The 65817-nt window shown below is 46.3% G+C and overlaps 1 long non-coding RNA gene across 2 annotated transcripts; it reads left to right on the forward strand.

Annotated features, from left to right (window-relative positions):
* Nucleotides 1-10823: 10823 nt before the first annotated feature.
* Nucleotides 10824-27443, forward strand: LOC112060884 (uncharacterized). Of its 2 annotated transcripts, none has more exons than XR_006175560.2 (3): nucleotides 10824-11268; nucleotides 22105-25819; nucleotides 25863-27443. It is a non-coding gene; the product is annotated as an uncharacterized LOC112060884 (long non-coding RNA). The 2 variants fall into 2 exon arrangements; XR_002890002.3 differs by having other exon boundaries at nucleotides 10824-11181.
* The last annotated feature ends 38374 nt before the right edge of the window (nucleotides 27444-65817 follow it).

Genomic DNA, 65817 nt, shown 5'->3' on the forward strand with positions numbered 1-65817 from the left:
ACCACTATTTCAACAACATGTGGTCAGTGACTGATAAGTTCCAGTGGAACCACCCCAGGGACTGGAACAATACCCAGCACTGATGCCATCTCTGATGTAACAGCTTGGCTAGAATGCACAGGCACATAGAATATGTCTACCAGAGGTTCTCAAACTTCATTGCACCGTGATCCCCTTCTGACAACAAAAATTACTACATGACCCCAGGAGGGGGGACCAAAGCCTGAGCCCACCCGAGCCCCACCACCCCGAGTGTGTGTGTGTGTGGGGGGGCAAAGCTGAAGCCCAGGGGCTTCTGCCCTGGGCAGGGGGAGGGAAGGGCCTCAGGCTTTGGCTTCAGCCCCAGGCAGTGGGGCTTGGGCCCTGGACCCCAGTATGTCTAACACCAGGCTTGGCAACCCCATTAAAATGGGGTTGTGACCCACTTTGGGGTCCCGACCCACAGTTTAAGAACCCCTAGTCTACACACTTAGAGTTGGGGGCTGTGATTCCCAGCTCAGAGAGACATACCTGCTTTAGGTCCCATCAACCCAGCATGCTGAAGGCAGTTAAGCCACAGGAGTGTGAGTGGCGGAGTGGCTAGCTACCCCAAGTATGTGTCCATCAGAGATGCTAGATATGTACTTGGGGCAGCTAGCTCCTCCCATTGCTCCAGCTGCCACAGCTACATTCTATTTTTGTGTGCTAGTTTGGTGAGAGGTAGAAGAGCTCCAAAATACTTTGTACCTCTACAATGCCTTCTATCTGAGGCTCTCAAAAATAAGTTAAGGCTCACAACCCTTCCTGGGGGGTAGGGAAATATTCCGTTTTACAGATTGGGAAACCAAGGCCTGGCGAGGGGAAATTACCAGGTCATGGCCACAAAGTGAGTGTGTCACAGCCAGGAACAAAACATAAGCCTGACTCTGTCTCATGCTTTAATCACAGTTGTCCTTCCTGAGCTGCTCTGAAGACAGATCCTGATGACACTCTGGGAAAGTCTATACTACAAAATTAAGTCAACCTAAGTTATGTCAACATACAGCCACCACAGTATTTGAATCAGTTTTACACGTCCACACTGTGCTCCTTGTGTTGGTGGTGCACGTCCTCACCAAGAGCACTTGCACCAATTTAACTGCCACCGTGGGGCATTGTGGGATAGTTTCTGAAAGGCAGCAACAGCTGATGTAAGCAATGTAGTGTAGGGTTACCATACGTCCGGATTTTCCCGGACATGTCCGGCTTTTGGGGGCTCAAATCCCCGTCCGGGGGGAAATCCCCAAAAGCCGGGCATGTCCGGGAAAATCGGAAGGTCAGCCGGGCCCGCGGGGAGCCGGTCAGCCGGGCCGGCGGGGAGCCGGGCCGGCGGGCAGCCGGGTCAGCCGGGCCCGCGGGGAGCCGGGCCCACGGGGAGCCGGGTCAGCCGGGCCCGCGGGGAGCCGGGCCCGCGGGGAGCCGGGTCAGCCGGGCCTGCGGGGAGCCGGGCCGGCGGGGAGCCGGGTCAGCCGGGCCTGCGGGGAGCCGGGTCGGCCGGGCCGGCGGGGAGCCGGGCCCGCGGGGAGCCAGGTCGGCCGGGCCGGCGGGGAGCCGGGCCCGAGGGGCCGGGAGCCAGGGGGTGCGCCGGGCTGCCGGGGGCCGGCAGTGCTGGGCGGGCCGGGGGTGGTCAGCCGGGGCCGGCACCCCAGGGCCCGAGCTGACCCAGGCTGGAAACACCGGGGGGCCAGCCTGGGCCGCGCCTCCTCCCCCCACACCCCCCTTACCTGCTTCAGGCTTCCCGCGAATCAAATATTCGCGGGAAGCAGGGGAGGGGGCGGAGACTTTGGGGAGGGGGCGGGGTTGGGCGGGGCTGGGGGCGGGGCCGGGGGCCGTGGAGTGTCCTCCATTTGGAGGCACAAAATATGGTAACCCTATGTAGTGTCTACACTGACACTGTATCAACCTAACTACGTCAACTAAAGCACCACGCTTCTTGCAGAGGTGAAGTTATTAAGTTGGTGTAGTGGGAGAGTTGCATCGGTGAGAGCTACATTTTAGTGTTGATGCTTACACAGTTAGGTTGATGTAAATTGCCTTATGTCAACCTAACTCTGTAGTACAGACCAGACCTCTGAGAAGGACAGAGCTGAATCATCGCTGTGCAGTGGCAGTATTGTAGCACTAGTAGGCCTTTCCGACCCTATCTGTCTAGTGAAAAGTGTGGTGGGGAAAAGCTTTGTTCTCAATAGGCACCTCAGGAGCTGGTAAAGTGTGAAAATTAAGGAGAAATCTTAAAACACTCTTCAGGGCATGGTAGAGAGGTGGCTTTCGGGGAAGAGAATCCAGGAGGGTAGGGTTACCATATTTCAGCAAGCAAAAAAGAGGACAGGTGGAGCCCCGCCCCTGCCCCTCCCACTTCCCGCCCCCCCAGAACCCGCAACCCTCCCCCCGTTCCTTGTCCCCTGACTGCCCCCTCCTGGGACCCCTGCCCCTAACTGCCCCCCAGGACTCCACCCCCTATCTAAGCCTCCCTGCCTCTTGTCCCCTGACTGCCCCAACCCTTATCCACACCCCCACCCCCAGACAGACCCCTGGGACTCCCACGCCCCATCCAACCACTCCCCACCCCCTGACAGCCCCCCCCAGAACTCCCAACCCATCTAAACCCCTCTGCTCCCTGTCCCCTGACTGCTCCGATCCCTCTCCCCACTCCTGCCCCCTGACAGCTCCCCCCCAGAACTCCCAGCCCCCCGCTCCTTGTCCCCTGACTGCCCCCTCCTGGGACCCCTGCTCCTAACTGCCCTCCAGAACCCCACCCCCTACCTAAGACTCCCTGTTCCTTGTCCCCTAACTGCCCCCTCCTAAGAACCCCCCCCAATTGCCCCCCAGGACCCTACCCCCTACCTGTACCCTGACTGCCCAAAACTTTCTCCACTCCCCCCAAAAAGCCCCCCCCTGAACTTCCGACCCCCCCCCCGTTTCTTGACTGCCCCCTCCAGAACCTCCCTGCCCCTTCTCCTGCCCCCTGGCCCCCTTACCCTGCTGCTCAGAACAGGGTGTTGGACTCTGTGCGAGCCGGACACGTGGCTGCGCTCCCCAGCACAACAAAACCCGGTCCCTGGCCCTGCACAGTGCTGCCGGAGCCGGGCTGCAGGGGAGAGCTACCGGCTCAGAATGCAGGGAGGAGCTCCTCTACAGCTGCTCCGGAGTCCAGCCCGTGACTTTCCTGCAGCCCTCCCAGCCGCTCGCTCTGCTCTGCCGGGGGAGGGGGGAAATCCCGGACATTTTGAGTTATTTACAAATTCCCCCCGGACGCTATTTTTAGCACTAAAAGGAGGACATGTCCGGGTAAATCCGGACGAATGGTAACCCTACAGGAGGGTAGAAAATGGAAATGTGGTAGGACTTTGTGGGGCTAGAGAAGCGGCCATACTGACCCCAAATAGACTTAATTTTACCTGTCTTCAAACTCTCTGGGCTTATTGGGCTACAAAGGGGAGCAAAAAGAATGGCCTTGAGACAGGATTGAGCTGCAGAGTCTGCATTCACATCCGAGCTCTTACAACATTCTGGCACATTTGACTCCAGAATTCTGATTCATATGTACCTTCACTAGGATACAGAAGCAGAAACTAGATCAGAAGCCCAGGAAACAGCTGAAGAAATGCAGTAATTTTAAGGAAATCAGCTGCTTCTCTCTTACTAAAGTTGTGATCAATAGTTGCTATTTTTTTTCTTTTTTTGGCACAGGTGCAACAAGGCTAACTACCTGTTTTGTAGTAGTCACAAATAAGCACTAAAGCTGCTGTGATGTTGGACACAGGACATTCTTGCTCAACTGAGAATGAGAAAATGATTTGTTACTGTGAGACCTGGAAATGGAAGGAAGGAACTGCATCAAAACTGGATGCTTAGAATACAGATTATTTTCCACTGGGATGAGCAGAGGGGATCCCAAGAGGAAGTTAGAGTCCAAACAAATTGATCTCCCCTTAGATAATCTCATCCAGCCAACAAGATCCTTGTTCACCCGCTTTAGTGTACTTGTTTATGCTTCTTTTCTCAAAAGAACTGTAAAAAACAAAAACAATCAAGCAAACCAAACCCAAACAAGAGACACTATAAAAAGGAGAGCGATTTTCCCACAACTTATGCTCTCCGGCTAGAAGAGGTCATGGTTGTTCTTGTTTTCTATACAGATCAATTTATGACCCCCTTAAAGCTATAAATTAAAAAAACAGATTAAGCGATATTAATAACAAGTGTTAAATTCAGATCCCCTAGAAACAGAGTCATCAAACCTTTTGAGTTCACCATGTTTATAGTTAGGCTTTGGGTTTAGTTTATTTGTTTGAATTTTAGAATGCTTCCCCTTTAGCTTGGCTTATGTCCCATTTATGTGCATTTTCTGCAGATATTCACTTGAGTGCCTTTTAATCTCACAAGTAATCACAAATACTGAGTTTTATACACACATACCTTAGTATTCATGGAAAGACTATTTTAAATTTGCACAGAGTAATTTAGCAGAATTTTTCCTGAGAATTTGGAAACTGGAAGACCAAAGCCTTTGTACTTATTAAAGAGTGGCTGTGTTTTAAATTTTACAATAGTTTGATTCTTTTCCGACTTTCTGAGTACGGGATAGATTTAAGCACTCCAACCTTCACACACACACCTATATGGGAGGGCTCTGCACACTAACATAGGGGAGCTTTCACAGGTAGGATATTTTAGGATGGCTAGAATGCTAGGACTGGGAATGGATGACAGGGGATGGATCACTTGATAAAGTGCCCTGTTCTGTTCACTCCCTCTGAAGCACCTGGCACTGGCCACTGTCAGAAGAGAGGATACTGGACTAGGTGGACCATTGGTCTGACTCAGTACAGCCCTTCTTATGTTCTAGAAGAGTTTATGAACTTCCGTTGTTATGAACTGGGTCTCCATATAGTGTTTAAGGTTTTAATTGTCCTAGATTACATGCCTGGCCTGTACATGAATGTATGTGTGACCTTCCCCTTCTTGCACAGCCTGTGTAAGGACAAATTACAATCATCATCACTTGGGGGGAGCACCTTGACCACTCCTGCCATGCACCTCTGAGGTCACAAAGTGCCCCAAGAGAAGCAAGGGGGGGAGGTGAGAAGGAGGTAGGGCCTTCCCTAGTACACAGAAAGAGCAAACTGTACTCCACAAGGGAGCGTAGCCATCCGTATGTTCCCCCTAGGCCTCTTCCAAGGCAATGCAGAGCTTCCCTTCCCCTGAGCTGTGCCCAAATGACACAATTGTGTCAGATAATTTGTGTTTTCATTGTCTGATGATTGCTGTTAAAGTATTAAGCAATTAGTAATTAAAGTTTCCAGTGTGACCTGCTTAACTCTGTTCAGAACTGCCTGAGATAGGGAGTCAAGATGGGAGAGGTAATATCTTTTACTGTACTTCTGTTCGTGAGAGAGACAAGCTTTTAAGCTTGCACAGAGCTCTTCTTGAAATAGGGCGTGGCAGAGCTCACTGGGTCATAAGGAAACCTGTCCTAGTTTAAGGAGCTGCAGGGTCAGCCAAAGAGAGGAGAGATGTCACTTGACAGACTTGCTAAGGGGCAATGGAGCAGTTGCTGAGCATTTCTACACTGCAGCTGGGAGCAAGCCTCCTAGTTTGGGTAGACAGGCCCATGTTAGCAAGGCTTCAGCTAGCACACTACACATATTATGTTGATGTTCTGGCTCAAGAAGGAGCTCAGGCTCTCAAGCACACCTGAACCTGTAGGGCTGAGATGCTGAAATCCATTCTGAAGAAGACTGTCTACACTGCTGTAGCTTTCCTGGCTGTAGCATAGACATGTCTTTAGATGGGGGATATGACAGGGTGAGATCCCACTCCTTCTTCTTCTCTGTCTACTCAGGCTATTCACTAACATCACTGTGTAGTTTATTTACATTATCTTACCTTTACTGACCCACACACCACATCATTTACAGCATTTGTTACTTCTCATCCCTTTACTAAGGAGTAGAGAGGGATGATCTGTCTCCAGCCAGAGACTCTTCCTTCCTATGCCTTCTTCTACTCTACTTCTGCTAATTAGGCACAGTTAGGTCCCTGCGGGGAAGGAGGAATTAAGTGGCATTTAATCAGAGTGCTGGTTTTTAGCTGTAGGTTCCCAGCATTGTTCGCCTCTCCAGCTTTCCTTGAGCAGGTCCTGTGAGAGGGTGCTCACCGCCCGCCCCTCGCCCTCTGGATCTTTTAATCGGGCCCCTGCCCCGTGAGGCCCCCTGGCTGTCCCCTGTGAATACCTCCAGCCAGCTGTGCAGCCTGCAGCTGGTTTGCTTCCAAACCCCACCAAGGGCACATCTGAACACACTTGTGCTCAATACTCTCCATTTCCTCACCCTCGTGTTCTGCACCGATACTAAGTGGCGGGACCTAATGCCATCTGCTGAGGGTGAGGAACCCAAGTGGGCCAGTCTCTATTCCAACTTGGTCCCACGGCCCGCCAGCGATATTAGCTGGCAGCTCCTTCATGGAGCCGTGAGCACGGATGTGTACGTGGCGTGATTCACCCCGTCCCCAATGCCTGTCCCTTTTGAGGCATGAGGGAGATGCTGGCGCACACCTACCTTGAGTGTGTCAGGTTGCAGCCCCTTTTCTGGCTCCTGCTGGGCCTACTTTTGCGGTTCTGGCTGCACTTCTCTCCCCACCTTCTAATGTATTGCACACCCCATCTGTGTTCCCACGAAGTCACAGGACCTCCTTATCAATCTCCTCCTAGAGATGGCCAAAGTGGCCATCTATAACACCAGAGAGAGGATGTTGGCTGGGGGGGGGGTGCTCTGGGACTGTGGGGCCTACTTCGTTCCTCCCTCATTTCATGCATCCGGGCAGAGTTCTTCTGGGCAGCATCCGCTGGCTCCCTAGCCACCTTTGAGGAGCAGTGGGCGCTGTCCAGGGTTCTCTACTCAGTGTCCCCCTCCGGATCTCTTATTATGAACCTGTGACCCCCACACCCATCCCTGTTTATTCATTTGTTGTCCCCTGTATTCAGTTGAACCTCGAGTTTGGTGGCTACTTTCCCTAGGCTGGGGGAGGGGCCTTCAGCTGTGGGTGGGCTTGTGCCCACCCATCTTTCCAGGATTCAATAGGTGTAGATTCCTAGCACTCTGTCATAGGGGAGAACATGGACAGCCAGAAGACTGCCAAGGAAGACAGGGGGAGGAGTTGGCTGTAAACTGGGAGTAGGAGTGGTACTAGCAGAGCATTTCTGAAATGCAGCCACCAGCAGAGAGAGAGAGAGAGAGAGGTGCCGCTAGCAGGGATTGGTGCCTTTCACTGTACAGCCTCCTCAGAGGCTCTGGGCAGCACCTCTGGAGACACATGGGGCCTGTGTGAGGTGCTGCAGGCGACTCTTGTCAGTAGAGGCAGCTGCAATGCTTGGTTACCTGGGAACTCCCCTGGGAAGCTCCCCTGCTCCTGCCTGGTTGGGGCAAGGGCAGCGGGAGGCAGGGATAGAGAAACAGGTCAGCGCTTCCCCCCCCCCCCCCGGGTTGCACTTAGTTGCTGTTTATATTTACTGTCACTACCAAAGCAGCTGAACGGCTCTGGGCTGCTGCAGGGCTTGGCAGCTTTCCCCAGCAGGATGAGGGGCTCCTGCTCTGTGACATGTGATTAGCACAATAGGAGCAAAGCCAGGTGTGCTGAATGGGGTGCTCTACTTCTTACCACCTTCCTACTTGTGGTGGTGCCTAGTTGTTATACTTTCAATTAAAACCTTGAAAACATGACAACCTGAAAGTAATTAATACAGCAGTGCCTGCCTGAGCTTGCAGAGATTCTGCAAGAATAGCTCTGAGATATTCAAATGCCAATGATCATAGTTTAAAATGTTGACATTTAAAAATATTTCATGGCTCATAAAAGCAGGGTGGAGTGGAGAAGTATCATTATGAAGATCTCCACAATTTACTCTGCAAGCTATGCTCATTTTGGGTAGGCCTTTTACAATACAAACTCCTTCAACACAACCATGTACTTGTTTCCATTATCCACAAGAGGAGTACATCTTTCCAAAATTCGGGAAATGCTGCACTAATAAACACCAAATTTCAACACCCCCCAACTGTGAGGAAGGTCCCATACTTAAAAGATGGAGAAGCTGAGGCATAGTGACGTACACACAATCACAATGGGAATCTGTGGCAGAATTTAGATCAGAACCAGCTGTCTTGACTCTTACGCCTGTTTCTTAACTACAGAATTATTCTTCCTTCCTTCTGAGGAATGTGGCAGGAGAGTTAGTTGGAGAAGTAGTTAGATGGTCTCTTGAGGGAGTTTTCCTGTAGGCCTTGGGGTGGAGAGCTGAACCCGAACAGTGGGACTGGAGCAGGTACAGGGATTGCTTCAGTAAAGGTGGTTCAACATGCAGATGAGATCAATCAGGGACCCTGAAAGGCTGCAGCACACCACGTAATGAAGAATGTCATCTAGTGAGGGGACAAAAAGGAGGAGAAGTAGGCCAGGGAAAGCTGCTGCTGGGATGGGTCAGAAGAAAGCCACTTCTTTGCAGAGAACAGTTTCTTGTCATTCTCCATGCACCCACCATTTTATCCACCTTTGCTTGGATTATTTTGCCAAGAATCATAAGGTGATGGTGTTGATCCACTTTGGAATGAAATTTAACAAGAGAAGATTGCGCTATTAAAAATGGATTCCAAGATTTATTCTGATAATTTAAACTAGAGTTGAACAAAGAGAGGGGAGTGGGGAAGGGAAGAACTAAATGTGTTAGAAAGGGGTATAGATGGATAATTGAGCAAGACAAGATCAATCATATCAGACAGTAATACAATAAAATAAAACAAATTACACTCCTATTGAGCATCAGATCAATGCAAGTTACACTGCTATGTGGCCTACACATACTAATTTACACCACAGTTATAGCTTACATCACCACTGCACTTAGCCCTGTGTAAGTTTACTTGGAATTCTTTAATTACAAACTGCTTAACAAGACAGTAGGGCTACCTTAGCTGTGTCTATACATTTGCAAACAGGATGTGCTGATACATTTCAAAGGTGCAAATTAAGGAGGCATGCTGAAAGCCTGGCCCTTGGCAAGTGGGGTCACATTTATTGTAGATGACGCTCTCTGAAGTTGTTCTGCTCGCTTACCAGTATTACTATTTTTATCCCTCCTGAATCATAGAATATTAGGGTTGGAAGAGAACTCAGGAGGTCATATAGTTCAATCCCCTGTTCCAAGCAAGACCAACACGAACTAAATCATCCCAGCCAAGGCTTTGTCAAGCTGGGCCTTAAAAACCTCCAACACCTTCCCAGGTAACCCATTGCAGTGCTTCACCACTCTCCTAGTGAAATAGTGTTTCCTAATATCCAACCTAGACCTCCCCCGCTGTAACTTGAGACCATCGCTCCTCGTGCTGTCATCTGCTACCACTGAGAACAGCTGGGCTCCATCCTCTTTGGATCCCCCCTTCAGGTAGTTGAAGGCTGCTATCAAATCCCCCCTCACTCTTCTCTTCTGCAGACTAAATAACCCCAGTTCCCTCAGCCTCTCCTCATAAGTCATGTGCACCAGCCTCCTAATCATTTCCACTGCCCTCCACTGGACTCTCTTCAATTTGTCCACATCCCTTCTGTAGTGGGGGGGACCAAAACTGGACACAATACTCCAGTTGTTGCCTCACCAGTGCCGAATAGAGGGGAATAATCACTTCCCTCGATCTGCTGGCAATGCTCCTACTAATACGGCCCAATATACTGTTGGCCTTCTTGGCAATGAGGGCACACTGTTGACTCATATCCAGGTTCTCATCCACTGTAATCCCCAGGTCCTTTTCTGCAGAACTGCTGTTTAGCCAGTCTGTCCCCAGCCTGTAGCAGTGCATGGGATTCTTCCTTCCTAAGTGCAGGACTCTCCACTTGTCCTTCTCGAACCTCATCAGATTTATTTGTCTAGGTCAATCTGGACCCTATCCCTACCCTCCAGGATCTCCTGTTGCTGAGATCTAGCCTCACCTTGGTTTCTCTCGGTTACTATGTTCCCACAGAGCTTTGCCTCCTTTAAAAGGGCTAATAAACACAGTAACACAGCTCATAGGGGTGTTATAAATCTCACCAGGCAGTTTGCCCACGGGACTGGCAGACAGGAGACCTCAGTGCTTAGCAGGGCCAGTGCAAGAGCATTGCCGGCACTTGCGCACCCCCCCCCCACCCTGCGGCAGCTCCCCGCCCTGCGGTGCCCCCCCCCCCGAGGTGCGCCCCCTGCCCTGAGGCGCCCCCCCTGTAGCAGCTCCCCCACTCCCCCAGGAGCCGTGCGACAGCTCCCCACCCCAGCTCACCTCTGCTCCGCCTCCTCCCCGAGCACACCGCCCCCCCTCTAATTCTCCTCCCTTCCCAGGCTTACGGCGCCAAACAGCTGATTGGCACCGCAAGCCTGGGAGGCGGGAGAAGTGGAGCGGCCGCTGCGCTGGGAGAGGGAGTCTGAGCTGCACGTGTCAGCGCACCGCCGGCAGCCCAGCCCAGCAAAGCTGTAAAAAAAAAAAAAATTGGGGGCACCACTTTTTGGGCCCCCAAATCTTGGCACCCTAGGCAACCGCCTAGTTTGCCTTAATGGAAGCACCGGCCCTGGTGCTTAGGCTAGGGTGATGAGCTAGCAAGTGTGAAAAATCAGGACAGGGTTGGGGGGGAAATAGGTGCCTATATAAGAGAAAGCCCCCAATAGCGGGCCTGTCCCTATAAAATAGGGGCAGCTGGTCACCCTAGCTTGGCCTCAACCACACTAGTCACAAGCTGGCCTGGGACAAGCCTCTCACAGATCAGCCATTCAGCCTGAAGCAGGTCGCTGTTCTGCATCACCATGGACCAGACCCTGTCCCCGCCTCTGGGTATCCAGCGCCCCTCCCCCACCTCTGTCCCCGCTGGGTCGCCTCTCCTGTGCGGGGACGGGGGGCGGCCATGACAGGTATCGAGGCGGAAGTGCGGGCGGTTGCGGCCAGGAAGGGAACAGGGTCCGGCCCCACAGTGCGCGTGATGGGAGCAGCCCGCGTTTGTCTGTCAAGCCGCTCTTGGCTTTTCCCCTTTGGCCCGAGGCGGTGCCGCCCAGAGCCCCGCCCCTTTCCTGGAGTCACAGGATTCGCTCGCTCGCGCTCGCCGCTCACATGACCGAGCTGGACCAATCGCAGGGAGCACAGAGAGGGCGAGGTAAAGACAATGTCGCGGAGGTGCGAGAGGTGGCGTCGCCGATCCGTTGTTACCAGCGCGGGGCGGAGGGCTGCGCTAGAGGCCCGGGTATAACGCGCTCCCTGTGCGGGGGGAGGGGCTCCGAGTCCTGGCGCGCTGCCTCCCGCGCTCAGGCGGCCGGGGGCGGGGCTGTAGGGGGCTGTGGTGAGTCCAGGCCACGAGCTTCAAACCCAGGCGTGTTAACAGGCCCGTTTGTGGGGGACGGGGCGAGGCACTGGGGGAGGAAGGATCAAAGCGGCTTTGTGCAGACACCGTTGGCCTCACGACCCCCCTTAGTCTAGTAATGCAGCGACCCCCCACCCAGCTGTCTGCGGGTCGGGCTCCTGGAGACCCCGCTGTGCCCCCGTGAGGGGAAAGCACGTGGCGGGCATTTAAATCGGACTCCTCGGTCACCTGTGAGCTATGAACATGTTAAAACTTTCCTGAAGTCAGAGGCGCCCCCAACCCTGTTTCAGCCTGGGTACGACTGACGCAGACCCTGGGGTGAAGTTCATGGCTGTGTTACACATCTGTGAAATTTGCTATTTATGCCATGACTAGTCCATAAAATGTGTAAGTTCTCCATGGCGTTTCTCGAATGAGGAGCCAGGACCCCAAAAGGGAGTCACAAGCCTCTGAGGAGGTACAGTATTGCCACCCTTACTTTGCTGCTGGTGGTGATGATGCTGCCTGAAGCTGTGTTGCAGGAGAGCAGTGGCCGCTGGCCAGGTGCCCAGCTCTGAAGGTGGTGTCTTTGTCAGCAGCTGCAGAGAAGCAAGCATTGTATGGTGTTGCCCCCTTCTGTGCTGCAGCACCGCCACCTTCAGAGCTGGGCAGCTGGAGACCAGATTTCACAGGGGAGACCTTATTTAATGGAAGAGACCACAGTCCATGAGGCAATTTTCATGGCCATGAATTCAGTAGACCCCTAAGTATGGACAATGAAAATAGATAGCAACAGTATAAAAGGCACTGATGTAGCAATAAATGGCCTGCCACTTAAGAACAAATGAAGTAAATAGGCAACATATGTCCTAAACATTCAAAAACAACATGGAGTCCGGTAGCAACTTAATCACTAACAAATGTATTTGGCAACAGATGGTCCTGTGGCACCTTTAAGACTAACAGAAGTATTGGAGCATAAGCTTTCGTGGGTGAATGCCCACTTCATCAGACGCAAGGACTTGCATCTGATGAAGTGGGCATTCACCCACGAAAGCTTATGCTCCAATACTTCTGTTAGTCTTAAAGGTGCTATAGGACCCTCTGTTGCTTTTTACAGATTCAGACTAACACGGCTACCCCTCTGATAAATGTATTTGGGCATAAGCTTTTGTGGGTAAAAAAAAACACTTCTTCAGTTGTATGGAGTGAAAATTACAGATGCAGGCATTATTAGAGTGACACATGAAGAGAAGGGAGTTACCTCACAAGTGGAGAACCAGTGTTGACAGGGCCAATTCAATCAGGGTGGATGTGGTCCACTCCCAATAACTGAGGAGGAGGGGTCAATACCAAGAGAGGGAAAGTTGCTTTTGTATGGAACCAGCCACTCCCAGTCCCTATTCAAGCCCAAATTAATGGTGCTAAATTTGCAAATAAATTTTAGTTCTGCTGTTTCTCTTTGAAGTCTGTTTTTGAAGTTATTTTGTTGAAGTATGGCTACTTTTAAATCTGTTATTGAATGTCCAGGGAGATTGAAGTGTTCTACTGGCTTTTGTATGTTACCATTCCTGATGTCTGATTTGTGTCCATTTATTCTTTTACGTAGAGACTGTCTGGTTTGGCCAATGTACATGGCAGAGGGGCATTGCTGGCACATGATGGCATATATAACATTAGTCGATGCGCAGGTGAATGGTTGGGGCCTCTGATGGTGTCACTAGAGTAGAGTAGTAAGTATTGGGGTAGTCATGTTAGACGGAATCCACAAAAACAACAAGGAGTCCGGTGGAACCTTAAAGGCTAATAGATTTATTTGGGCATAAGCTTTCGTTGGTAAAAAACCACTTCTTCGGGTGCACTTGAAGAAGTGTTTTTTTACCCACGAAAGTTTATGCCCAAATAAATCTGTAGGTCTTTAAGATGCCACCGGACTCCTTGTTGGTAGAGTAGAGTAGAGTACTCTATCCCCATATCTACTCTAGCATCACTGATTGAATTGAATTGACCCTGTCAACACTGGCTCTCCACTTTTAAGGCAACTCCCTTCTCTTCATGTGTCAGTATAATAATGCCTGTATCTGTAATTTTCACTCCATGCATCTGAAGAACTGGGTTTTTTACCCATGAAAGCTTATGCCCAAATAAATCTGTTGGATAAGACTAACATGGCTACCCCTCTGATACTAAACATACAAAGTTTTTATGCTTTGCACATTTTGCACAACTCTTGCTGGTGGCTGCTCTGATAACTTTTCCTAAAATATGTTGTTAACTTTAGAAAGAACAAATAAATATGTAAATATCATTGTAATTTATTTATGTAGAGTTGTTTTTGAAGACAGTAAAAATAATGTACAGTTGTATTTTGGTGCTCTTGGACTCTGCTGCTTCCCCGGTCCCCCACCCATCACCTCTGACCCCCACTGCTTTCCTCCCCCCTATTGCCCCAAGCTCCCTTCTGCAGCCTCGCACCCCTGGCTCACCCTGATCCTTTCCTCTTGACCATAGCGCCTGGTAAGGCCAGCCTGTTGAAGCCCCTCCACCCTGGGCCGAAACTCGGAGTCGGAGACCCACGGCTGGATCCGGGGTGGGGAGGGCTCAAGCTTGGAGCTCTGAAGCGGGGAGGGGAGGGAGGGGGGAAGGAGGGTAAGAACGGAGTCTGAAGCATGGAACTTGCAATAGCCCCACGCAGCTGAAGGAGGGGAGGGGGGTTAAGCCGTTGGAGCCTCCAGCTGAAGGTAGGGGGGAGCCCGTGAGGGTGAAGCTCCCTGTTGGAGCCTCTGGCTGAAGCCTGCCCCCAGAGCCCCTGGGTGCTACTTTGCCCCCTCCCCCATCTCTGCCCAGGAGGCTGCTGTGGAAAAACCCCTGATGGCCACATGCGGTCACAGTGCCTGCATTTGAGAAACACCGCCTGCCCTGCTCTGTTCATTTCTTCAGAAGCATCTGCCATTGGCCACTGTTGGAAGACAGGATACTGGGCTAAAGGGACCATGGGTCTGACCCAGTATGGCTGTTCTTGTGATCTTATGTTCTTATGATAAAGGTACCATAATGATGTAAAGGAGGTAGACTGAAATTTTATTTTTTTCCCAGTAATACAAGAACTTAAGTTTGCTGCCTTTCAGTTTCATTTAACTGATAAAGTGCTGCCCCTTTTTAGCGTTAGCAACTAGTCAAAGATTGGGGTTCTGTGGTTGTTTCAGCTGGAAGTAGAAATTGGTGATAGGGATTTATTTGATGCAATTTTGTTTATTTACAAATAAGTCCTGTGTCTCTGAACGCAGAGGAACTGACAGAAGTGGAAGCAGCTTATTTTGCTCACAGCACTAGAGTGCTCTTTTCAGCCTGCACCCCAACTCAAAAAAATCCCTCTCCCCAGGTTTCTTCCAGGGTCAGCCATATGCTTTCAAGTATTCCTTCAGCCTGTTGTCCTGTCCTCTCAGTCAGTTTTTGTTTATTCTTCTCCCCCCCCCGCCCCCTTCCAATGTGTGGACATGCCTGTTTACAATACTCAGTCAAACCCTCCACCCACCTGGTGCTAGTTCTGGGCAGGCTCTCTTTGTTTTAGGTGTGGCCCCTTAACTCTGTTTTACAATTGACTCAAATGGGTGACTCACATGTGGATTTAAAGAGGCTTTAACTCAACTCATAACAAGGCTTCATCATGCTCATAACAACACCTCCCAACTGAGTTTTGTCCATCTTGCTGATGAGTAAAATGTCGCCACCCAGTAACCCATCCTAAACAAAAGGAAAAGAAATAATTTAAGAAATACAAGTTTAACTATTTACATGTGTATAGTGTCCTTCTGTCAGGATAGTTTCTCATCACCAACAAAAGAATCATAGAATATTAAGAGTTGGAAGAGAACTCCGGAGGTCATCTAGTCCAATCCCCTCCTGAAAGGAGGACCAACACCAACTAAATCATCCCAGCCAAGGCTTTGTCAAGCTGGGCCTTAAAATCCTCTAAGGATGGAGATTCCACCACCTCCCTAGGTAACCCATTCCAGTGCTTCACCGTCCTCTTAGTGAAATAGTGTTTCTTAATATCCAACCTAGACCTCCCCCGCTGTAACTTGAGACCATTGCTCCTTGTTCTGTCATCTGCTACCACTGAGAACAGCTGAGCTCCATCCTCTTTGGATCCCCACTTCAGGTAGTTGAAGGCTGCTATCAAATCCCCCCTCACTCTTCTCTTCTGCAGACTAAATAACCCCAGTTCCCTCAGCCTCTCCTCATAAGTCATGTGCTCCAGCCCCCTAATCATTTCCACTGCCCTACACTGGACTCTCCAATTTGTCCACATCCCTTCTGTAGTGGGGGGACCAAAACTGGACACAATACTCCAGATGTGGCTTCACCAGTGCCGAATAGAGGGGAAAATCATTTCCCTCGATCTGCTGGCAATGCTCCTACTAATACGGCCCAATATGCTGTTGGCCTTCTTGGCAACGAGGGTACACTGTTGACTCATATCTAGCTTCTCATCCACTGTAATCCCCAGGTCATTTTCTGCAGAACTGCTGCTTAGACAGTCTGTCCCCATTCTGTAGCAGTGCATGGGATTCTTCTTTCCTAAGTGCAGGACTCTGGACTTGTCCTTCTTGAACCTCATCAGATTTCTTTTGGCCCAATCCTCCAATTTGTCTAGGTCAATCTGGACCCTATCCCTAACCCTCCAGCATAGCTACCTCTTCCCCCCAGGTTAGTGTCATCTACAAACTTGCTGAGGATGCAATTCATCCCATCATCCAGATCATTAATAAAGATATTGAAGAAAACCAGCCCCAGGACTGATCTCTGGGGCACTCCACTTGATACCATCTGCCAACTAGACATCGAACCGTTGATCACTACCCATTGAGCCCGACAATCTAGCCAGCTTTCTATCCACCTTATAGTCCAGTCATCCAATCCATACTTTGTTAACTTTCTGGCAAGAATACTGTGGGAGACCGTATCAAAAGCTTTGCTAAAGTCAAGATATATCACATCCACGGCTTTCCCCATATTCACAGAGCCAGTTATCTCATCATATGTTATGCTTATCAGAATGCTATGCTCACCCAAAATTTGGGGCTTTTCTCTCCCTAGATTTCCTTTCATTGCATTCCTGAAGTGTTTTTGTTGTTTCCGTGGAACTTGCTGAGCTGTGAAAGTTTCTTCCTGCTCATTCTGGTTGAGTGGAGCTGCAGGGTTTTCTCTGGGTGCTCTTTTCAACTGTAAACTCTTTGGAGCAAGGATCCTTTTATGTTTGTGGTGATATATGCGTTTTTAGGAAAGTGTTGAGAGTATCAAAAACAATTGAAAAAGAAAATATCCAGGAGGGTGAGGAAAATGGGTATTTCCCTATGAAAACTTTCCCTTAGACTACATGCAAAGGAAAAGAGAGGTTGTGCCTTCTCTCTAGGGTGACCATATTTCCCAAAGAGAAAATGGGACACACCCAGCTGCTCGTCCGAGGCCCCTCCCCATTGATGCTGTTGCCGGTGGCTGGAACCCTGCTCGCTGGAACCCTCTGACCCCCACCCCGTGAGGCTGTTGCCTGGCCACTGGAACCCTGCTGGCCCCCGCATGCTGGAATGCTGCTTCCCCCCGACCTTGCCTCTCCCCTGTGGGGTCTAGCATCTCCACTTGCCCCCTCCGCACTGAACCCCACTTTTTTTTTCAAAAGTGAGCATCTGTCCTGTTTGCTCTTGCCAAATAATCAAGTCAGCAAGGGAAAATGGGACAAATGCCTCCTTTTGGGGGAAAAAAAAAAGTGAGGACATCCAGGACAGGGCTTAAAAAAGGGCCTGTTCTGTCCAAAACTGAACATATGGTCACCCTACTTTTCTCTGTTTAAAGGAGACCAAAAGCTGTTTTTAAAATGAGCAGGGGTTTTTCTTTTGTTTTGTTTTGTTTTTTAATTAGAAATTCAGGTCTAGCCTATTCTGGGTTTTTTCTGTAAGACTTTATATGAATTCTATTCTAGTCATCTAGATAAATACTCAGGTTTCACTTATTTTGTATGTTAAGCACAATTTAGAACTGATTTTTAATACTCAATTAAATCCAACACCTGACAAGCACTTTACAAGAAAAGGCCTTTGTTAAATGTAATCCACCAATGGGAATGCTAGTATAGATCAGCACAGACTCAACCTGCTCTGGGAAGAATCGGAGAAGCATCAGGAAGAATAACTCATCTAGCGTTATTGCAGTATCTATTGTGTCCCTAGTGAAACAGTTTTTCAGACCCTCTTTTTCATGCACTAAATTTACAATTAGAATGAAACAAACATGGAGGTGAATACTGAGCTATTTTCTGCACTGTACCCTGCTTATTTGTATTAACTACAGATGAGAAACGGAGGAGTCATCAAAGGCCAGCATCCCATCAGAGGTCTTTCTGCTGCCAGTTAAGGCAGGAGTGGCCTAGTAGTGTCAAGGGGGCTGTGGTATCATCTCACTGAGATGTGCTTTCTGAGATGCCAGTTACACTCCAGGAGTGACCTGCATCGTGCTGCATGAACATGGGAATGAGTGAACTGATAGAGACCAAGCCCATAATTCACCATAGCAGCAGCTGAGCTTTCAGCTCCCAGGCAGCGCTCTGCAGACTTGCTGCATGGGGCCATGACCTGCATAGCATGCACAAACTCTAGGGTAGGAGAGTGGATCCTTTCCTCTCCTCTGGTCTCCTTCCCCGTCCCAGCCATCACAGAAACCCTGGCCATAGGGAGCTAGGAGACTGAAAGATGATGGAGAGATGGGAGGAAGGGGTGAGGGAGGAGATAATCTGCTCCATGGCAATACAAAACAATGACTGATTTCTAAGGGTATGTCTACAAAGCAAAGAAAAACCCGCAGCTTGTCCGTGCCAGCCAACTTGGACTTACAGGCTCAGGCTGCGGGGCTGTTTCATCACTGTTTAGATTTCTGGGCTCACACTGGAGCCAGAGCTCTGGGACACTATCACCTCACAGGGTCCAGAGCCCTGGCCACAGCCAGAGCCAGGAAGTCTACACAGCAATGAAATAGCCTTGCAGCCTGAGCCCCATGAAACCGAGTTGGTTGGCAAGGGCCAGCCCTGGGTGTCTAATTGCTGTGTACACATACCCATAAAGACTTGTCCATGGCCACCCACAGAATAAATAGCACAGCTGAGATAAAGCACTAAGGTCTCATATCTTCAAGTCCTAGGCTGTGTGCACTTGAGCAAACTAACAGGTGAGAAATATGTAATACCAGCCCAAGGAAGATGTTCCAGCTGGATTACTATATTTATTAGACAGTTCTATTACACGAGGCAAAGTTCTTTGGGAATATAGTGTGACACTGCATGCCATATTCTTCATAGAGATATTATTATATGATTATGACATAATCATAATATATCTTATACAGGATGTGTCATCTGAGTTATCATGGAAAGGTTATGATTTATTGAATATGATTATCCTATTTATACAAATGTATCCTATTTATACAAATTATGTATCATTTTTGTATCTGAAGTTAAGAATATTGTCTATATATTTTTATTACAAATGTGTTTACACCCGGGGAACTCCCACTAGGCACCATGCACTCAGTCTAGATGTCTGGCTGGGATGAGCACATTCAGGTTAAAGGGCTATTAGAGAAAACAATAGGACTTAGAAGTTTATCTCCCACTGGGGGGGAGGAAGGGGAGGGCGCTTCCTGGGGATGCTATAAACAGCCTCTGACTCATGACTGCTATGACACTACAAGCACATGTGACAAGGTCACCTGGTGCTGGTCTCCATCTTGGGATACCAGTGTTTTTCCACAGACTGGCATGGGAACCAAGCTTTGAAACAAAGTGTTTCCGCCATATGGAAAAGCTATATAAAGTAGGGGAGTGACTCCCCACCCAAAGAGACTCCTGGAATCACCAGAGGAACAAAGACTGACCTGGGGGAAGTGCTGGACTCAGGCTAAAGAGATTTTTAGCTTGTGAATGGAACACCTGGGGATTCCAAGCTGTAAGTTAGTGCAGCTTGCCCATTAAGATGCTGCAGCCTGCTTGCATCATCATTTAGGGTGAGAATTTGCTATTCATATCCAAACTAAGTAGTATATTTAGCTTAGTTTGCATGTTTTGTTTATTTGCTAGATAATCTGATTTGATCTGTTTGCTAGCCCTTATAGTTACTTAAAATCTATCTTTTGTAGTTAATACATTTGTTTTTGCTTTGTCTAAAACCAATGTGTGTGGAAGTCATAACTCGGAACAAAAAGCTGTTGTATATTCCTCTCCACATTGAGGGAGGGGGCCAATTTCATGAGCTTACAGTGTACAGGTCCCTGTGCAGCACAAGATGGTATAATTTTGGGGTTACACTCCGGGGTGTGTGTGTGTGCCTTAGGAACTGCAAAGTGCCCTAACTGTGCCTTCTCATTCAGGGGCTGGTTAAAGAACCTGTGTGCATGTAACTGCAGATGGTTGTGTCCCTATCTGTATGTGTGCTGGTAAAAGTGCAGGCTGGAGCCTGGGAGAGGGCTTGGCAGGCTGGTCACAGCAGTACAGTGTAAAGGGAGTCCAGGCTGGTGGGTCAGGGGGGCTCAGTGGTACCCCAGTTCCAGGTGGCACCCTGGGGGAACCCGTCACATATAATAACAGAGAGAAACCAAGGTTAGACTGGTCTCAATAACGTGATCAGGACTATTCAGCATGGAGAAACAAGAATACAACCTGTAAATGACCAGAACAACATCAGAGAGTGACATTCACAACAAATATGACCCCACTGCAGAGGGCCACACTTTCAGCATTCCTCTTTTATTTGCACTTGCAAACTGTACCAGCACATTAGGTTAAAAGGATGCATAATTATGTATTTTCCATGGTACTAAGCAGGCTCAGGCATCTGTATACCAAACCCCAAATCTTGTTTAACACTTTAATGTTGGACACTGAAAGCGCCATGTTAACACATTTGTCTCTTTGGTACACTTATGACATTGAAATTAATACAGCAACATACATTGTGTCTGCAAGGCAGAGGGCTAGACAAGGTAAGGGCAAAGGAGCTTTATTTTTTCCTAAAAGCAAGGAAGAGATTTAATCCATGTCCCTCAAAGGCATATCATCACCGAGGGGAAAAAGGTATTTTTAGCTCGAGTTAGCTAACATGAGGTTAAAAGGTAGTGAAGACAAGCAGTTTGTAGTTTCCAATGAGTTAGCAGGTCAAGTTAAAACTGTGGCATAGCCTAGGATTTACCATGACCTGCTAATTCATGTGACAGCTACAAATTGCCTTGTCTTCACTAGGATTTTACTTCATGTTTACTAACTCGAGTTAACCTCCTAGTGATTTGGGGTCTATCTGACCACAGTATGCACAACAACATAATTAAAAATAGTTGTGTTAAATCTGGGCCTATGCAACATTATTCCCAAAGTAGGATGAGGTCCCTCTTCCCATGTTGGTTTTATCATGCTGCTGGTTTTGGTTTTGGTGTATCAAACAAAGTCAATAAAAAGGTCAGTTAGCACCCTCAATGTTAGTCAGTGGAGAAAATGAAAGTACTACACATCCAAGGGTCTTTGGAGGTCTCTTGGACCCCAAACACGTACAAACATGTAAATAAATCATGACAGGCAAACCACTGTTTCTTCTTTTATGTATTCACAAACTGATGAGACCAACCTGTTAGCACTGGTTTTGTCTGCATATCTGTTGTAGTTTTAGTGTAGTGAAAAAAGTTACTCAAATTGTATTGGGGGTCAGTTGGGCCCCAAATTAATTTTGCATGTATTCCAGCATCAGATTGTTTTTATTTTGAGGCAGCAGTTATGATGGGATTATATGAATCTTTCTCCATTGCTTTTATTATAGTTTCAGTGGGTGAAATCATGATGCAAAAAGGAACATTGCAGCCCTGCCTCAGACTCCTAGTGTGCTGGGTACTTATTCAGAGCCTAAGAAATGGGGAAGATGCAACATCTGCTCCAGAGAAAACAAATAAATAATAAAAAATATGCAAAGTGTAAAAACTTTGTATGTTCAGAACATGTTGCTTATTTGTTCCATTTGTTCAAAGCAATAAGACATTTACTGCCACTTTGTTGTGTTTCTGCCTTTTATACTGTTGCTGTTCCAGTCTGTTTTCATTGTCTATACTTGGGATCAGTTATAACACCTGTATTTTATGTAGTTTAAAAAAAAATAGTTTTGATCATGGGGTCAGTCAGACCCCAGCACAAATACTGTATAGTGTGCTTCTGACTCTAGAAAAGTTTTAACTTGTTCATAGTTTTATAGTTCACAGGTTACAGTAAAGTCAGTTTTAAATGAATCCATCCCCCTCTCCCATAATTTTGACATACCAGGGGTCTCCAAGACCCCAGTACAGAAACAGTTGTGTGATTTTTGGTCCAATACCACGGCTAAGAACACACCTGTTTCCTAGTGAGGACACACCAAAAAGAGTTGAAGAACAGTTCTTTCTATCCTTTCCTTTTGGTGCTATTGCATCCAGTAAAGGCTGAGGAACATCAGCAGAGCTTTCAGATCCTAGCCCTAGGATAATGGGAGGGGAGAGATTGCAGGGCTTTATGCTTTCTAAAACAAAGATTTACTGGCCATATATTATAGATAAGCCATGAAGAGGGCTCCTCAGCTCAGGTAAGGGCTTTTTTTGAAAAGTGCTTTCAGCCAGGAGTGCCATGCAAATTCTACATGAAAGGAACAAGATAACCTATTGTATGATTTTTCTCCCCAGGACCCCAGGGTTTCATCACTGAGGCTCTGCTTGTTTTTCATGGAGCTAAATACTCCTCTATAGAAATGAAGAACAGCGTGGATGCAACAAAGGTGTTTACCAGTGGGGGAGAATGTCCTGTCTTCAGTATAGAAACCTCGTACATTCTGAAGGTCTAATTATGTGCAGCTGGTTGGACAATTTTTGGCAATTTTTGGTCCCATTTTCTGACAAGCTCTAATAATGAACTCTCAGATAAAGAAAAGGGGAGGAGGAGCATATCTAATGAGATACAATGAATGGGCAAATTCTGCTTCTCTTGAAATAAAGGCAAATGTTGCAAGTGTTGTGTTTCTAAAAAACAAAAAGCAGCACATGAATTTCTCAGTTGAGGTGCTTCTTATTTCAGATATAGGAAAATAGCAAGTGGAGAAACAACAAATATAAATCTCCTTGGAAGAGAGCAAACACAGTGACTTGTCTTGGTGACATGTGGCATCTGAACTGAAACAGAAGAAGGCAGCTTGCCTTCCAGCTGCTCCCACAGCACACAAGATGGCTCTTCAACAGCAAAATGTGCAGTGCACAGACAACATAATGACAGCTTCTCCCTTCAGTTACATAGCTTTGACTCCTCCCCTGCAATTCATTAATTTATACATGTTTAGTCTTCTGGGAGGTTTGCATTTATATTATGTCTAAAGGTATCAGTCATGAAGGGCATTTAACACTTGTTCCTCATCTCCATCATTAGGTACACCAATTAGACTAATATCTTCTTTAGGCCAATGAAAACAGACCCATTTTCAAGTCAGTAAACATATTTACATCATCTTCAAACTCAGGGGCTTTTCTGGACCTCTGCTGTAACAGCAGGACAATATGATTCATTATTATCACTCTTTTATGTATACCAGTAAATCCTGATCCCAATACCTTTCTGACAACTCTATTCCCCACTGCTCCCATCATTTCAAATCAAAACCCCCTTTTCTCTCTCTTGCTATCAGAAACAATTGGGACAGTAGCAGGGTGTCACCATGTTCCTCTGAAGTATTGTATCTGACATGGTACTCATGTGCAATGGAGGTCGAAGCTCATCTTTGCATCACAGCTGCTGCCTGAAGTACAATGCATGCTTTTGAGCCCCAGATTTTCTAGGGAATGGTGATGAATTCTGAATTTCTAAAGCATTAATTAAATTAATTACTCCAAATTAGTGCTAGTGCCTCTTACTCTCTTTGAAATTCCTCTTTACCTTTCACAATGGTGTGTAAGCAAATGCTCGGGGTTTTTATTCTCCAGTCTCTGTGGAATAACAGCTTCCATCCCTACTAGGGAGACATTGCATACTAACAGAAAGGGAAGTTTTGGAGTAAATTGCACCAGTATCCGTGAACCACTTTTCCTTCTGCTACTTTAATAGTAATATTTTGCATCACATAATTTCTTAACAACCTTAACATTGGGCTGATAAATCCTGATACATTTGTGGAAAATTGTCCGATAGTTACTAGTTTAATGTTGCCAATAAAGAACTCAAGCTCTGAAACATTATGCAGTCCAGGTACATTCTGACGGGCATGTGTCATCTCTTTTTAAGGGATAGAACCCCTTTGCATATATTCTATGCCTCCTAAAAGCAACCTTTTCCCCAATTTTTGTGGGGTGTGTAAGTGAGGGGAATGGCTAGCTTGGTGAAGACTGTGCCACTGCAGTATGGATTGTACCTGTTCTGGGCATGAATAGAGAACTTCATTCTTTAGGGTTTTTCAATCTAGTCTGCCAGGCTGCCTGTCAATCCTGCAGCTTTTACTGCTGAGTGATTGGAGACACCCTGCCTTTTTCATATGAGGAGTGGCAGAACCACCTATACGGCCTCTAACTGCCCCAGTAGGATCTTGGAAACATACAGGTGTCCTTGCCCTTCCTCCAAGAATTGCTCTGCTGGGGAAAATTCTGAGAGTAAGGAAAATGGGTGCTGAAACATGGTGGCTGTAATAATCAGTATTCCTTTTGTTCCACCTGTGTGTCTACTGTACAGACTTTTTTTTTTAGCAAGCACTGCTTGCTGTGGCATAGTCATGGGGAAAATCATGGAATGGAGATTGACATGAGACCAGATTGGGCTTTAGATTCTGCTTGATGCGTCTCCTCCAGCATCCCATGTGGAAGGTGGTAGCAGAATTGCCAGGCAGCTTAGAGATATTCCCTGCTCCTCACTCCTGCTTGTGTGGTTCCCTTGCAGGCTCACCACCTTAGTATACAAGTCTTTCACATAAGACAAATGCTACATCTGTACTGCGACCACATTCAATCTCAAACCCTGATCTGGCTGGCAAGTAAACAGAAGCCAGACGTCAATTTCCAAAATGTTGGGAATCATTTAAGCAATGCCTTGGAGGCGAGTGATCTCAGTTGTCTCCCAGGCTTCCAGTCCTGCCACTGGGATAGAACTGTCCAAGCACTGCTAAATACTATCCTTATCCCCAAATTTTCAGTCATGTCAATGGGATAAGTTACCATCTAGTGGTTGTCCCACAGGGAATATAATTTCTACAACTACTGACAGATAATGCAGCAGAAATAGGTGGGTTTACGAGCCAAAAGTCCTGGGTTTTATTCTCCATTGCTGCATATATGCATTTATAACTGAGGTGGTTGGTCCATATGATGCTGTATTATACAATAAAATGTGAAACGTTGAATTTTGAGAAGTTTTATATTTTATGATGACGATTACTTCATACTCCTTTTAGGACAGCCACAGTAAATAGTTTTCCTTTTACCTATTCTGGCCACTAGATGGCACTGTGGAATCATAGGCATATAATAACCATAGCAGATCCCTGGATACAAATGGCTGTTTGTGTAAGAGCAGGGCTATCTCCTGTGTTAAAAGTTGGTATAATTTTCCTTGTTTAAAGATTCAGGATGATCATAGAGTGATGGAGGTGGAAACCAAGAACAACCATGTCCTCTTCTACCTGGAAAAGATAAGCTTGGGGAAGAATGTGCTTTTGTTTTTTGTTATATTTGGAGCGCGGACTCCTAAATAAATGAAAAAAACACATCATCAGCAGGTCAGCGACCAGCCTGTGTTTATTGTTTTCTACAGAGAGACTTAAAGTGTCCCATTGCCATCCCCTATAATTGGTGCGGTGGGCTGTTCAGATGGCCTAGTCATGCTATATAAATCCATTAAGAGTAACGGCAATTAATATTAAAAGAAACAAAGTCTGGTGCATTTTTCTGTCCTATTTCCAGGCATCTAAGGAGGAAATCAGTTTCTCTTTCTCAGTTGAGCAAAACCTTCCTGGGTCTGATATGAAACCTGCTGAAGTGCACACATCTATGACTAATATGAAACAGGTAGGAGGCCTGGCTGAGCCTGGGAAGAGACCACTGAATCAAACTACTGATCCCAGCTTTAGCAGAAGCCAAGAAGCTGAGTAGCTATGACCTCTGATGCATTTCCCCAGCGGTTTGGATGCAGACTTCGCTTTCCATTTCTGCATTTGCCCTTTTTTTCTCTCACAGCGGCAGTGTGTGGAAGGCGAGGATGTAGTTCTTACTGGTTACTACACAGCTCCTCAGCCAAGGAGAGACATTGGGAATTCTCTCTCCCCCTTCTTGTTTAATTTGAACACAAAGACAGATGGACAGTGGCACTTCAAGAACTCTTTACCTGGTTCAATGTGCGGTGTAACCATTATACTACAGATTTAGCATGATGGTAAAAATAAATGACCTGAGATGAGTGGTTCTGTCTTGTCTAGTATGGCATGTCTCACCCACCCACCATATCATTGCCATAGTACCTAACGGCTAAGTAACTATGATTGTATCAGTCATCATGGAGTACCAAAGGCTATAGTTACCATTACACTTAAAATACCATGGTGTTTGCCCTGATTTGGGATAAATACCAGAAACTGTCTCTGCCCAGATCAGTATAGATGTCCAGAGGACTGGAAGGTATATTCTGCTTCCTGTGATTGTCCACACTACCATCTGATCAACATAATTAGCATCAGAAATGGCTTCTGTGATCACGGATAGTCCTCCCTTCTAAACATTGTCAGTGGGCTCAGTGGAATGCATTGGGCACTGACTGTGCATTCTAAATCAGCCATGGAAACAAGTCCCTTGACACCTGGAGAGGCTACAACAAGATCCGTTGGCTGCTGGTGTATCTGGAATATGTGTTAACCACAGATGTGCATGCACTGGGGTTGGAGTGATTTGTTGTTGGAATATAGATGTTTTCTTCCTTTTCTTTTTCAGACGAGTATGCTCTTGCTGAATACAATACACCCTGCAGTCAGGCTTCAAACTGAAACCAGCCAAGTGCCCAGAAAGGGTAACTGAGAGCAATAGATATTTGATAGGTACAAATGGGGAAAGAAGAGAGCGTAAGAGAGTTGGTTGGTTGTGTAGAGGAAAAGGAAAAGTACAGAGCTAGATGTGGGATAAATCCACACATACTGTGGTGAATCAGGAAAGCCTGCTTTCTGCCAATGCTTTCAAAGAGGTTGGGGACAACCTGGACTTTACCTACATTCCCTGAAGATCAGAGTTGTTGGTATATCATAACAAAGTTGATACTGTGCAATTATTCCGAAGACCCTCTACCACCCAGGTATCAGGGGCACATTATATGCAGGTGTTTCTTTTAGAAGAATGGATTCTTGGAAATCACATTTCTGGCAACAAATTCCTCTCAGAACTATAATTTTTAGGGAGAAAAATAGTTTCTGCTTGAAAAAATAATCTATAGATTTTAATCACTTTATCTTTTTTTCTTTCCTACCAGGAGAAATGAAAGCTGTGAATGTGATTTTGATCCCTACTTCCCTCCTTGATTGAACTTGGATAGGGCCATTTCAATAAATGTCACACTCTAAATTATAATATGTGTGGATTGGTTAATTTTAACAGGATGAGATTGACACCCCTTCTCCAATGTTGTTGGTTCAGATAGGGGAGGGCGGTGTTCACACATTGTCCAACACAGTCAACAGGACCCCTTGGCAGGCAGTTGTTTCATTAAATAGTAATGGTCCAATCCCATTGACAGGTTTTGTCAGTCTATTTCTACAAACCCAGACATGTCTACATGACTCACACCCTGTCAATTCCCCAGTCTCTGGAAAGAGATTAACCCCTCCCTTCATAGCAAGTGAGTAGCAATACAAAAGTGAGGTGGGAAATGTAGGCACACACAATTTTCATAAAAAATAATAGAAATATCCCACATTCTTCACAAGTACCATCTAAAAGACGGTCAAACAGAGGTTTCTCCAATAAAAAGATTCTGTACATCTAAATGGGGAGAGCATGGGGCAAATTGCTAAAGTGAGAGCTTGACTTAATGCTTTACATTTCAGATGCTTTAACTGTTTTTCCTTCTTGTGTTTTTAATAAAAGGTTAAAACATTTTTGATGGTGACTGTTACAATGGGACTCACCAGTATTAACTTGACATACCCCCCCCCCAACCATTTAATGGTGGGTGTAACAGTGAACAAGGGTTTTTATGTATACTCCTTTTGGGGCTCCAAATATTCTTGTAGCAACACAATGGTGACAACCTAGACCAGCCACATTATCAATGGGAAGAGTTTGTGCTTGGCCACAAAGAAGGAGATTCTGTTATTAAAGCACGTTACTGCAATAGCCATTTCCAGCACACCTCCAAATAAGTCTGTCAGACAGTCTTTCACCTGTTGTCATGCAGCACTTTTAGTTTGGTGCATGTGATTATTTCTTTTAGGTGTGCCAGTAATGCTCTTGACCCTTTGAAGACCTAAATGTGAATATATTGTCTCTGTATTAGTATATCTTCATAATACAGCATGTGTTTAAGTGCTTTTGCTGGATCAGGGCAGAGTGCTTGGTCAGCACATTGCAGGATCAAACGCTATGAAAAGGATTTTCAAAGGTGCACTGCTGTAGTGCTTCAATGTAGACAGGGGTTCTCCAATTGCTGCAGTTAATCCTCTCCCTGAGGCTAGATTGATGGAAGAATTCTTCTGTTGATCTAGCACTGTTTACATGTGGCTTAGGTTGGCTTAGCCACGTTGCTCAGGGGTGTAGATTTTTCACCCCTCTCATTGACATATTAAACTGATCTAATTTTCTACTGTAGACCAGGCTTTGAAAGTATGTGCCCAACTCCCACTGAAAGTCAACAGGAGGTTAGTGCCTAACTCCCTTCAGATCAGCTGCTTCAGGACTGCAGCCCTTCTACCATGGCAACTGGAGAGAGGAGAGTCTCATTAGCTCCTCTCATTCATCTACCTAGCACTATAGCCCCCTCACTACCGTATGTGAGCATCACAGCTTGTCCATTTCTACCTTCTATTTGCTGCCTCTGCAACTAAGTGCAGGACTCTGCTTCACACTTATTCTGCTGCATTTGTCACATTGTCACAAGCCTATACCACGGTCTACTATACTTCACAGTTAGGAAGTTGGGGATTTTTCCTGAAAAATTGCTATGTTTAGCAAAACTACATTTCACTAATGCACCTATAACTGGCCCTTTTGGGCAGGTAAGTGAAGATCCTGGGGCCAGTACCTCTCCCATTCTATGGTTTTCTGAAAGAAGTGACTGTGGGACAGGGTCTGTTGATGCTAAGGGAGAGGAATTGGTATCAGATGGGTAGTTTGGGTAGAAGAAACCCCAGACTCTTGTCCTTGTTCAGGGCCTAATTCAGAGTTCAAAGAGGCATGTGTTGTCAGTTGCATGTTTGTGTGTGTTCTTTCCATCTGCTGTCTCCAGCTCTGCGCAGATAGCTGGTTCAGCTGCAATGTCATTGCCTCAGTAGTGATGTTTAGGCTGTTCTGTGCTTCTGTCCTTGGAGTTTTAATGCTATTAGTAGCAGGGAGTGCAGTCTGCTCATTCAGCAGACCTCAGTGTTACTCATAAAGAAAGACCATAGCCACAGTTTAGTGACAAACAGGGCTGGCTCCAGGCACCAGCTTAACAAGCAGGTGCTTGGGGCGGCCAAGGGAGAGGGGCGGCACCTGCGGCAATTCGGGGGCGTCAGGTCCCTCACTCCCTCTAGGAGCGAAGGACCTGCCGCTGAACTGCCGCCGCCAATCGCGGCTTTTTTTTTTTTCCAATTGCCGCTGCCAGTCACAATTGCAATCGTGGCTTTTTTTTGTTTGTTTTTTTGTTTGGGGCGGCAGAAATGTTGGAGCTGGCCCTGGTGACAAAGGCACTCGGCCATGTTTATTGCCCTCAAGGCACAGTCCTATTCCCTGACTTCATGGTTACAGGTACACTAACACATGAGTGCCCTGTGGCAGGGAACGGCTCAGTCAGCAGCGGGAATCCCTGCTGTCCCGTTGGCTGAACAAATAACACTGGTCTACAATTTTTGAGAAGTCGTCTGCTTCAGAGATAAAATGTGCTATTTATTATGTATTTTGATGTGCTGAATTCAAATATGACAATTAAAACAACTGATTGGCTACTGTTTCTAAGATATTTAAGTTTTTACATTTTATGTCTCTGTATATTGTGTAGATAGTAGAGTTTGAATCATAAATTGTAAACCTAGGTCTTTTCATGTGTTTATGGTTGCTTTACATGATAATATTTCACCGGTCCTGTTTATGTAACACTTTAAAAATCAGCAAAAGGGTTATATAAATAAAATTTATAATGAAACAAAAGGCAAAAAACTATTATGTACATAGTTTAGTCCTATTCAGTGTCTACTCGGCATTTCTTGGCTTGTCTCTTGTATTCATTAAATGGAGCATCTCTTGTCACTGTCCAGCAATAGTCTGCAAGCATTGATGGGCTCCATTTGCCCTGATAGCGTTTCTCCATTGTTGCAATGTCCTGGTGAAATCGCTCGCCGTGCTCGTCGCTCACTGCTCCGCAGTTCGGTGGAAAAAAATCTAGATGAGAGTGCAAAAAATGTATCTTTAGTGACATGTTGCAACCAAGGCTTTTGTATGCCTGGAGGAGGTTTTCCACCAACAACCTGTAGTTGTCTGCCTTGTTGTTTCCGAGAAAATTTATTGCCACTAACTGGAAGGCTTTCCATGCCGTCTTTTCCTTGCCACGCAGTGCATGGTCAAATGCATCATCTCGAAGAAGTTCACGAATCTGAGGACCAACAAAGACACCTTCCTTTATCTTAGCTTCACTTAACCTTGGAAATTTTCCAGGGAGGTACTTGAAAGCTGCTTGTGTTTTGTCAATGGCCTTGACAAAGTTCTTCATCAGACCCAGCTTGATGTGTAAAGGTGGTAACAAAATCTTCCTTGATTCAACAAGTGGTGGATGCTGAACACTTTTCCTCCCAGGCTCCAATGACTGTCGGAGTGGCCAGTCTTTCTTGATGTAGTGGGAATCTCTTGCACGACTATCCCATTCGCAGAGAAAACAGCAGTACTTTGTGTATCCAGTCTGCAGACCAAGCAAGAGAGCAACAACCTTCCAATCGCCACAAAGCTGCCACTGATGTTGGTCATAGTTTATGCACCTCAAAAGTTGTTTCATGTTGTCATAGGTTTCCTTCATATGGACTGCATGACCAACTGGAATTGATGGCAAAACATTGCCATTATGCAGTAAAACAGCTTTAAGACTCGTCTTCGATGAATCAATGAACAGTCTCCACTCATCTGGATCGTGAACGATGTTAAGGGCTGCTATCACACCATCGATGTTGTTGCAGGCTACAAGATCACCTTCCATGAAGAAGAATGGGACAAGATCCTTTTGACGGTCACGGAACATGGAAACCCTAACATCACCTGCCAGGAGATTCCACTGCTGTAGTCTGGAGCCCAACAGCTCTGCCTTACTCTTGGGTAGTTCCAAATCCCTGACAAGGTCATTCAGTTCACCTTGTGTTATGAAGTGTGGTTCAGAGGAGGAGGATGGGAGAAAATGTGGGTAACAATTGCTGGTATGATCTGTTGGCTCTCTCCAAATCATTGGCACTGCAAAAGATATAGATTTCCTTTTCCTGTTCAACCACTGGCGAAGATTTGTTGCACAAGTGTTGCAGCATATGTGTGGGGCCCACCTCTTGTCCTAATCTCCAATTTTGCAGCCAAAATAAAGGTGATAGGCTTTCTTAACCATAGTGGTTATACTGCGCTTTTGTGATGCAAAAGTCACTTCACCATAAACATAGCAGAAGTATCTGCACTGTTCACACAAGTATGAGGCATCTCTGCTCACTTTGGCTAAACAGAAATGTGTCCCTTTGCAAAATCAAACACTGACAAATAAGAGAGCATGACACTGTATGATTTCTAGAGCAATTTGTTCAGCAGAGTGATGTAAGCTTCATTATGATTACATCATCTGCAACTTCTAAGAATAACATGATGTAATTCATATCATGTATGAAGCAATACCAGCTTCAGATTGCATCATTCATTGTTTTGCCTAAAAAGCAAGTACTGTCCAAACCCAGTCATAGATTTATTCATAGATCCAGTCAAAGATGTATTTTAGTCATTTCTGGTTTAAATTGAGATCCCTTCCCTTTATAACTCACTTATCCTCCGCCATTCCCAAGTCAAGGGTCGTATATACTGACCTAATAGCATATCTTGAAAACTAGAGCCAATCAACAATTTTAAGCATCATTTTCGTTCTCAGTGACCCAGAATTAGTAAAGTTTGTCTACATTTATTTCAGAAGCATTTTGGCTGTAGAGCAGTGTAATTAAGGCAAAGTACCCCAACATTTATAGGCTAAAACAAACAACTAAAATGCACAACTTACACACCACCTTACGTATTTCATGACATCTGTTTATTACCTCCCCTTGTTCCTGATATCTCAGACAAAACATCCCTATTCATTATTTTATCAACTATGTTTTCCACAGGCCCCCAAGCCTCATTCAGTGCACAGGAGGGAGGGTGCTCCCTGAATAAGCAGCTCTTCAATATTTTGTTTTCTTGTCATTGCTGGATGTGTAGCCTGGGGCCACATTTACTGTGCACTATTCAAACCCTGACCTGCAGAGAGAATTATTAATTTCTACCTGGACTTTTCTTTGGCACTCATCACTACAGTGTCTGAGTGCTTCACAGCTCCTAGTTGATTTCTCTTCATAACATGCCTGTGAGGTGAGGGGGTTGTATTATCCCAATTTTTTCAGATGGGCAATGGAGGCATAAATATTAACATCAAAAATGTCCACTAATTTTGGATGCCCTATTTGGGACATCTAGAACCTAATTTTTCAGATTACTTAGCACTATGTAGCACTTTATATATCTAAACACAGCTTCTACTGACTTCAGTTGTAACTGTGAGTGCTCAGCACTTCTGCAAATCAGACCCCAGGGTCTCAGGTTGGGTACCCAGAAAATGAGGAACACACAATTGGTGACCACTAGTGAAAAATTCAGGTTAAATGACTTGACCAGCATCACTCCGGAACTGTTAACTATCTCTGAAGAGAAAACAAGCAGGTGAGTTTGGCAACCTGTCTGTGATGGGGATAACATGGTGAAGGCAGGGAACTGTGCAGCCTGGGAATACCCTGGTCAGAAGAGAGAAAGGCATCCAGAATGGCAGCAGCTGCAGAGCTGGAAACCTTAGTGTGGGCACCCTTTGTTTGACCACTGAGGGGGAATGCAAGTGCAGTTGCCCTAAACAGTGACAGTTATCATGTAATTAAAGACTTTTGCATAATATATATCCACAAGTGGGCCAAATTAAGGTTACACAGGCAACCTTAATTCTGGTGTTTCCTAACTTCGGAGTGCTTGACATTGCAACTTTAACATTCTTTTAAATTTTATGTAATTGTATCTAATTTGTTGGCAACAAAGAGATGACTACATCAGTGACACAATAATCCAAATAAATAAGTGATTATAATAATTAATCAGATCACTGGTAAACCTCTGGTTTGTTTGAAGCCTACTACCCAGAAGGGGAACGTGCAGCTAAAGCCACAGCATAAAATCACTTCTCATTGCAGTTACAGATTCGCTCTTATCTTCATCTGAAATACAAATATCACTAAGAAAATGAATGGAGAAGAATGATGTGCACATAAAATGTTTGTCCTCTGTTCCAAATAATCCCACGTTGTTTTAACAGATACAGACTTATCAAATGCAGAAATGAGGTCTCATATGTAATCAAAACATATTCCTTATCTTGCAGCCTGAAACATAATCTCTCCCAAGCATCTGCTGCTGCGAAAAAGTCCATTCTTCTATTTAAGTACATGCTGGTCTGAACTGTGCCTGAGACATGTCTCTTTTATGTAAAATCTATGTCAATCCATCAAATCTCTCTCCTTGAAAATATGCTTAAATGAGTTGCCTCTCCCAATAACTATTGGAACTGTACTGTATCATCTCCACTCACTCACCTGGTGTTAGCCTTTTACACACACATTGTGATGTTGTGATTGGCTACAGAAGGTGCAAAGTAACCAAAAATCGAGCTCTGTATATCAAGCACTGTCCAGAAACAAAGATAATTTGTCTAGAGCAGGCCTGATATTTGCAGTTCAAACTTTTCTTAAGGTGTTTGGATGTGGGATTTTCATTTTGGCCCAAGTTCAAATGAAAGTAAACTACAGAAGCAGCCTCCCAATATGTGGAAGCCTGACCTGAGAATCACAAATAGACACATTGCTTAGACTCCCATTTATTACCACTGAGAAAACTTTTCTTGGATACACAGAGATCTGGGTCAAGATTTTCAAAACTGGAGGTATAAATTTAGGCTCTTAAGTCCTTATTTAGATGTCCAAGTAGCCTGATTTTCCATCATACCAAGTATGCAGCAGTTTCTGTTGGTGCAGAAGTGTGTATACAAAGGACTTTGGTGAGGTAATGCTGTACACAAGGCCTCACAGGGACTTAGTACAGCATTTTTATGCACAAATGAACATGCACACAAGAACTTGGGATTGTACTGTAGTTTGTGACAAGTGAGAATGCACAGGAATTTGCTACAACGTTATCCTCAGGTGGGTATGCTGGTCTTATCTAGTCAGTCTATAAACAAGACATTGACATCTATCTAGATATTGGGTAATACAGGATTGTTTAACTCAGGGTTGTTTGTCTCTTTCATGCATGTTTCACGGAGTTCATTGATCAAAGGTGCTAATTCATAGTTTCATAGAGTTTAAGGCCAGAAACAACCTTTAGATCATCTAGCCTGGTCTCCTATATATCACAGGCTATTACGTTTCATCCAGATACCCCTTTCTGAGCCCAATAACTTGAGTTAAACCAAAAGATTTTAGTCCTCAGGAGACTGAACTGTTGTGTGCCACAAGCAGAGAATGGGCGTGTAGCAGGGTGAGCACCCGCTCCGGCCCTGGCGGGGTTAGAAAAGCCCTGCAGAGGGCTGGGGCTGGGCAAGGTAAAACCCTGGCTGATTGGGGGAAGTGGCTGCAGCTGGGGCCACACCCCAAACTAAGGAACTGGGCCTTATAAGAAGGCCTGGGAAGCCAGAAGAGAGTCTCTCTCTGACTGGAGAGGGAGACAGGCTTGACTGCTGGGGAACTCACCTGGAGACCTAGAGTGAGGCAGGGCTGGGGAAAGGCCTTAGGAGCTGGGAAGCCCTAGGCTAGCAACTCCCCAGGCTGCAGGGCCTAGTCTTAGGCCCACCTAGGTATTGGGCTTGCAGAGGAGCACCCTGAGGGTGGGTAAAGGCAGCCAGTCCAAACCCCTTTGTCTATGATGAGTGGCTGATACTGCAGTCTGCCCCAGTGAACGGGGCTAGATAGAGACTGGGCAGTAGCCAAAACTGAGGCAAAATGGGGATAGTAGGTGGGGAAACCCAGAGAAAGTGGGGTACTGCCAGGGGGACAGCACCCAAGACAAGGGCACTGGGGTCCTGGGAGGGACACGGGGGGCCAACGGCAAGTGGATCGCTGGCCTGCAGAGGGCGCTCCTGGGTTGAAGAGCTAATTCCTGAGGATGACCAGTAGTAGGTGCCACAGGGGTGAGTCTGCGCTCTGCTACAGGGAGAGACTCAGGTGTGCCACCAATGCCAGAGAACCGTGTGGAAGGGAACTGGTGTGATATGGCCAGATGATCCTAATGGGCGAGCCATGCTGTGGAGAAAGGTGAATATCCCCAATGTTCCTGCCAATTTGACGTGAGGGAAAATTTCTTCCTGACCCAAATCTGGTGATCAGGTTGACCTTGAGCATGTGAGCAAAGCATACCACCCAAGCATCTAAGAAAGATGATTTGTCTTAATGCAGAGCATCAGGTATACTGGGCATATTGAGGGCAAAGAAGAACATTCTGTTCTCTCTCATTAGCAGACACTGCAAGACACTGACAACTGATTGGGGAGAATTGATTTAAAAAATCTGGGTTAAACCTGAAGGAACATAACTTTCTAAACTGGACGTACATGGTGTGTGTTGTATGTTTCTGAGAGTCGGAGAAATTTTTTTTCTGACAATTTTGTTCTAAAACTAAAGATACTACTTACAGAATTGCTATTATCTGCAAAGTTTCCATCTGAAGAACAACGACTGATATGAGCACTTGCACTGAATCTGTTCCCTGGCCTGTGGGAGACAAAGCCCCAGTTCTGCAGCTCTTACTCCCATGGAATAGTTCCAGTGAAACCAGAGGTACTGATCACACGAGGGAGAGCTGCAAGATCAAGTCATGCTTAGACTGTAAACTCTTCAAGGCAGATGGCATCTTCCTGTTACATATTTGTGCAGTGCCTAGCACAACAGGAATAATAAATCCCTCCAGATCCAGGAGAGCTGATTCCCTTATGGACCCCTGCAATGCAACACATATCAAAGAGAAGCTCCATTTTTTTGGGCCTTGCAAAAATTCTCTTTTAATGCACTGGGCTAATTTTGGACTATGTCATTACCAGAGCAATAATCTCCAGTCGTGAGGAAATCCCACTTACTGAACATAAGCCTAACTGGCATCAATCAAAGATCCAGAAATTCAACCGTAAGCGATGGGAGCCTCTCTCAGATATGCAATATTTACAAATCCCAGCCACACCAATGTGTCAATATGTTCCAGGTTGGGGAGAAGTTATTGGAATGACGCCAGCACAAACCTGGCACAATCTTCTTGTACATCCAGTTCTGAGACCTGTTACTGAGCTCGCATTGTTTAACTTCCCTGACATTTGAGCCCAGAAGCTTGCTCAATTCCTATTGCTAGTGAGAAGAGCTGAAATTATGCTCCCAGCCTCGCATTATGTGCTTAGCTCTCTTTATTTGTTCAGATCTAATAGTCGGGTGTAAACACAATACTCTAGGGACTGTCCCTTGGAACGATTTCAACATAATATCCAAATGTACATTCCCTACAATAAATCTGAGAGAGGCACAAAGGAAATTCAACAACCTCCCCAATAAAGATTACTTGTTTATTTTATTTCTGAGTAGGGGTGTCCCAAATTCTTAAATGATACAAAAATTCAGAGGCATCACATCAGCTAATTAGAAATAGAATCTCAGCATAGATACACCCCACAGGGTAGTGTAGTAAGAGATATGGGCTGGTCTACACTACAGAATTAGGTCAACATAAGGCAGTGTCCTAATTAAGTCAGTGTCCATACTACACCCTTGCTCCTGCTGATGTAAAAGTGCCCTATTACGCTGACATAATAATTCCACCTCCATGAGAGGCATAGTGTTTGTGTTGGTGTAGTTAGGGCAGCACAGTGTCCCTATGGACAGCGCAGATTACTTACATTGTCTGTCATTCTTGACAATTTCATAGCTCTCTGCTGGAGCCGTGAAATTGACATGAAAGCTGGGCTCTCAGCTCAAAGCTCAGGCTGTCACCCCAGGGTGGGTGGGTGGCTCTAGCTAGAGCCTTGGGGTTGTGGCTCCCTGCTCCCAGCTGGGCTGCTGCCCAGACTCCCTATTCCTAGCCAGGTTGCCACCCTGTCTCCCCACTCCCTGCTTTGAGCTGGGCTGTTGCCCAGGCTCCCCGCTGCCTGCAGGGAGCCTGGGTGCCACTTGGGCTCTGGGCTCCCTGTTCCCTACTGGGAGCTTGGCTTTGCTGAGGCTCCTGGCTCCCTGCTCCCTGCTGTGAGCCCAGCTATGCCTAGGCACCCAGCTCCCCTCTGGGAGCCCAGCATCTGCCTGGGCTTCAGATGTGGAGCTCCCCAGTGTGAACCCAGGCAGCTGCCAAGCTCCCAGCAAGGAGCAGGGAGCTGAGATCTGAGAAGGGTAGTGGGGGAACCAAGAGCCTGAGGGGGGCAGCTGGGCTCCCAGTGGGGAGCTGGAGGCCCGGGAGTCAGCCACACATGGAGCTGAGAGGCCAGGATCTCAGCCCCCTCCTCCCTCACACTGCTGACTGCTCCTCTTAAAGTCGATGGAAGTGCTTCTGGTGCGGACCACTGATAGAAGGAGGATAATGTGGACATGGACCACTGTAGTCATTACTGCGGTGGCTGTAAGTTGACATAACATAGGTTGACTAAAGTTTGTAGTGTAACATGCCCTGTGTTGTCATAGCTAAATTTCCATCAGTTAGGCATTAAATGTTTAGCATTTTTGGACATCCACAACAAATTCCACACATTTTTTTCATGATGTTTTCTGAGTTTGAGCTGGGTGTGGTTGCCTGCTGGAAGTCAAATGGTTACAAGAGATCATGGTCTTTTTTAAGTTCTCTGATTTGCTCTGCCAACTCCCTGTGCTCAGAAGGGTCAGTGGAAGCCATTTCAACTAGTTTTCTCACATGGAGAGGTGGTAGTTTTTGTGTCCTTTCTGAGTCAGTTAGAAATGACATTATTTTCCCTGGTCCCTGATATTTCCCTAGCAAAGGCTTGTGAGATATTATGGAATGTGTATCTCCTGATTGCTGCTTCCATGCAGTGGGGAATTGCTCGGGCTCAGACATGCCATCGTGGTTGGGCAGTGCGGAGGAACTGCCTGGTAAAACCCCACCATAAAGTAGCTCCAGTGTGATTTATTTTGACACTGAAATCCATTTATTTTTATGCTGTCCCCATATTTTCAGTTTTCAATATGCTGCTGGATTTAGCGTGAATATATATCCTGTGTTGTAGAAGCTGTCATGGGAGAAACAGGAGATATTGGCAGAGGGGAGAGTTCAGGCTTTTGTCAGCTGGGGAGGCAGTTTGAGATTGCAGGATCAATTCCTGGAGTACATTTTCAAAGCATCTAAGTAAGTTTGGATTGTAAATTCTGCTGTAAAAAATAGACATTTAGGAGTCTAAACTGTTGTGTGCCACAGGCAGAGAACAGGAGGGATTAAGGGGCCACCAATGCCCAAGGCCTCTGCAATCACAGGGACCTGATTAGGTTAGAGATGCCCAGATAATACTATCAGGTGACCCATGCCCCATGCTGCAGAAGAAGGCGAAAATCTCCAAATCTCCCTGTCAAGCTGAGCTATGGGGAAATTCCTTCCTGATCCCAAATCTGGCAACTAATATGACCCTGAGCATGTGAGCAAGAAAGACCAGCCAGGCATCTAAGAAAGAGGATTTTCTGTATGTAGTAGTAGGATTTTATGTTTGCATTTTATATAGTTAAGAATAAAGAATAATAATGTAGTATGTATTGGTGTATGATTTGACCATATCCTGCCAGCCACCCTTTCTGAAAGCAGAAAGGAATGGCCTAATGGGCCATTGGTAGAGATGCATCAGCCAGAATCTGTGTCTGTGCTGATTTCAAGGCAGTGACAGACCTTTTAGGGTCACCACTTAGTTGTAGGTTTAAAATAAGTAAAAGCATGCAATCGTTGTTTTTTTCTTGCATCGCAATCTAATGTTCCTGTTCAAATGTTCTGTGTAAATCAATTCTGTTTTGTGTGTGAATGAGGAATGTGTGTGTTAAAAAATAAGTGTGAAGGCCATCACCAGACCAGATGTTCTAGGGAGGAACCAAAGACAGAAGCAAGGGCGCCAGGAGGTTGCAACATGCCCCTACGTGTCAGAGGAGGGCAGATAGATGACTCTAAAGATGAGACAGGCACCTATCAATGGGAATAAAACAGCTGTAATCAAACAGCAAGGGGTAACTCCCTAAAAAACTTAATAAAAAAACAAAATTAAAAATAAAAAGAATAATTAAAAAAAACAAGCACTCATCAAACAACAATTAATTACAGCATAATGGTGCAAACTCATTGGTCCCAATAAAGGAAAATCACTATATAAACAGGGTGCCTTGTCATGATACTTTGGGATCATCCTGCCAAGACTTCCCCGGAGCATTGTGTCATGACTGACAGAACCCGGCTCCTACCTACCCGTGATCAACCTAGCTAGCCACTAGATTGATCCAGACTGGTAACTATAACATCAACTGGCGGGACAGTGTGTATATGTAATTAATAATGCATATGATAATTGTTATATCTTCAATAAATGTGGCATATTGCCTTTTCCCCCCCAAAAAATCCCATGTGCTTCTTATAAGCATAACATGTACAACTTTATAGTGCTGAGTATCAGGGGGTAGCTGTGTTAGTCTGTATCCACAAAAACAACAAGGAGTCCGGTGGCACCTTAAAGACTAACAGATTTATTTGGGCATAAGCTTTTGTGGGTAAAAAAAACCCCACTTCTTCAGATTCGTGCATCTTGGACTCCTTGTTGTTTTTATAGTGCTGGTGCACCCTGTCTAGTGTCTCATCTCCCAGTGTGGCCAATCTCTGATGCTTCAGAAGAAGTAACTCCCTACCCCAAACACTCCCAGAATACAGCTGAACAACTGGAAAATCCTTCCTGACCACTGCTGGTGACCACCCAAGCCCTGAAGCATTAAATTTGATGCTGGCTACTGTCTTAATGGAGAACCGCAAGTGTTACGAGCATGTTGAGGGCAATGCTGGCAATCTTGTTCTCCCAATGGCCTATGAAGGAAAGGGATGAACAGAGCGATTCATAGATTCAAAGTCATAGTCATAGGCTGAAGCAGTAATTAGTGTAGACACCTAGTTAAAGGGAAAAGGTAAAGTATATGGCATATTTGCTCTTTACACAACAAAAATAATATGAACAAGCAACACAAGCATAGCTGGGTCCTAAATAACCCTGTTTATTACATATGCACAAACATAGAAGGCTGAGCCACATATCTGCTGCTGCTATGGCTGGTATCTGGCAACTTCTAAATCACAGAATGGAAAGAGCATCTCAGGAGGGCTCACAAGCTATGGAAGGGGATACTGTCCTAATGCCATACACTACGAGAAACAAAGTAATTGCCGGCCAAGGAGAGGAAGCAATGCTAAAGACATGTAACAGAAGTGTGTCCAAATGAGCCACAAAACTGAACAAGAGACTTAAAGAAAGTCTGTGTTTGCCTCTGAACTATGTGGTTTGAGCCCCACTCTAGATATAACTGAAACATCCACCAAGATTTTTGGCAGAAGAAAATGGCTAACTAGTGAAGAATCTTATGAATCAATGAAACCTACAAGAAGCAACAATGACTGAACAAGGGCAAAGTTTGCAGAAGTTTGCAACCCTGAAAACAGGCAAATGTAGTCAGATAACTTTTTGCAACACCTATTTTGCTTAGCTGTAGTTTCTGCCATTTCACAAGAGGGTGAGGTCTCAACAAATGATGGATGGCCTCATTTTGACAGTGCTTGTTAGAGAGAAAACCCTTTGAGGGTTTTGTCATTTCCTTTCTGGCATGGGAACGGTACAGATCACAGCAAACTCAAGTGAGTTAGTTTTGGTAATGGGCACAAGTGTACCTGCCAGGCAGTGGAGAGACTAAATTAATGGCTTTTAAATATACAGTAACTATTCACTTAAAGTCGTCCCGGTTAATGTTGTTTCATTGTTACATTGCTGATCAATTAGGGAACATGCTCATTTAAAGTTGTGCAATGCTCCACTCTTAGTTTGTTTGGCTGCCTGCTTTCTTCACAGCTGGCAGCCTCCCTACGCCCCACCTCCCACCTGCAGACCCCGCAGATCAGCGCCTTCCCCCTCCTCCCCTCGCCCGCGGCAATCAGCTGGCTTGTGGCATTTAGGAGGCAGGAGGGAGTGGGGAGGAGCGAGGACTTGGTGTGCAGGCTCCCCCTCCCTCCCCTGCTTCCTGAATAATGCAAACCAGTTGATCCCCCCGGGCAGGAGGAGTGAGGACACAGCATGCAAAGTAAAGGGGGAGGAGGCGGGGGGGAGGAGAAGAGGTGAGTCAAGGGTGGGGGCTTGGGGGAAGGGATGGAGTGGATTGGCTGAGGGTTGAGCCCCTTGCCTCCGGCAAAGTCAGTGCCTGTGCTTGCAAGAACAGGAAGAGGAGCAGCCGGACAGTCCATCCTCTTCTACTCTCTGACTCCACCACCTCAGCCAAGCTTCATACTCAGCAGTGATGATTGTAGTATTAAATTGTTCCTTAAAAACTGTTTAAAACTTATACCTGTATTAAATTGCTTGTTTAAAATTGTTTAAAATGTATATAATGCCCTAATTTAACTACTAATTTCCCATATGGTACCGTGTCAAATGCTTTACTGAAGTTCAAGATTATCAGATCTACTGAATTTCTCTTATCTAAAAAATCAGTTATTTTCATAGAATATCAGGGTTGGAAGGGACCTCAGGAGGACATCTAGTCCAACTCCCTGCTCAAAGCAGAACCAATCCCCAACTAAATCATCCCAGCCAGGGCTTTGTCAAGCCTGACCTTAAAAACCTCTAAGGAAGGAGATTCCACCATCTCCCTAGGTAACCCATTCCAGTGCTTCACCAGTGAAAAAGTTTTTCCTAATATCCAACCTAAACCTCCCCCACTGCAACTTGAGACCATTACTCTTTGTTCTGTCATCTGCTACTACTGAGAACAGTCTAGATCCATCCTCTTTGGAACCCCCTTTCAGGTAGTTGAAAGCAGCTATCAAATCCCCCCTCACTCTTCTCTTCTGCAGACTAAATAATCCCAGTTCCCACAGCTGCTCCTCATAAGTCACATGCTCCAGCCCCCTAATCACTTTTGTTGCCCTCCGCTGGACTCTTTCCAATTTTTCCTCATCCTTCTTGTAGTGTGGGGCCCAAAACTGGACACAGTACTCCAGATGAGGCCTCACCAATGCCGAATAGAGGGGAATGATCACGTCCCTTGATCTGCTGGCAATGCTCCTACTTATACAGCCCAAAATGCCATTAGCCTTCTTGGCAACAAGGACACATTTCCCAAAGAAGGAAATCAGGCTACACTGGGATAACCTATCTTTGGTACACCCATGCTGCATTGCATCTCTTTACCATTTACCTCTGTGAATTTCATTATTCTTGCCTTCACAATTTGTTCTAAAGCCCTGCATACTACTGAGGTCAGACTAATGGGTCTGTAATTGCCTGGATCATTTGCCCCCCCTCCCTTTCTTAAATATAGGTATGATGTTAGGTATTCACCAGTTATATGTTATTACCCACAAATAAGGAGATTTATTAAAAATCCTTGCTACCAGACTAAAAATCTCATGTGCCAGTTTTTAGTATGCTGTAATAGAAATTATCCAGCTCCCTGATTTGTGCACATTAAGCTCTTCAAGTTTTTCTTCTACCTCAGAGGTATTTTCCATTTTTAGACACTCATTTCCATCAGCTGTCCTGCCTTCACACCCATGTTCCATATTATCATCCTTATTGAAAACTGAGGCAAAGTATTCATTTAGTTTTTGGGCCACACTTAATTATCTTTAATCTCCTTCCCAGCCACACAGCATAGCAGCCCTGCCTCATCCTTCCTTATTCTCTTCTTATTTATATAATTAAAAAACTTCTTATTGTTTATTTTAATTTCCTTGGCAAGAGTTAATTCAGCTTGACTTTTAGCAATTCTCACTTTATTCCTACATTTTCTAGCCTTCGAGAGGCAGTTTTCTTTGATGATCAACACCTTTTTCCATTCCCTATAGGCTCTCTGTTTATTTCTAGTACCTGTTTGAGGTGGTTATTCATCCAGCTGGGCCTGGAGCCTTTCCCTAAATGTTTTTTACCCTTACTTGGGATGCAAATATCAGACAGTTTCTGCATAGTTGTTATGAAGAAATTTCAAGATTCCTTCTCATTTAGGTCCTTGAGCTCTTCAGTCTGTCTTTTTTAATTAATTCCCTTAATTTCCAAAAGTCTTCCCTTTTGAAATAAACAAACAAACAAACAAACAAATAAATAAACAAATAACACAGTTGATGACCTGGTTTTGATTTAATTTAAATTGAATCAGTTAATGATCACTCAATCCAATGTTATTTCCTACGACCAACTCTTCTGTGATGTCCTCATTGCTTTTCAAAAACATGTTTAAAATTGCATCACGTCTTGTTGGTTCAATGACAATTTGATGAAGAAAACTGACATCTATATCATTCAGAAATCACTGGGTCCTACCAGTATTAGTAGCACTTATTCTCCAATCTATATCAGGGAATTTAAAGTCACCGATCCGGATACAGTTCCCAATAATCTCTCTCTCTCTCTCTCTCTAATAATATTAAAGAGATCTCTATCCATATACAAGACTGACCCTGGGGGTCTATAGCAGACCCCTAGCTCTCTCCTAGTAGAAACCCTTTTACAATTCTTCCTCAAAATGATTTTGACCCAGAGATTTCCCATATGTGATAGCAGTAGCAAATCCCTTGTCCCCTCTGTGAGCTAGCAACTAGAAGGTGACATTACACAGAGACAGACACAAAGGACCCCTTACACTCTGCCAATCTCTTCTCCTTTCAGGGTGTGGTCTCTCCAGGCACAAGCTGTTTAAAAGACAGTGCGGCACTGTGGTATAGCCTTAAAGACCTCTGTTGGGGGATCAGGTGTTCCCCTGAGTCCCCAGTAGACTCTGCTTCAATTTGTAATGTGCTTCCCCTGAGCATAGCATATGTGGGGTTCTCTAAGCAAAACAAACAAAAGAAAGGTTTTTTTTATCTCTCTTTCCCTTATGAGGGAGGAAAACTTGAATGAAAGAAAAGAAAAACAAAGCAAAGCTGGCCTATCACCAGGGCCGGCTCCAGCATTTTTGCTGCCCCAAGCAAAAAAAAAAAAAAAATACAGGGGCAAAAAAAAGCCGCAATCGGCGGCGGCAATTCGGCGGCAGGTCCTCCGCTCCCAGAGGGAGTGAGGGACCTGCCGCCGCCCAATTGCCGCCCGTGCCGCCCCTTTCTGTTGGCTGCCCCAAGCACCTGCTTGTTAAGCTGGTGCCTGGAGACGGCCCTGCCTATCACTTAGGCAGTCTTTTGGAATTCAGGCCCTTTGGGCTTGTATTATGAGTGGGTCTATTGTTTTTGATTAAGGCCTACCTCTAGCCCCACCTTTTGGCCTGTGACTTTACAGCTGATCTATGTAATTTCAGGGGTGGCAAGGCCTGCAACTGTCTCCTTCTGATCTCTGTCTATGGTCAGCAGTCTCTGAGGTGTGGCAGTCCTCTTCCTGTTTACCACACCTTCCTGTGGCAGGTTTTCCCTTTTTAAACTCTCCCTGCCTCCAGGCATGGCAAGCCTTATGTGTGTGCCTCATTAGTCTTGAACGATCCCAAACAAGCTCGTTAGTCTCCTCTCCGCCAAAATGAGGGCATGTCCCTTCACATCCTACCCCTCAAGTTGGAAAGGCCATTCTGGAGTTGTTTGTCTCCATCCCCATTTCCCACAAAAAGAAATGGGTGTTCTCATGGTCTTTTCCCACCCTGTGTTGTACTCTGAAACTATAGGGTTGTAGCACAAGGTACCATTGCATTATATGAGGGTTTGTGTCTTTTTTGTCTGGATCCACTGCAGGGGAGTGTGATCCATGATCAGGGAGAAGGGGCTACTCAACAGGTAATACCTGAGGGAATCCACAGCTCATTGGAACGCTAGTGCCTCCTTTTCAATAATCGAATAAGTCTTTTCTTTAGGGAATAACTTCCGACTCAGGTATAGGACTTTTCTGAAGTCTTGTGAGAGTATGGTGTTGAGTCCAACATCTGTGGCATCTGCGTGCAGTATGAATTTACAGGGAAAATTGGTGGCGTGGAGCATGGGTGCCTGGCATAGTCATGTTTTCAGTTCACTAAAAGCTTCCTCGCATTTCTCATCCCACTGGATCTTTTAGGAGTTGTTTCCTTTTATGAAGTCCATAAGGGAGGTAACAACTGAGCTGAAAGTGGGGATAAACCTCCAGTAATATCCTGCCAGGCTGAGAAAATGCCTCACTGCCTCTTTGTCTGGGGTATTGGGCATGCTGATAGGGCCTATATCTTGTCAGCCACTGGTTTCACAATGCTGCTGCCTACACGGAACCCCAGATAGGTTACCTCACCCAGGGCTAATCTACATTTCGCAGGGTTGGCCATTAGTCCTGCATTCTGGAGGGCTTTTAACACTTCTTTAAGTGCTACAGTTGGTCTTCCAAGGTAGGACTATAAACAATCATGTTGTCTAGGCTGTGGCATATTGATGGTGGGGGCTGAGGATCCTATTCATAAGCCACTGGACAGTTGCAGCAGCTCCGTGGAGGCAAAAGACATAGACTTGAATTGGAAGTGCCTGAAAGGGGTGTAGAAAAGTGCTTTGTCATGTGAGGAGGGGGATAAAGGGATCTACCAATAACCTTTTGCTAGGTCTATAGTGCACACAGGGCTGGCACAACCCATTAGGCGAACTAGGCGGTCGCTTAGGGCACTACAATTTGGGGGGCAGCAACCGCAGCGGTATTTCGGCGGCGGGACCTTCCGCCGCCTCTGTGGGGGGTGGCATTTCGATGTGGGACCTTCCGCCACCTACAGCGGCAGAAAAGCTGGCGGCACTCCTGAGTGCACAGCTGCTTTGTTGGTCCCAGCCACTCCAGTAACTTGTCCATCCTTGGTATTGGGTACGCATCAAATTTTGAGATGGAATTAACCTTCCTGAAGTTGATAAAAACCAAACTAAACAGTACAGTTTGGGAACAAGCACTATGGGATCCTCCATTCAGTTTGGAGCTCCACAATTATCCCCATCTCTAGCATTGCTTGTACTTCTTCTTGGACAGTCCCACGTCCTCTGGGGCAATGGTCTAGGGTTCTCCCTGACTAGCTGGCCCGGGGTAATCGCTAGGTGATGTTGGACTAGCTGCATTTTCTCTGGGTAGGGGGAAAATACTGTTGTAAAGTCCTTGATCAATTGGAGGAGCTGCTTTCTTTGCACAGGGGAGATCTCCTCAGCCCCCAGTAATGCCAGTAATGTTGTTGGGTTTTGGCCAATGGATACCTGGGACCCTAATTCAGATTCTGTAGGAGAGGGAGTTATCAGCAGGGCTTCTTGAATCCTTGAGACCGCATACCCTACGCATTATTGTAATAATCTTTGTACAAAGTATGTCTTGTAAGGTATCATTTGAAAACTCATAATTTGCTGGTCACTATTGTTCTGGTAAAATATGTGACAACATTGTTTGTGAAGTTCTAAGATTCCCATTTTTAGTGTTATTAACATATGTTCCAAACCCCACAGCCCAGCCCAAATGGAAGTTGGCAAACAGGTCTGTCCTAAACAAAGAAATGTGTGCTGTGCTTAATTTGAATTTAAGCGGTAAACAGAGTCATCAAGCAGGAAGGAAAGACAAAGACAGTTCAGACAAGTGAAAAAAACAGCAGGGAATATCCTTCCACATAGATTCTTTGACTCCTGGTTCTCAGCTGGAAATGTTTTTCAAGAGGGGGGCTGAAACTACAGGCAGGACAAACACTCCAAGAAACCCTCCCCCCTGCCCATCACATTCACTGCATCTGAAGAAACAAAGGAAGCAGTACTCTGATGGAGGGGTTTGGTCAATGAGATTGTTGAAAGCATGTGGTGAGAAACTTTGCATGAATCTGATATAGTTTGTTAAGTTAGGCACTAGTAAGTGTTTTATCATTGTTTTTAATATAATCATTTCTGAGTTTTATGCCCTCATTACTTGTACTCACTTAAAATCCAACTCTTTATAAGTTAATAAACTTGTTTAATTGTTTTCTCTAATGTAATCTGTCCAAGTTGAAGTGCCTGGTAACTCCAATTGGGGCAACAAGTTGTGTGCATATTATTCCTTTAAAGGAATAATGGACTCAGTATATGTGCACTGTCGAGGAGAGGGCTGGGCAGTAAGGGACATACATCTGTGGGGGTAAATCCAGGACTGGGAGTGTGTTGGGGTCGCCCTGTGGTAACTTTTAAGGCTAGTGAGAGCCAAGGTGTGGCTGGCTGGCTGCAGCACACACACAGAGACATAGCTGGGATGACTTACATGCTGGAGGCAGTTTGTGAGCAGCAAGGCATTGTAAAGGGCACCCTAGGTTACAAGGCAGGGGTGACACTGCTACTCATTCGTCTGGATTGTAGCTGGTATGTCAGAGGCTTCCAAGATTTGAGAAGATTCACATGATAGATCTTAGTTTCTTTCCTTCTACTGGGTAGTCTTATCTCATAGTCCACTGCTCCTACCTGCCTGACCACTTCCAATGGACCATTGGGCCATTAATTTAGCCTCATTTGTAGGTAGTAGCAAAAGAACACAGTCACCCAGATAGAAAGTCAATAGTCGTGCCCCTCTATTATAATTTTGTTCCTGGGCCTGTTGGGCCTTTCTCAAATCCTCCCTATGTTTTGAAACCATTCCCTTAATTGTAAGCTGTATTGAGTTATGCTTATGGCACCTTTATCCTGTTCCTCCCAACCTTCATGTAGCAAGTCCAAGATTCCCCCAGTTAGTGACCACAAAGCAACTCAAATGGAGAAAACCCCACAGAGGCTTGTGGGACTTTCCTTATGGCAAACAGAAGAAGTGGGAGTAGCTGGTCCCAGTGTTTGGGGTTGTCACTAACAGCATCTTAATATTCCCTTCAGAGTCTTATTAAGCCGCTGTATTAGGCTCTCAGTCTGTGGGTGGTACAACAAGGTTTTCATAGGGACTTTCGGAAGGGAGCACAATTCATGCATCAGCTGGGAGGTGAAGTTAGTCACTTGGTCCATCAGTATTTCACAAGGAAATCCCACACGTGAGAAGAGTTTGCAGAGTGAAGAAGAATTGTCTCTGGATATCTTGTTGTGTAGTCGGCGATCAATAATATGTATTGATAACCTAACATGTTTTTTTTCTAGGGGCCTGATCATGTCTATCCCAGTTCTCTTGAAGTGTGTCTCAATCAAGGGCAGAGGGACCAAGGGCACCTAAGAATCCCTGTGCTGCTGGCCAGTTGATACTCTGGGCAGGATGAACAATTTTCCCTCACCACCTGATGGATGCCTGGCCAATAGAATTGGGCTAGTACCCAAGACAATGTCTTATGTCTCTGAAGGGGTCCAGCACATGGGTTGTTGCAGCTTGTGCACAACACAGTTCAGCAATACCTGCATGGCACCAGCAGCTGGGCCCTCACCATCCCAGTATGTTGATTCATTTCAATTCAATAGAGGCATTCTTTCTTAATTGCAAAGTGTGGATACTGCTCACCCCGCTGAGGTTCAGTTACCTCCTCATTTACAGAGGCCAGTTGTTCACATGCATGGATCAAAATAGGGTTGATTCTCTGTTTTTGTATGAAATTCCTGCCCTGTAGAAGGGCTTCCAGGACCTGACTGCTTACCTCTTCTTCCCCTGTGGAGGTTGACACCCGTGTTGTTTGGGATGTTCCCTCCTCAGGGTCTTCAGCTTCCCCGGGGTTTACCAAGCTCTGGGGACCTGGCTGTAATGATTGGCCTGGATTCTCATTTGCTATGCAAGTTCATTTGTTAATGAGTGTGTGGAGGGGAGGGGATGGCCAATCTCAGCCTATGATTATGGGATAGGCCAATTTTTTGACTAGGGTTGCAGTTATCACTGTGGTATATGCTCCCACTGTCAGTTGTAAACATGGGTTGGAGTATGTTTTGACATCACCATGTATACACTATGGTAGATTGTATTCTTAGAAGTGGTGTTACCTCCTCCTATGGAGGCCTGAACAACCATCTGGCTGTAGCTGGAGTCCCAGCATCCTTGTATCCTCTTCCTGTGGAACACCACCTGTACTACCAACTTATAGGGAGTCTTTTTCTGTGCCCAAGTCTCTGCCATTCATATTCATATTCACATTCCATAACAGGGCACTCCCACTTTACATGTACTGTCTGCCCATAGGAGTAGCACATTATAAGGCTGGTAGCACTGGCATCTTTCCTAGGTGAGGGTGAGCCCGGATGTGGAATAGTGACTGGATCCTGGTCCGTGAGTCCTGGTCTAGTTGTTTGAGGTGCTTGGTGGTCCCACTGATGATGTTGTATCTGTGCCTGACCCCTTAGCCCCCTTGGACCACCCCTGGTTCAAGGAATGGTCTGACCAACTGGGAGGACCACTTTGATGCTGATGGTCACTGATTCTGGCTCACTCTCCTGGGTCTCTTTCCATTCCATCCCCTGCCCCACTAAGGTGTTGGGGGTTTCTGTCTCTAGTGAACCTTCGGCTTCTACAAAGCCCTCCATTAGTCTTACGGCATCCTAGAACATTCCCAGGTGTTGATGTAACACCCATTCTCTGTCTTTCACAGGTAATATCTTTATAAATTATTTTTCACAATGGCTTTGGCCAATTGGGCCTCGATCATTCTTCCAGGTGGAGCCACTTTCAACAGTGTTCCCTCAACTGCGGCTACTATTGGAAGTCTAGCCCTCTGGAGGTAGCTCTTGGCTCTAAACCACTGATGCTGGGTCTCTTTGGAAATATCCAAATAGTCCAAAATGGTGGATTTTACTTGTTTGTAGTATTTTGCCTGTTCCAAGTCTAACTGGGTCCATCAAGTATGGGGCCAAAATCAAAGCCCATTGTTCTGTGGGACAGTGGGCTGCTAGTGCCACCTCTCATGTGTAACTAACAAGGCTCTGGGGTCATTGTCAGGCCCTATTTTGGTTAGCTTCAAGGGAGGAAGCGTGACCCTATCTGCTGCATAGTTTCTTTTTGAAACTCCTGCTGCTGGGCCATCAGTTCCCTCAGCAGCTGTTGTTGGGTGGCCTGAACTTGCTGCTGGGTGGTCCACTGCTGCAACAATTACTGTTGGAACTGATGTTGCTGGGCAGTTTGCTGTTGCTGCAACTCTGCTAACCACTTACACCTCCACTCCGGGTCCATGTTGCACAGAGCAGCGGAGCTCTATCTCCTCTAGGACCTTTTTTTTTTTTTTTAAATTTCTTGTATCAGATGTAGTTATGCCTTCATTCTCCACCACTTGTGGGTTATTAGGGGTTCCCCTGACTCCCCACCAGACTCAGCTTCATGTTGTTTATAATATCCTCCCCCACAGCATAGCTCATGTGGGGTTCTCTAAACAAAACAAGCAAGTAAACAAAAGAAAGGTCTTTTTCTCACTCTTTCCCTTATGAGAGAGGGGAGACAAACTGCAAGAGAAAAAGGCAAAGGTGGCCTATCAGTTAGGCAGTGTTTCAGGAGTCAGCCCTTTGGGCTTGGTTTATCAGTGGGTCTATTGTCTTTGACTAAGGTCTACCTCCAGCTTCCCCCTGTTCCCAGGGGCATTCTGCTTTACAGCTAGTCTATGGCCTTGGCTACACTGGCACTGTACAGTGCTGCAACTTGCTGCGCTCAGGGGTGTGAAAACGCCCGTCCCCGAGCGCAGCGAGTGCAGCGCTGTAAAGCGCCAGTGTAATCAGCGCCTGCAGCACTGCACACTCGCTCGCAGCGCTGCAAGCTATTCCCCTCCGAGAGGTGGAGTACTTGCAGCACTGCGAGAGAGCTCTCGCAGTGCTGGCGGTGCGACTACACTCGCGCTTCACAGCGCTGCCGCGGCCGCGCTGTGAATTCTCAAGTGTAGCCACGGCCTATGTATTTTCAGGAGTAGGGAAGCCTGCAACTTTCTCCCTGTTGGCTGTTCTCTTTCTGTGTCCAGCAGTCTCTGAGGTGTGGCAGTCCTCTTCCTACTCGCCACACCTTCCTTTGGCAGGTTTTCCCTTTTTAAACTCCCCCCTTCAGGCAGAGCAGGCCTTACAGTTGTGCCTTGTTAGTGCTGAATGAGCCCAGAAGGGCTGCTAAGTCTTCTTTCTGCCAGACTGAGGGAATGTCTCTTCACAGCCTCCCAGCTCTTTTAGATGGTAAGATCTCTGTGTCAGGGTCTGTGTTTGTACAAAAACAATCAAAATGGGGCCTGACTAAGGTCTCTGGGAACTACTGTAATATCAAAGATAAATAATAGATCATCAAGGTGGTGTGCCTGGGTTTATTGTGCACAGTGCTTAATACAGCTGATGCAAACAGTCACATCCTTTATATTTGGTGGATGAGCTCAGAGAGATTGTTACACATAATTGCATGGTAGGAACAAGCCCAAGGCACACAGGCAAGCACAACCTATGGATCAGCACCTAATCAATGTAATAAAGCACATCATGTGCCAGGCAAGTTATGCAGTGCCAGGGGGCAAAGAACCAGTAGAATCTAAACACCTAAGGTAACACGTACAGCTTCCCCCCAAACTAATATAAAATGACCATCTCCACTTTCAGATTTAAAAAGGGCTCTCAGCCCTTGCCAACCTCCCATGCTGGAGAGCTCTAATGGTAGATCTTTTGAGTTAGTCACTGCCAAAGAGGGGTTGGGGCAGGATGACATAGCTGCATCTGAAATGGCACTTTTCAACTGGCAAATGGAGAACAGCAATCAATGCTTTTCAACACCCTGGGAGATTTGTCCATATGTTTCCTGCTCCTTTGATCATGAGCACTGGTGATATCATATACATGTCCAGGATGGGACAGTATGCACTGGAAATGGCCGGATGTGCAATTAGAGTTAGAAACAAATCTCATGGGTTGGGTACATCATCTGATTTTTTGACCTCTGGGTTTGGAAATGCCATCACTTAGCAATCAGGAAGTGGCCACACTAGGATCCCTACTACGGGTAGAACTGGGAGTTTTTTGATGAACTGCGTGTGATGTGGGTGTGTGTGCGCGCTGAAAAATGCCGATATGTCAAAAACTAAAGTATTCATGAAACAGGGCTGGTTTCAGCAAATCTCATGACTCAAAAAATTACTGGAAAAAAGTTTCAAAATTGTCAAAATAATCCATTATGATATTTTCTAAACAAAAATGTTTTGTAATTTTAGTAAGCTTAGACTAAAAAAAAGTTAAGGAAAAAAACGAGGTCAAAAGCAAAACAAAATCTTTCAACTGATCCAAACCAATGTTTCTTGGGGCAGGGGGAATTGGTTTTTGAGATTTTGACTTTGAGTTCTGAGTTGAGACAGGAATTTTTTTTATCTGGACCGGTGATGTGCTAGGTCACTCCAATCCTTGACTCTGGGAGCCAGCCTTACCCTGCTCTGCTGTGAGACCCCCACTCCTGGGCTGTTCACACACAGCCTCTAGCATGTAAGCTGCTCTTTGAATTGTGCAACCAAATGACACTAGCCAATATCTCCAGTTCCAGACACAACTGTAGGAACCTTCATCTTGCAGTGTCCAGTTATGCCCGCTGGACGCTGCAACCATCTTGCAGTGTCCAGTTATGCCCGCTGGACGCTGCAAGCTTATTTGAGTTCATCAATTTAAAAAAAGAAATTGATATGTACCTGGCATGTTATCCCCAATGTCTTATGAATTGCCCCAGAATGCGTCAACAATACCCTCCACGGGGGTGGGATAGGGGCAGCGGCGTATTATCGCCTAGGCCGACAAGGCCTAGGGTGGCAAATTTGCAGGGGCGGCAAATTTGAGCACCCACGGAGAAGCTCCTCTGCTCCAGCTCGCCCCCTCCGTGAGCGCGCCACGGCGTCCTGTTTCTCTCCCCTCCCTCCCAGCGCTTGCGCCACGAAACAGCGGGGCAGGGAGGGAGGCTGGAGGAGGGGGAACGCGGCGCGCTGGGGGAAGGGAGGGGGCGGAGTTGGGGCCGGACTTTGGGGAAGGGGTTGGAATGGGGGCAGGGAAAGGGTGGAGTCAGGGCGGGGCCAGAGGTAGGCGGGGCGGCAATTATTTCAGGGCCTAGGGGTGGCAAAATCATTAATCCGCCACTGGGTGGGGGGACTCATTGGTGTGCTCCAGGGTGCACCAATGATAACCTCTACTGAAGGGAGACTCGTTGACTGGCCCCGGGGAACATCAGTGATGCCCTCCATGGAAGGGAGACTCATTGATTTTATGAAAGGGAAACATGAGAAGGTTCAAAAGATAATGGCAAAATATGGATGGAATGAGGGTATGAGTACGATGGATAGTGTGTTGTGGTGGTCTGGTGAGACAAAAGAAAAATTAGGGAAAGGGATTGTAATAATCTATTCTTCTGGACTAAGTCTTTTTTTTTTTTTTTTTTTGTAGCTCCAAATGCAGAGGGGACTATTTTGGGCATGGCCATCCTCTGCGACCTTGCAGCAATTCTTAACCTCGCTCAGAATACAGTTACTGATAAACTTATGCGTACTCATACCATCCCCCTCTGCAATGATACATTTCTCTCTTCTGTTGCACTGCCAAATCTGTGGCTCTGACTTGGGATACATCTAACCCTTTTTCAAGAATTATGTTCCAGGTTCCCTTCTGTTTGGGCAGAAAATAAGCTGTCTTGCAGTTCGATGCCTGCTCATCTTTGCCCACCCATCCAGGTTACCAGTCAATTTCCTCCACTTACCAAGCAATACCCCCTCAAATCTGAGGCCATGGACGTGGTAGGTATTATTTACTCTTTACTTCAGTAAGGCATACTGGTTCCTTGTAGAAGTGCACCCTCTTAAGCCCAGGACCCTCCAGAGACCCCCTCTTGGGTGGACATACAGAAGGGAAATCAGGTCATGGTATTGGCCCATACAAATACCTCTCTGAAAGTGCAGGAAATTCCAACATGGGTTCATATAACCAGGATTAAAATGTATAAATAAATTCATTTTATTTATATTGTAGCCTTTTAGGTAACAAAGGTGACTCCCCACGTTAATCCTCCTGGCAAACATACCTGATGCAGCTTCCTGGGATCTGCCATTGGTACATGTTACACAAGCACATACTGGCCAGCTTTTAAACATGTACAACTCCCTACAGGAGGCAGTGGCAAATGGGTAAAAGAAACAGACACTTGGCTTGTCCCCAGACCAGACCATCTGGGACCTATCGTGGTTACAGCTTGCCTCCAAAAACATCCAGGCTCCAAGGTCTCAATCTGGCTTCCACAGCCCGGGAGCAGTCTTCGGCTCCCTCCCTGCATTTCACCAGATCTGGATTGTAACTGGGTATTTAGCTTCGGGGTTGTGGGCACACACATATAGGACCCCCAATTTTGGAATCCAAGATCACAGAATGTTGGCTCAAAGGGCAAACCACCCAAGCCCTTAGACATACCAACACCAGGTTATCTTATGCTTTGACTGCAATTGATGTAGCCATAGAGGCTTTTTACAAAATCATTGAGAAAACCTCAGATGCTATAGTCAACTTGGCCAAGTCACAAGCTAAAGGTCATACTCGTGATATGCTGGCTCATAATCTGTTTAACATTGCAAAAAACAAAAAAAAAAGTTAGATGTATGCCTGGGTTTTCCCCCATCCCATACCCTTTCCTCCCCCACCCTTTCCCACACTGCAGGCATCTCTACACAACTAATAGTAGCCTCTCTACTTCCTCCAGACTCACCCTTCACCTTCAATTTCCTTCTTGTGTATCCTTCTGTCATGCCTACTCATGTGTTTCCTTCTTTCCGTTTCAAGTCTATTGAATATGAGGCTAATAATATGGTGTACAAAGTAGGGCTGTCTGGATACCTGCCACCATTCCCTGACAATGCTACACTGATGACAACCTCGGACTGTTGCACAGAAACAGACAATTACATTGTGTGCTGCTGTTCTACCCTTCGCCCTTTGGCCTCGTCCTCTTCTGATGTTGTGGCTGTCCTTTCTCTTGCAGACGGTGAAGTTGCTGTACAAGTATCGCTACCCAGTGGTGTTTTATCACCGCTGCATCTTATTACATGTATGGACCATTACAGTGCCAGGCAAACGCTTCCATGTGCCTGCAGCAGATTACTGACTCATTTACCCTAGGTGATGTGCATCTCCCCGTCCGTGTGTTCACTGGAATGACAACAGCTTCTCGGTGGTATAACAACCTATACCTAGACAACACACCGGTTCAACTAGCCAAGGAGCTACTACTCAAAGTGGTCCTGGCTGCTGCGTCTGCGTTTACCACCGTTCATAACCACATCACCAAAGGTTGCATTCAAGTCCAGCTCTCCAATCAAACAATCACTTGAGTGAAAGATCCTGTTCGTAATGCATCTTACAGTCCCATCTCCTGGTGGACAACTGTCCAAATAACAGCTGCTGACGATTCTATATTTGTGTTACTAACCTCACTTGTCACGTGTGGGTACTTTATACAAGTGCTTAAAAATCTAACTGTTTCCTACCTTTACCCCCTTCCCCTCTCCTTCCCCTCTCCCACCTTCCTCAGGCAACCCTAAAACAGATCATGTATATCAAAGTATTTAAAGTATTGACTTTATCTGACTTAAAAGTTCGATTTGTCAAAAGGAAGGAATTGTCAGGAAGGAGTTAAAATTTAGCCAGCAGAAAAGACAGAAGCTGCTGAGAAACAAGGACATAGTCTCTGTCAATACATAATTTAGCTAACAGCTAAAACAACTGCAGAACAAGCAGGAAAGTTTCAGTAGCTCAAAAGGCACTGACAATTGAAAACAATTGATAAGCTTATATGGTTAATGCCCACCCAGTATCTTAGTTCTTAGAACAGAATAAACCCTCCCTTCACAGCCCACCAGATATCTGTAAGCATTCATCCCTACCCTCCACGCCCACCCCGCCTCCTTCCGCCGCAAGGTAGTCATAGATGTTTGATGCATTTAGGATGACCTCTATATGTACGTACTGTTCTTACTTTTATCTTTGTTCAGCGTTTTCTCTTGACTTGTAACAATGTTTGTCTCTGTATGTACAGATAAATGCAAATGGATTGATAAGAGAATGTATATAACTGGCCTTGGTGGCACCATATTTTTGAAGCTGCTTGTCAGTCTTCCTGGTACCGTAAATAAACCCCCTTCAGTATTGTCTGTGCTTGCCTGATTCTTGGGGAAAAAAATTCTTTTCCCCAACAGTTTAGAGTAAAATGGATTTATTTGGGGTTTGGATCCCATTGGGAGCTGGGTGCCTGGGTGCTGGAGACAGGTAACCTGTTGAGCTGTTTTTAGTTAAAGTCTGCAGCTCTCGGGGCGCGGCCCAGACCCTGGGTCTGTGTTGCAGCAGGCTAGCATGTCTGGCTCAACAAGGCAGGATTCTGGAGTCCTAAACTGGCAGGGAAAACATGCTCAGTGGTAATTTCAGCATATTAGGTGACAGTCCCAAGGGGATCTCTGTGACCGAACCCATCACAGGTCTATTTTTGGTGGTGAAATATGAGGTGTCTGATCACTTTTCCTTTATGGAGCTACTTTGTAGGCACTCAGGGAAGGCTCTGATATAGTCGTATATCTGTTGATACGTCAGGCCAGTAAAACCTTCTGGCTAGTCTATTAATAGAAGTGTAGGGCTGGAAGGGACCTCAGTAAGTCATCTAGTCCAGTCCCATGCACTTAAGGCAGGATTAAGTAATAACTAGATCATTCCTGACAGGTATCTTACCTGTTCTTAAAAACCTCCAATGACAGAGATTCCACTACTTCCCTAGGAAATTTCTTCCAATGCTTAACCACCCTCACAGTTAGGAAGATTTTCCTAACATCTAACCTAAATCTTCCTTGCTGCAATTTAAGCCCATCATGTCTTGTCCTGTCCTATGTGGAAAGGGAGAACAATTTATCACCCTCTTCTTCACGACAATCTTTTATGTACTTGAAGACTGCTATCACATTCTTCCTCAATCTTCTCTTCTCAAGACTAAACAAAACCCTTTTTTTTTTTCAATCTTTCCTCATAAATCAGGAGTCTCAAAGACCCGGCCCGCAAGCCATCTGTGGCCTGAGAACCACCCCACTGCGGCCCGCGGAGGAGGGATGCATGCAGCCACGCTGTTGGCAACGTCTTCTGCAGGCACCACCCACTGCAGCTCCCATTGGCTGGGGGAGAGGGACAGAGATACCATCACTAGTCACCAGGCAGAGTCAGCCATGGAGGCAGCAACATTAGTTGCTGGGCAGATTCAGCCATGGAGGCAGCATCACTTTTTTCCACAATGAATATAAACAAGCCAAAATACCGAACACAACTATCTGATGCACACCTTGCTGCAATCCTGAAGGTTTCAACTGCTCAGTCACTGATGCCAAACATCAACAAACTGACAGAACTGAAACATTGCCAGGTGTCTGGCAAACACTAAAAACTCTCTGGCAGGAGAAGAATTGTATAAAGTTGTATGACAGCTTTATTATTTCTAAGAAATTCGAAATAAAAAAAATCAATATAAACATTTTCTTTTCTGAACACCATCTTCAGTGACATTATTGGCCTGCTGGGAGGATTTGAGGACTGGCACTGGCCCTAAGGTAAATCGAGTTTGAGACACCTGTCATAAGTTATCTGAGACCTTTAATCATTTTTGTTGCTTTCTGGCATTTCTCATTTTTCCCTGAGCGTAGTGCCCAGAACTGGACACAATAATCCAGTTGAGGCCTTATCATTGCTGAATAGAGTGGAAGGATTACTTCTTGTGTCTTGCTTACAACACTCCTGTTAATACATCCCAGAATGATTGCTTTTTTTTTGCAACAGTATTACATTGTAGACTCCTATTTAGTTTGTGATTCACTATGATCCCCAGATCCTTTTCTGCAGTACTCCTTCATAGGCAGTCATTTCCCATTTTATATTTGGTCAATTGATATTCCTTCCTAAATGGAGTACTTTGCACTTGCCCTTATTGAAGTTTCTCATATTTACTTCAGGCCATTTCTCCAGTTTGTCAAGATCATTTTGAATTCTAATCCTGTCCTCCAAAATGTTTGCATCCCCTCCCAGCCTGAGCATCATCCTCAAACTTTAAAAAGTCTCTCTCCAAATCATTTATGAAGATACTGAATAGAACTGGACCCAGGACAGATCCCTGCAGGACTCTGCTCGACATGCCCCTCCAGCTTGATTGTGAACCTTTGATAACCACTCTCGGAGTATCCTTTTCCAATCAGTTGTGCACACCCACCTTATAAATTATTTGTCTAGGCCAACAGTTCTCAAACTTTGTTGCACTGTGGCCCCTTCTGACAACAAAAATTACTACATGACCCCAGGAGGGGGGATTGAAGACTGAGCCCGCCTTAGCCCCACTGCCCAAGCTCCACTGCCCCGGGCGGGGGGAAGCTGAAGCCCAAGGGCTTCTGCCCTGGGCAGGGGGCATGTAAGTTTAGCCCTGGGCAGTGGGGCTTGGGCTTGGGTTTCAGCCCTGGGCCCAGCAAGTCTAACACCAGCCTTGGCGACCCCATTAAAATGGGGTCACGACCCACTTGGGGGTCCTGACCCACAGTTTGAGAACCCCTTCTTCTAGGCTATATTTCTCCAGCTTGTTTATGAGATTGTCAGACAGTATCAAAAGCCTTATTAAAGTCAAGCTATACCACATCTATTGCTTCCCCCCCACCCACAAGGCTTCTTACCCTGTCAAAGAAGGATATCTGTTTGGTTTGACATGACTTGTTCTTGACAAATCCATGTTGACTGGGAGTGGTTGAGTCATTACAAAACCTAAACTTAATTTCCCCAATACTAATTTCTCCCTATTGTTACTCACACCTTCTTGTCAACTCTCTGTAATGGGCCACTCTCTTACTACTTCAAAAGTTATTTTTCCTCCCTTGGTATCCTGCTGTTAATTGATTTATCTCGTTAGACTGACCTCACACCTGGTAAAGCATCCCCATCCTTTCATGTATTTATACCTCCTCCTGTATTTTTCACTTCATGCATCTGATGAAGTGGGTTCTAGCCCACGAAAGCTTATGCCCAAATAAATCTGTTAGTCTCTAAGGTGCCACAAGTCTTTCATAGGAATTCATTGACTATAGACTAGGCTCTGGGAGCTTTCTGTATCCAGTACAGCATTTATTACCTGGCTATTCAGTGTAAGGGAGCACATTTGGATTCCTTCCCTTGGAGAGCAGATGTCTTCATGGGATACATTATTACATAACATGTTAGTAAGCTTTGATTTCTTAAAAGGGCAATCCTGGGCTTTGTGGCCTGTCTGACAATAATAATAGCAAATGGTAACTTTTGTTTCTCTCCTGGATTTGCTGTTTTCAGTTTGCCTTTAAATGTACCACTCCCTTTGCCTTTGGTCCATCCCTGCCCCACAGTTTTAGTTCCCTTATTCAAGAGGAACCTGAACAGACTTCAGTGGTGGTGTTTCTCAGTAGATTTATAAAAAAGTTTCTGCTAACCTCACCACCAGTCTGTACGGGCCTCTGTCTGCACAGAGAGACCTACCCGAGCTCATAAGTCATTGGCACAGCCATGAGTAGAATCCAGGCTACCTGATTCCACTAGTCCTGTATTTACAGATCACAATTGCCCAAGCCTCTCTGCACGTAGCCCTGTGCCCCTTCCAAAGAAGCAATAATGTTAGCTGTATATTGAAACACGCTGCTGCAGCCCCTCATTTTTGTTATGCACTAAAGAAATTCCATCTCTGACCAACAATAAACCTGGTGTTATTTTGAGACCACTCTAAGCTGTGGCTGTGTTTATTATAGTGAGCAGGATTTTGGGGGGGGGGGAGGAGGGGAGTTTGGGGATCAATTCACAATCTACTTTGCTCACAAAACTCCTAGAGAGCTTTGTCTGCATGCCTTAGAACAATTAAAGAACTCTTGTAAATTAAAGACCCTATCAGCCAAACAGGACTTTCCATATAAGTGCCAAGGTTAAGCATTGTTCCGCAGACACCTGGGTCAAAGCAAGCATTTCGACCTGCCCATTGTCTAAACAAATTGTTACACTCTTTATCTACCTAAACAAGGTTTTATAGGAAGCAGTAGGAGTGAAAGTCTCAGACTGCTTCAGTGCATTGCAATTAATTTCCATGCCTCTAATGATGAAGTACTAATCCTCCTTGGAATGCAGCAATTATCACCTTTAGCCAAAAGGTGTTAGGCCCACATTTTTACAGGCATTTAGGCATTGCTGTGGTGCTCAGCATTGCAACACCTAACTGATTGAAGAGCCGAAGTCTCATTTTCAAATGGGATTTAGGCACTTAAGATCCAAAATCCATTAACAGCTATACAAGTGCAGTACAGGGGGCAGGATAGCTCAGTGGTTTGAGCATTGGCCTGTTAAACTAAGGGTTGTGAGTTCAGTCCTTGAGAGGGCCACTTAGGGATCTGGGGCAAAATCAGTACTTGGTCCTGCTAGTGAAGGCAGGGGGCTGGACTTGATGACCTTTCAGGGTCCCTTCCAGTTCTAGGAGATAGGGTATCTCTGTAATTTACTTCAAGTCTGGATGCAGCTTATACTGGCAAAGCTGTACTTTTACTGGTATAGCTCATTCTTTCCCCCCTGAGTGAAATGAGCTACACTGATAAAAGCTTAGTTCTGCCTGTGTAGCTGTGTCTACACTAGGGCTTTTGCCAGCACACTTGTTGGCCAGATTACTCCTGTTCAGAGCCCTGACTGACAGAGCTATGCTAGCAGAAGTCTGTAGTGTAGACCTGGCCTAATTTGACTATGGGTACATCTACACTTCAAGCTGGGAATTTAATTCCCCAGTTCTATGAGACATACCCGCACTCATCCCCTAAAATAGAATGTAGCTATGAGTAGCGGAAAGGGCTGGCCCGTACTTGGGTACTTGCCTAGTGTCTTGGATGGAATTGCACTCTGATGGTTAACCCCTCCCTCCACTTGTGCCACTGCAGCTATTTTTAGTGTGCTAACTCAATCAGAGCTAGCATTGGTATGTCTGCTCAAACGGAATTACACCCTCAGTTGAAGTGTAGACATACATTACACAGTACACTTGGGCCTTGGCTACACTTGCCAGTTGCAGCGCTGTAAAGCCGCCCCCAGCGCTGTAACTCACTCCCCATCCACACTGGCAAGGCATTTGCAGCGCTGTATCTCCGTGGTTGCAGCGCTGCATGTACTCCACGTCCCCGAGAGGAATAGTGTGTATTGTGCTGCCGCTGCAGTGCTGCGGTGCCAGTGTGGCCACCCAATGCGCTGTGACTGGCCTCCAGAAATATTCAGCAGTATCCCACAATGCCTGTTCTAGCCACTCTGGTCATCAGTTCAAACTCTACTGCCCTGGCCTCAGGTAACCAACAATGTGACCCACCCTTTACATTCCCCGGGAATTTTAAAAAACCCTTCCGGTTTGCTCAGCCCGGCATGATGTGGAGTGCTATCAGTGAATCTTTCCAGGTGACCATGCCTCCACGTACCAAGTGAGCCCCAGCATGGAGCAATGGCGAGTTGCTGGACCTCATCAGTGTTTGGGGGGAGGAAGCTATCTAGTCCCAGCTGCGCTCCAGCCGTAGGAATTATGATACCTTCGGGAAGGTATCAAAGAACATGATGGAAAGGGGCCATGACCGGCATGCCCTGCAGTGCAGGTTTAAAGTGAAGGAGCTGTGGAGTGCCTACCACAAAGCCCGCGACGCAAACGGCCACTCGGGTGCTCCCCCCGTGACCTGCCGATTCTACAAAGAGCTGGATGCAATACTTGGGGTTAACCCCACCTCCACTCCGAGCACCACCATGGACACTTCAGAGCTGGTGGCGGGGGCAGGAGGAGGAGGAGGAGGAAAACAGGAGTGAGAGTGGTGGGCCGGATGGAGACACCCTGGAATCCCTGGAGCCACGCAGCCAGGAGCTCTTCTCAAGACAGGAGGAAGGTAGCCAGTCGCAGCGGCTGGTACTTGGTGGAGGACAAACAGAAGAGCAGGTTCCCGGTAAGCGGTTTTTTTCGGGAAGGAATTTTTTCGGTGCGGGCTCTTTGGGAGAGGAGGGTTAGGCATGCATGCCTAGATGCGGAATAGTGCATTGATGTGGTTTATCACATCGCGGTAATCGGCCTCGGTAATCTCCTCGAATGTCTCATCCAGAACGTGCACAATGCGCTTGCGCAGGTTTATCGGGAGAGCCACCATGGTCCTTGTCCCAGCCAGGCTAACGTGTCCGCGCCACTGTGCCGCGAGGGGCGGGGGGACCATTACTGCACACAGGCAAGCTGCATATGGGCCAGGGCGGAAGCCGCATTGCAGTAGAAGACCCTCCCTTGCTTCCCAGGTCACCCTCAGCAGTGACATATCGTCCAGGACGAACTCCTGTGGAAAATGTTGGGACAGTGTTCAGTATAGGTGCCCTCTGAAGCTGTTGGCTCTCCCCAAGGCACAGAAACCCAGAGGACAGTGCAGCCCTGAAACAATCAGTCCCCCTTACTCACCATTTTGAGGTTCCCGTGGGATATGTGTGTTCTGTTTCGGACAGGAAAATTATGCTATTGTGTAGACCCTGTGTGTTTTCTACTCCTTAAGTGTGGGGGGAATCATTACTCTGTCTGGTATAAACAATGCTGCCTCTGTTAAATGTTGCATTTTGCCTATACAGCTGCATCAACCTTGAGACCACAGCCATCCCTCTTATCGCCTGCTCAGAGACTGCAAAGACTCAGGAAGAGACCGCGAAAAAGCAAAGAAGACATGCTGCAAGAAGTAATGTGGCAATCTATTAAAGAGAATGAGAACGCACAGAACTGGAGGGAGAGAGAAAGCAGGATCTGCCAGGAAAATGCATTGCACCGGTGGCAAAGTACGGAGCACTGGCAGCAAAGCACGGATCGGCTCATAAGCATCCTGGAGCGCCAAGCAGATGTTATCCAGGAGCTCGTAGCCAAGCAGAAGGAGCAGTACCGCAAGCGCAAACGCCACCCCCCCCGCCCACAGCCCTTGTCCCAAAACTCTTTCCATTGTGCCCCACTGTCACCTCCAACCCACTTTCCCCAACTTCCGTGTTCTTCACACCACCAGCTGCCTCCAACACCAGTATCTTCACCACCCAGCCCTGAAAACCACGACCCTTACCCTCTGCACTCAACTTCCATCACCATGCAGTATAGCTGTCCTGAAGTGCAGCACTCATTGCACAGCACACCAGACAGGACATATGCGAATCTGTGATTGTACCATTCCCAACTCCACCCCCTTGTTTCTTTTCAAGAAATACTTTTTTGTTCTTTTCAATAAATGGATTTTTTGGCTTTGAAAACATTCTTTATTATTGCTTAAAGTAAAAGACTCCTTAGCCCAGGAAATAAATAGGCACTGCAAGTCTGCTTGTCTGCTTAGCAAACACTGATTCCTAAAGACTGGAACTACTGCACTTCACTCCCGTGCAGGGCACCAGATATCACTGCTGGTTTTCAGCCTCAAATTGCTCCCTCAAGGCATCCCTGATCCTTGCAGCCCCGCGCTGGGCCCCTGTAATAGCCTTGCTCTCTGGCTGTGCAAATTCAGCCTCCAGGTGTTGAAACTCGGAGGTCCATGCCTGAGTGAAGCTTTCACCCTTCCCTTCACAAATATTATGGAGGGCACAGCACGCGGATATAACCGCGGGGATGCTGTTTTCGGCCAAGTCCAGCTTCCCATACAGAGATCGCCAGCGGCCCTTTAAACGGCCAAAGGCACACTCCACAGTCATTCGGCACCAGCTCAGCCTGTAGTTGAACCGTTCCTTGCTGCTGTCAAGGCTCCCTGTGTAGGGTTTCATGACCCACAGCATTAACCGGTAAGCGGGATCTCCAAGGATCACAATGTGCATTTCAATTTCCCCTACCGTGATCTTCCGCTCTGGGAAAACAGTCCCGGCCTGCATCTTCCTGAACAGCCAAGTGTTCTGAAAGATGCGTGTGTCATGCACCTTTCTGGGCCAGCCTGTGTTAATGTCAATGAAATGCCCACGGTGATCCACAAGTGCCTGGAGAACCATAGAGAAATACCCCTTCCGATTAACGTACTCGGATCCTAGGTGGGGTGGTGCCAGAATAGGAATGTGCATCCCATCTATCGCCCCTCCACAGTTAGGGAACCCCATTTGTGCAAAGCCATCCACTATTTCCTGCACGTTACCCAGAGTCACGGTTCTTCTGAGTAGGATGCGATTAATGGCCCTGCAAACTTGCACCAATACGATTCCAACGGTCGACTTTCCCACTCCAAACTGGTTTGCGACCGACCGGTAGCTGTCTGGAGTTGCCAGCTTCCAGATTGCAATAGCCACCCGCTTCTCCACTGGCAGGGCAGCTCTCAATCTCGTGTCCTTGTGCAGCAGGGTGGGGCGAGCTTTTCATACAGTCCCATGAAAGTGGCTTTTCTCATCTGAAAGTTCTGCAGCCACTGCTCGTCATCCCAGACTTCCATGATGATGTGATCCCACTACTCGGTGCTTGTTTCCCAAGCCCAAAAGCGGCGTTCCATGGTGCTGAGCATGTCCGTGAATGCCACAAGCAATTTCGTGTTGTACGTGTTACATGGCTCGATAGCATTGTGGGACTCCTCACTCTCACTGTCACTTTGGATCTTTAGGAATAGTTCGACAACCAAATGTGACGTGCTGGCGAGATAAGTCAGCATATGCCTCAGCAGTTGGGGCTCCATTTCCTGCAGTTAACAGATCACGCTGCACAGAAACCTTTGAAAGATGGCGCCAAAGGGACGGAAACAAAGGGATTTCTGGGATGCGAAGCGATGCATCACAGGGCGCTGGGACAGGACCCAGAATGCTCCGCACCCACGCCCCCTTCCCACAACCCACGGTGCCAGAATGGGAAGAGATGCTCTGTGGGATAGCTGGCCATAATGCACTGCTCCCAAAGGCGCAGCAAATGCTGCAAATGTGGCCATGACAGTGCACTGGGCAGCTGTCAGTGTGAACAGACTGCTGCACTTTTCCCTACTCAGCTGTACGAAGACAGGTTTACTTCACAGCACTGTACAGCTGCAAGTGTAGCCAAGGCCTTGGACTGAGGTTGAGATGGAAATAGGAGACAGACTGGTTGAAAGTCTCTGGGTAAGGATAAAAGGGGTAAAAAACAAGGGTGATGTCATGGTAGGGGTCTACTACAGATCACCTAACCAGGAAGAAGAGGTGGATGAGGCTTTTTTTAAACAACAAACAAAATAATCCAAAGCACAGGACTTGGTGGCGAAGGGGGACTTCAACTACTCAGACATAGTTGGGAAAATAACACAGCAGGGCGCATATTATCCAATAAGTTCTTGGAATGTATTGGAGACAATTTTTTTATTTCAGAGGTGGAGAAGCTATTAGGGAGAGGCTGTTCTAGATTTTATTTTGACAAATAGGGAGGAACTGGTTGAGAATTTGAAAGTGGAAGGCAGCTTGGGTGAAAGTGATTAGGAAATGGTAGAGTTCATGATTTTAAGGAATGGTAGGAGGGAGAACAGCAAAATAAAGACAATGGATTTTGAGAAGAGAGTGTGGCAAGGCACCCCTTCTGCCTTGCTGGACTTAGCACTCCCTCCTCTGGCAGGGACAGGGCCTGGGGTAAATCAGCCCCACTCTGGAGCATGTCTGTCTTCCCTCTTCAGGATTTGTTTCTCAGAGTCTTCCCAGTAGGTCTCGGGGCAAGCCTGAAGAGTGCTCCTCTGCCAAACAAAGGGAAACAAGTCTATAATGCACCGAAATAAAAGGGGAATGACTTTCCCTGGCCCCCTCGCTGGGGCAGGTGTTGTCTTGTCGCTGGCCCCGAGGTGTGAGTCCTTCCCTAAACAGGCACTGGGTTTGGGTGTCTCTTGTATGGGGAGGAGCACAATCTCTCACACTGGA

Source organism: Chrysemys picta, chromosome 1 (genome assembly GCF_011386835.1).
Source record: "Chrysemys picta bellii isolate R12L10 chromosome 1, ASM1138683v2, whole genome shotgun sequence".
Classification (NCBI taxonomy): Eukaryota; Metazoa; Chordata; order Testudines; family Emydidae; genus Chrysemys; species Chrysemys picta.